Genomic DNA, 69,780 nt, shown 5'->3' on the forward strand with positions numbered 1-69,780 from the left:
ACCTCTGAGAATAAGAAGGAAGTTGAAATGAGGAAAATTAAAGAGAAATGGACTGGGGAAGGGGGGGGAAGAATGAATAGAATGATGATATATTAGATATGTGATTTTTTATTAGATATTAGATATTTGATTTTGCTGTAAGCCGCCCCGAGTCCCCTTCGGGGGAGATGGAGGCGGGATATAAATAAACTTATTATTATTATTATTATTATTATTATTATTATTATTATTATTATTATGTGAGTAGACAATATAGAAGGGAAGAGGATGGAGAAATGTGATAAAATATACATGATGTGTAGGTATGAATGTTTGTATTAAATGTGCAATATACTCACAACATGAAATATAAGAATATATATATATATATATATATATATATATATATATATATATTAAAAAGGAGAAACTAGGCAAGGAAGGTTAATACAGCAGAGTCTCACTTATCCAACATAAATGGGCTGGCAGAATGTTGGATAAGCGAATATGTTGGATAATAAGGAGGGATTAAGGAAAAGCCTATTAAACATCAAATTAGGTTATGATTTTACAAATTAAGCACCAAAACATCATGTTATACAATAAACTTGACAGAAAAAGTAGTTCAATAGGCAGTAATGCTATGTAGTAATTACTGTATTTACGAATTTAGCACCAAAATATCACGATGTATTGAAAACATTGACTCCAAAAATGTGTTGGATAATCCTGAACATTGGATAAGCGAGTGTTGGATAAGTGAGACTCTACTGTATATAAAAAAAGGAGAAACTAGGCAAGGAAGGTTTATATATATCTGTGGAGAGTCCAGGGTGTGAGAAGAGTTCTTTGTCAGTTGGAAGCCAGCGTGAATGTTGCAGTTAATCATCATCATCATCATCATCATCATCATCATCATCATCATCATCTATGGCATCTATGGCAGGCATCCTCATGGGCGGTGAGGTCTCAGACCTTCCACCTCTGAGGATGCCTGCCATGGATGTGGGTGAAACGTCAGGAGAGAATGCTTCTGGAACATGGCCATACTGTTGGGAATCATCCTGGACTACTCAAGTCTAGATGTAGTCAGATAGATGATAGAGTTAGATTGAGGGAATCCTTTCCCTGTTTCCAAAGCATGCCTAGACAGGCTTTACTGTGTTTCACCCTTACTTTGAAGTTAGTAGAAATGTGAATCTCCAGGGACACTAACTTCTCATTGGTCAGAATGTCTTTTATGGCCCCAATAAACTGGAATCATTTTGGTTCTCTCTTCTCCCTTTGTTCTTCTAGCTAACAACACGTCTCGCCATCCCTCCTGGAAAGATGTAACTATTTAGATGTTTGTTATTTTTCCTTTCTTATTTTTCCTTCGAAACCAGTCTAGAGTAGACTAGACAGCTCCCAAGCCTTTCTATCTACAATGGAGTTCTTTTTACGTTTTGAACTTTTATTAAGACTCTGCAGTCCATTGCAATGCTAAATACACAAAGGCTTCTCTTTGCTCGCCCCGTGTAAGTAACTGTTGCATTTGAAAGCTTTGCTTTTGCGACTCTGCTGATTTTGGTGGAATCTCCCCCAGAGAGGGTTAAATTGAGTCTAACCGGTCAGAGATTACACAACACATACAGCCCGGAAAACTCACAGCAACCATGAAAGCCTTGGACAACACAGTCACAAGGTTCTTCTATGGGGAAGGAGGATAATTTGTAGGCCTTTGCAGCCAAAGGTGGGAGGCCGAAGGGTTCCCGGGAGGTGTTCTGACGGCCTCTCTGCTCCTTTGCCTTGCAGACCTCTGCCCGGTGCCACCTGCGCCCGCTGCCGCCCTGGCCCTGCGCCCCGTCTCTGCTGGTTCTGCGCCCGGAGGAGGGTCCGGTGTGGGTGTCGCGGGGCAAGGGCTGCCCCCCGAGGGAGAGCACGGCGGCCCTGAAGGCCTGGCTGGGCCGGCACCCCCGCAACCCCTACCCCAGCAAAGGGGAGAAGGTGCTGCTGGCCCTGGTCAGCCGCATGAGCCTCACCCAGGTCTCCACCTGGTTCGCCAACGCCCGCCGGAGGCTCAAGAAGGAGAACCGGGCCTGCTGGGGGGGGAGGGGGCCCAGGGAGGGGGAGGGGGAGCAGGAGGAGGATGAAGAAGAAGGGGACGTGGACCCCCAAGGCGGCCCCCGATCCAGGCCCAGGACCCCCCAGGACCCTGCCCCAAGGCTGGACGCAGAACAGGGGACAGGGATGCCCTCCCCGACCCCCACGGAGCCCCCGCTCCCCAGGCCCAAGATCTGGCGCCTGGCAGAGTTCGCCACCGGACCCCCACCCCAGAAGCCTGTGGCCTGAGAGGACTGGCAGTGGCCCATGAATGGGGAGGGGGCTGGCCGGGGAGATGGAGAGGGGGTCAAGGCTCACATGGCGGGGTGACCCCAACACAGTGTCCATTCACATGGCAGGAGCATGGGCTAGATGCCTCCAGACCCCAGTGGAGGTGGATGCAAGTATGTTGCTGTTCAGAGACTTCGGTATCGAAATATGCTTATGGACTTCAGTCTACAACTTTACTTAAAGACTATGGACTATTGATTAACAATGATTCACTGTGTACGCAGAGTGTTTGACTCGTTGAGTTCCAAGATGAACAAAGGAACCAGAAAGTGAACCCAATGGAAAAGAGACACGGATCCTCCAGAGGAAGAAGCACAGATTCCTAGAATTCCAAGAGGTCCCCTGAGGTCATCCAGTCCAGCCTCCTTCCACCATAAAGGCAGACACCATCCAAGCCTTCCTGACAGATGAATAGACCCAGCCTCTGATTAAAAGCCTCCAGAGGAGGTCACTCCACCACACTCCCAGGCAGAAGATTCCACGGTTGGACAGCTCAGACTTCCTACTGTTTAGGTGGAAGCTCTTTTCCTGCCGTTCGAATCCATTGTGTCTCTGGAGCAACAGGAAACAATCTGGAGAGAGTTTTTGGGAAGGGGGTTTGCATGGTGGAGGCTGGACTAGATGGCCTCTGGAGTGCCCCTAAGGGATGGCATGGCTGGGGTTGGACTGGATGGATGGCTTCTGAGTGATTTTCAGGACTTGATCACATTATTCCTTTTGCTCTGACGCAGAGCTTCTTTGACTCATGGTGTGCATCATGTTCCAAGACAAAAGTGTGTGTGAAGCACATGCGGAAGCAGGACTGGAAAGGTCCAGTGAGACAGATGGAAAAGGGGATCTCTCTCTCTCTCTCTCTCTCTCTCTCATCTACCCATCCAATCCACCCATGTATTGATCTATTTATTGGATGTGCACCCCCAACCCCCCCCCCCCATACATCACCCGGCCTGTGTCAGCCAAGCATATTTGCACGGCCTTCTTTCCACCAAGAACCCACGCATGATCACGGTTTGCATGCTGGACGGGGACTCTTCTGGGAGACCCGGCTTCGAATCCCTGTTGAACTGGGTGGACGGATAACACTAGGTCACACCATTTTTGTTCCTGTGTTATAAATATCATTTCCTAATTGGTTCTATCATAAAAACATGGGGAAAGTTTATTAAGGTGCAAAAACTTTGTTTTTGTGGGAAGTACATTATCCTGCAGCACATTTTGCTCTTGTTTTTCAATGAATATCTCATATAGCCTCAACCTTTTCAGCCTAGGTTGCTGTGAGTTTTCCAGGCTGTATGGCCATGTTCCAGAAGCATTCTCTCCTGACGTTTCACCCACATCTATGGCAGGCATTCTCAGAGGTTGTGAAGTCTGTTGGAAAACTAGGCAAGTGGGTTGTGTGTGTGTGTGTGTGTGTGTGTGTGTGTATACAGTAGAGTCTCACTTATCCAACATAAACGGGCTGGCAGAACATTGGATAAGCGAATATGTTGGATAATGAGGAGAGATTAAGGAGAACATCAAATTAGGTTATGATTTTACAAATTAAGCACCAAAACATCATGTTATACAACAAATTTGACAGAAAAAGTAGTTCAATAAGCAGTAATGGTAGGTTGTAATGACTGTATTTACGAATTTAGCACCAAAATATCACGATATATTGAGAACATTGACTACCAAAATGCGTTGGATAATCCAGAATGTTGGATAAGCAAATGTTGGATAAGTGAGACTCTACTGTATATATATATATGGAATGATGTCCAGGGTGGGAGGAAGAAAGAACTCTTGTCTGTTGGAGGCAGGTGGGAATGTTGCCATGGGCCAGCTTGATTAGCATTGAATAGCCTTGCAGGAAGCAGGCAGGCTTTGAAGCTGCAAGGCCATTATATGCCAACCAAGGTGGCCAATGGCCACATTCACACTTGCCTCCAACAGACAAGGGTTCTTTCTTTCTCCCACTCTGGACATCATGCCACAGATATATATACAAACCCCACTGGCCTGGTTTCCAACAGACCTCGATGCACGTACCATCCCTGATTGCAGCTGCAAGGTCGCTCAATGCTGCAAGGCTGAGCTGTAGCACAGCTGGTTAATCGCCAGTAGCAATAGATCACTGCTGACCTGAAGGTGACAAATTCGAAGCCTGCATCAGATTGAGCACCCGACTGCTTAATAGCCTAACTTACTGTCCACCTAAGCAGTTCGAAAACATCTGCAGCTGTGAGTAGATAAATTAGGGACCGCTTAAGCGGGGAGGTTAATTTAATTGTGAAGCATAAAAACTGCCGGCGATCAAAGAGCAAGGAGGAAATACCACGATCAAAAGGGACTCGGTCTCATAGTGGATGAAGCAACAGCTCCCCTGGTGGCCGGAATTGAGCATCACCTCCTGAAACCGAAGTGGAAAGAATGTTAAATTACTACCTCTATGTGTTTTATGTGTTATAATGGCATCGAATGTTTGTCATGTATATGTCCATTGTGATCCACCCGGAGTCTCCTTCAGGGTGAGAAGAAAGGGTGGAATATAAATACTGCAAATAAACAAATAAATAAATATGCTAATCAAGGTGGCCAACGGCAACATTCACATGTGCCTCCAACAGACAAGAGTTCTTTCTCCCTCCCTGGACATCATTCCACAGGGATACACACACACACATATACATACATACACACACACCCCCACTGGCTTTGTTTCCAACAAACCTCACAATTTATTTATTTGCAGTATTTATATTCCGCCCTTCTCACCCCGAGGGGGACTCAGGTCGGATCACATTATATACATATAGGGCAAACATTCAATGCCCATATACACATAGAACCGAGACAGAGACAGACGCAGAGGCAATTTAACCTTCTCCTGAGGGGATGTTCAATTCTGGCCACAGGGGGGAGCAGCTGCTTCATCATCCACTCTGACGGCACTTCCTCATTCCAACGTCATAAATTAGTTAAATTTGCCTCCCCACTTTATAAGTGGTACCTTATTTCCTACTTGATAGATGCAACTATCTTTCGGGTTGCTAGGTCAGCAACGAGCAGGGGCTATTTATTTATTTATTTTTTAATTGACGGGAGCTCACCCCACCACGGGCTGGCCTCGAACTTATGACCTCATGGTCAAAATGATTTATTGCAGCAAGCTGCTCACCAGCCGGCGCCACAGCCCGGCCCACAACCTCGGAGGATGCCTGCCATAGATGCGGAAAAAATGTCAGGAGAGAATGATTCTGAAACACAGCCAGGCAGCCCAGAAAACTCACAGCAACCCAGTGATTCTCGTTTTTCTGCACTCCTATCTGGACACACACCCAAAATGCTAACTTGCCGAGTTAGGGCACACAGTAGCCGAGGGTGTGTTGGGGGTGGGGGTCCCAGGCCCCCGACTGCCATTCCCTGGTCCAGTTGCCACCTTGGCCATTGGGGCCACCTCTTGCCCTCCACCCCACCCCCCATTCCCTCCCTCTCCATCAAGAAAACACTTCTTTGCCAACCAAGAGAACTTTTTAATTAGGGATCCATTCCCCTCTTTCTCCCTGAGTTTGAGCCACGAGAAGCCCAGTGAGTCCGTGCCGCCTTCCTTCCTTCCTCTCTCTTTCCAGCACCGGACAGCCAAAAGCTTCCAAAACGGGGGGCTGGACCCATAAAATCAGAAAGGAAGCCTCGTCATGGACCCCTGTCCTTTCAAACAGACTGCCCAGCAGCCCTCGTTCTTCTTTGCTCCCGCCTCCAGTGCAAACTCAAATCCAGGGTCCGACGGTTGTGGAGCGAGACCAGTGCAACCTAAGATGTTAAGGTTGCTTACCTGTAACCATGTTTCTCCGAGTGGTCATCTGTGAACTAAGGCGGTAGCCCCTCCCACTGGCTATATACCTCCATGGGGAGTGGGTGGGGCTTCCGCCAAAATGTATCTTTGAGCTCTAGAAGATTCCGAACTGACTGCGCAGGCGCAGATAAATACCATATGTGCGATTTCACAAAGACCACGATGGAGAAACAATCTGGTGCAATGGTGCAGGACAGTTGGAAACATCTCCAGAAACATCCATGATGGAGGCTCCCTCTGATGAAGTCTTTGTCCAGAGGATCGAGCAGCCGTGCTCTTCCGTGCTGGGGTGACGGTGGCGAGGCCTCGGGTTCCAGAGCAAAAACATGCGCGGGGATTGTGGAGTCGCTGCAACTTCACCCAGGGGAGTGGGGCTCTCTTGTTGCCCTCTTACCAAATCCTCGTCCACATCATAAAAAGAATATCCACCATTGAATGCTGGGGGTTGGGGGATGCTGGGAAATACTGCTTCTTCAGGCCGGGCATCAAAGTGTAGCTCCGTTGTTGTCCTGATATGAAATCCTACAGTCATAGAACGAGTCAGAAGGGACCCCAAAGGCCACCCAGTCCAAGCCCCTTCTTTCTGGCAGGAAGGAAGGCACCATCTAATCCCTCCTGACAGATGTCCATCCAGCCTCTGCTTAAAAACCTCCAGAGGATGAGGCTTCAATGGGACCCTAAGCAAAAGCAGCAGGTCCCAGCTGAAGGAACTGGGAGAAAAAGCAGCCTGATTCTGAAGTGTTGGTGTCAGGCGTGATACGTGACCTCAAGGCCCCCATCCACAGTTACTGCCCTGTTGAGGGTCTGGGGGGAGGGCAAAATGGGCCTGGGGCAGGTGGGCTTTGTATATAGAATCATAGAATCATAGAATAGTTGAGTTGGAAGAGACCTCATGGGCCATCCAGTCCAACCCCCTGCCAAGAAGCTATATTTGCTAACCAGTGTTCCATGTGTATATTGATTTGCCTGTTTGCCTGATCTCTTTGGTGTGGGAAGGGTTGTAGACAAGTGATTTTGCTGAGCATGTTCAGACTCAGGACTCCATTTTGTATTCAGTATGTGTTTGGTTTTCAATGAAAGCAGGCGTATGTGTCCAGACCTCAGTGGAGGTGGATGCATGTTGCTGTTTAGATGCTTCAATATAAAAGTATGCTTGTGGACTTCAGTGAGTACAACTGTACTTAAAGACTATTGATAAGAATGGTACCCTGTATACTCAACACACTGAGAAGCTACATCCTATCTGTAACTGAACTTCAATAAGAAATGTGCCTGTATGGTGAATTAATACAATATATTTGTGAGTAAACAAGATATGAGTCTCTACGAGTGAGAAGGGCGGGGTAGAAATAATGTAAATAAATAAAATAAATGTTAATTTTTCAAATACTAGTTTGTTTTGTTTTATCTCTGTGTACATATTTTAAACTAAAAGTTTTTGTTTTGGGCAATTGCAACGGCAGAGAAGCAACCATGCTCTGCTAACCAAACATATTTCTGTAGTGGCATGTCTTTGTCCTTGGCAGTTCAAAGACGTGGTTCTTCAGTCTAACAGCTGAGTTGCCTGTGTGCCATTACACGAATGCTTGTGAATATCACTTTTTCAAAGAGTGGACACTTTTCTTGACTAGCGACTGGTCTCCGCACATTCATGGAGATTCACATTTGCCAAAAGGATATGTGCCCAGAGAGTGGGTGCAGTCGTTTCCCAGTGCCCTCAGGAGGAGGAGGCGGAGGAGGAGGGCCCCGCCGGGAAGGCCTCCTGGCAGAGGCACTGTCCGAGGCTGTAGCAGAGGCAGAGGATGAGCGTGGAGGGGACCAGGCTGACCAGGACGATGCCCAGGTTGAGGTGCCCCTCCAGGAGCAGGTAGATGCCGAAGGGCAGGGAGCTGAGGTAGGCCAGGCACAGGGCGCCCAGGAGGAAGCGGGGCAGGTCCCGGGGGGCGCAGGGGGCGCCGGGGGAGGAGGGGCCCCCCAGGCAGGGCCGGCACTTGCCCACCAGCGGCAGGGAGCAGGGCAGGGAGCCCAGGCTGGGCGGGCGGTGCAGCCGCATGACCTCCAGCAGCCCCAGGGCCCCCTCCGGCCCCTCCAGGCCCAGCTCCACGGGCAGCTCCAGCAGCGTGACCACCAGGCAGTCCGAGGAGGAGGAGGGGGAGGGGGAGGAGGAGGGGCTGCCCAGGGGCCCCCCGGGGAGGGTCTCCAGGGCGCCTCCTCCGGGGCACAGCAGCACCTCTGGGGCCGGGCGGGGGCTGCTCAAGAGGGGCAGCACTGTCGCGTCGTCCGGCAGCCGGCCCACCTCCCTCTGCGGGACGGGGGTCTCCTGGCGGCAGAAGGGGCAGCTCAGCCGGGCCGGGGACCCCAAGGCCTCCAGCGCCCCCCACTCCGCCGACTCGGCCATCCTCCGCAGGCACCGGGCGCAGGCGCAGTGGCCGCACAGCAGGTGCTTCGGGCGGCGGGAGCGGAGGTCAAAGCGGTCGTAGCAGATCTGGCACTCGGGCCCCTCCGGTGATCGAGACATGGCGTCGCTGTCGTCGGCGTCCCACCTGAGGACAGAGAGAGCACGGAGAGCGGGTCAAGGAGGGTGGGCTTGTGATGGAGGAGAGAACGGATGGGAGGAATGGCATGATCGGCCTGGCTGGGCCTATAAAGATAATAATAATAATAATAATAATAATAATAACAATAATAATAATACTTTATTTATACCCCGCCACCATCTCCCCGTGGGGACTCGGGGCGGCTCACAATGTTACAAAAGTAACAGCGCAAACACATTAACAATATACACAGCTTAAAGCACAAGAAGATGATAAAACAGAAGTTAAAGCAAAGGTTAATACAACAGTAAACATATCAAACAACCACCAAAGATCTAGCCAGACTGAAGGTGTCTGGAAAAAGGAGAACACAAGGAAGTGAAGAATTCATTAACGGTGGCATGAAAAGTGCTGATGAGAAATCCTGGGAACTGACCTGAGAACTTTTTGGTGTAAGCAACACCCGTTTACATAGTCAAAGACAATGTTACCTTAAGAAAGAAGTTAAACAACTTGTATGTTTTGGGATTGATGAGGCTGTCGGAAATGGAGGGATAAGCGCATGATTTACACCTTTGTCAGAAATATTATAAATTAACTAGGTATTTTTAATTACAAAAATGTGAGTCAAGCACTAGAAGGGTTAAATAAGCTAGCGTTGACCTGAGGAGAGTGAGTAGGCTGAAGCCTGTTAGAGTTAGTGGGCAAAAGCTAATGTCGTCCTGAGGAGTGTCAGAAGGCCTCAGTGTGAGGTCTCAGTGTGAGAAGGCCTCAGTGTGAAAAGGCCTCAGCGTGAGAAGGCCTCAGCGTGAGAAGGCCTCAGCGTGAGAAGGCCTCAGCGTGAGAAGGTCTCAGCGTGGGAAGGCCTCAGTGTGAGAAGGCCTCAGTGTGAGAAGGCCTCAGTGTGAGAAGGCCTCAGTGTGAGAAGGCCTCAGTGTGAGAACGCCTCAGTGTGAGAGGGCGTCCGCGTGAGAAGGCCTCAGCGTGAGAAGGCCTCAGCATGAGAGGGCCTCAGCGTGAGAAGGCCTCAGCGTGAGAAGGCCTCAGTGTGAGAAGGCCTCAGTGTGAGAAGACCTCAGTGTGAGAAAGCCTCAGTGTGAGAAGGCCTCAGTGTGAGAAGGCCTCAGTGTGAGAAGGCCTCAGTGTGGGAAGGTCTCAGTGTGAGAAGGCCTCAGTGTGAGAAGGCCTCAGTGTGAGAAGGCCTCAGTGTGAGAAGGCCTAGTGTGAGAAAGTCTCAGTGTGAGAAGGCCTCAGTGTGAGAAGCTTCGGTGAGAGAAGTCCCAGGTTGAATGCCTCATGTGTGAAGCCTCAGTGTGAAGGCTGCTGTGTGTAAAGCTACTGTGTGAAACTCCTGTGTAAGTTCATTGTGAGAGGAGGCTCTGTGAGAGCGAAGCTGTTCATCTGCATGAGGAAGAAGCCCAGCGTGGAAGCAGAGAAGGAAGTATAAAGAACTTCATTTGTGTTATGGAAACTTTGCTTTTGTAAACAGTACAACCTTATTATTTTACTACAAAGAAAAGCCTCCAAAGGAAGATATAACATTGGTCTGTGTGTTTTTGTTCTTTTGATCACTTTTGGCTACTGGTGCTGAGTAAGTTACCTGGGAAGGCCAAGAGCTTGAACATTGTTCCCACCCTAAATATCTTGATGTCACCTTAGATCGAACACTAACATATTATGAACACCAAGCACAAAGTAGATGCACACAACAACATCCTGCAGAAACTGACTGGCAGTGCATGGGAAGCAGACCCAACATTAATAAGAACAGGGTTGTTGTATGTCTTTCGGGCTGTGTGGCCATGTTCCAGAAGCATTCTCTCCTGACGTTTCGCCCACATCTATGGCAGGCATCCTCAGAGGTTGTGAGGTATGGAGAAAACTAAGCAAAGAGGTTAATATATATCTGTGGAAAGTCTAGGGTGAGAGAGGTCAGTGTGAATGTTGTGTAGTTAATCACTTTAATTAGCATTGAAAAGCTTATCTGCTGTCTTCTTCCTGCCTCTGGGGCATCCTTTGTTTAGAGTCGTTAACTGCCCTTGGTTGATTCATGTCTGGAAATCCTCTGTTTTCAGAGTATTGCTTTTTATTTACAGACATACAACAAGACATACAACATACAACATACAACATAAAGACATACAACAACCCTGTGATCCCGGCCATGAAAGCCTTCGACAACACATTAATAAGAACATCAGCCCTGGCCTTGCCTGACTCAACTGCTGAGTATGTCTGTCCTGTTTGGCACAAGTCTGTCCACATGAAGCAGGTGAACATAGCACTGAATGAAACATGCAGAATGATCACAGGATTGATTACACCTGTTGATAGACTCTACAAGTTAGCTGGCATTGTCTCCCCGATATATGACAGCAAGTTGCTAGTAACTGGGAGATAAATCAGGTCAAACATTGTGAAAGCCACCTACTGCATGGCTATCAGCCTCTTCCCAGTAGACTCAAATCAAGAAAAATCAAGCTTCATGAGAACCACCATTCCTCTTGATGTTCCTCCAGCAACAGCAAGGGTGTCCCTCTGGGCAGCTAAACCTGGCAATCCCAACTGGACGGCCCCCCACGAGGGTCTTCCTTCCTTCAGGGCAAACCAAGAATGGGCCACTTGGAAGTCCCTGAACAGACTCAGAAGTGGAGTGGGCAGATCCAAAGGGAACCTGGCCAAATGGCACGACCTAGAAGAATCCTCCACTTGTGTGACTGTGGAGCAGAGTAGGTACCTCCGCATCTGTCTCCTTGTCCGCAGTGTTCTGCCTCATGCACAGAGCAAGAATTGTTTGAGGCTACAGACAATGCAGTCACGGTTGCCCGTTTTTTGGTCAAAAGATATGTAGCTGCTTGTGCGCCTTCGATTTTTTTTATCAGTTTTATACTAATTTATGCAATGCATTTGATACAAAATAAATAAAACGCTGCTGCTAATAAGTTACTCTGCTATACATTGATGGGGAGGGTCTTTTGTGAATAGGCCCGCCCACCCAAGAACCTTCTCCACCTTCCTCTCACCCGTCCTTCCTTCCTTGCATCTGCCTTCCTTCCTGGGCCCTTGACCTTTGGGCTTGGCCTTTTTCTATGGAGCGGCAACCCCAAAAGCCTGCCATGCTCCATGCTCCTGCGGGAGATGCGGGACCCCCCGCCCCCCGCATTGGGCCCCTATACGATCTCTCTCAGGTGAGCTTACCTGTTCAAGGGGAGGGACTGGTCCGGTCCTGGGCCGGCCTTGTTGTCCTTCCTCCGGGGAATGTGCCGGCCGTGGGCCCTCCAGCCGCTCTGGCCTTCGCCTTCAATCACATGGAATGCAGGGCTTATCCGTTCCTATGGGTTGCCACGGTGCATTTCGTCATCCCACGGATATTTCATTCTGTTTTAATGTTTGGAGACTTGTAAATTGTATGGAAATGCTTTTCAAAATGCACGCCGCTTTGAGTCTCCTTTGGGGAGAGGGAAAGCGGGGCAGAAATAAACATGACAACAACAACAGCAGCAGCAGCAGCAACAACAACTCCCAGCCTGGCCAAAGGCAACCAGATCCTGAGTCCAAACCGCTTGGAGGGCAAAAGGTGGAGAATGTGGGGTGGGCTTCCTCCCTCCCTCGTTCCCACTTCCCAGTCTCCTTCCTTCTCTCTTTCATCCCTTCCTTCCTTCTCTTTTTGTCATTCCTCCCTCCCTCGTTCCTCCCTCTCTTTCTCCTTCCTTCTCTCTTTCATCCCTTCCTTCCTTCTCTTTTTGTCATTCCTTCCTCCCTCGTTCCTCCCTCTCTTTCTCCTTCCTTCTCTCTTTCATCCCTTCCTTCCTTCTCTTTTTGTCATTCCTCCCTCCCTCGTTCCTCCCTCTCTTTCTCCTTCCTTCTCTCTTTCATCCCTTCCTTTCTCCATTCCCTTATCTTTCTCACCCGAGTTTTAATCTCTGTATTCATGCAGCCGGCCCTGTTTTTACTGTTTTTTGTGATTTGCGTTGTAGTGTATAGTGTATATTATTATTTACTGTATCGTTTATTGCTCTATATTATGTTGTATTCATACTTGTTATATTGTATTGTCCTGGGCATGGCCCCATGTAAGCCGCCCCGAGTCCCTGTTGGGGAGATGGTGGCAGGGTATAAATAAAGTTTTATTATTATTATTATTATTATTATTATTATTATTATTATTATTTCTTCTTCTCCTTCCTTCTCTATTCTCGTCTTCCTTTTTTCCTCCCTCCCTCCCTTCCTCCCTTTCTCCTTCCTTATCCTTTCTTCCTTTTCTCTTCTCTTCTTCCTTGTTCATTCCTTTATCCTTCCTTCCTTCCTTCCTTCCTTCCTTCTTCTCCTTCCTTCCTTCCTTTTCTCCTTCCTTCCTTTTTCCCTCCCTTTCTCCTTCCTTATCTTTTCTTCCTTTTCTCTTCTCTTCTTCCTTGTTCATTCCTTTATCCTCCCTCCCTCCCTGAGCCAGGATGGAGCCAGCCAGACCCGCGCCTTCCTCCCTTTTCCTCCGGGGATCCCGGCCACAACCTACCTTCCTTCCTTCCTTCCTTCCTTCCTTCCTTCCTTCCTTCCTTCCTTCCTTCCTTCCTCCCTCCCTCCCTCCCTCCCTCCTTCCTTCCTTCCAGGTGGGCCACCTGCCTGCCAGGGACGGGCTCGCTCCTCCCTCCCTGGGGGCCCCAGGTCTCCTACCTGATGGAGGTTCCCAGTGGGCACCGGGCCAGCCTGTCTGCCTGCCTTCGTGCCTGCCTTCCTTGCCTGCAGCCGGGCGCCCGTCCTCTGCGCCTCCCGGGAAGGAAGGAAGGAAGGAAGGAAGGAAGGAAGGAAGGAAGGAAGGAAGGAAGGAAGGAAGGAGGGAGGGAGTGGGGGGCGGGGGGGGGGGGCGCTTCGTGCCGCATCAGACCCAGGCAGCTCGCTGCTCGCAGGCCCGCCGTTGCCCTGGCAACAGATGCGCGGCTCCGCGGAGGAGGAGACGGAGGGAGGTCGTATGGGCCAGGAGCACCCTCTCCCCCCCTCCCTCCCTCCCTCCCTCCCTCCCTCTTTGCCCATCTCCTGCTGCCCTGCCCTGCCCTGCCCCAGAGGCTGAGACTGGGGCCCCACGGAGCCCTGGGCTCCCACTCCAGGAAGGCCTTCCCCCCAAACATGGGGAGCCCCTCCCAGGAGCCCCCTTCCTTCTCTGCCCAGGCTGGATGGCCATGTGTCGGGAGGGCTGGGAACGGAGGCTGGGTTGGGGGGCCCGTGGGGTCCCTTCCAGCTTGGCCAAACCACGCTGGGCCGGGCGGGAGCCCCCCCCCCAGAAAGGGGTACAAGGGGTCTCCTTCTCCCTGGGGTCTCCATGGGTCCCTTGAAGGCTCACCTCCTTCCTGCCCCCTTTTTGCAAAGCCCTGAGACGCCAATGCAGAAGGAAGGGCGTGATCCCCGCCCACTCAGCCTGAGAGTCGCCTCCAAACGCCAGTCTCCCTTCAGAGAGAGTGGGCGACCCAGGGCTTGGAGGGGAGAGGGAAGGTCTCCACGTGGAGGCCCCTCAGCCCTGCCATGGGGGGCGAAGGCAAGAGCTTCTTCCCTACAACCTGGAGATTGGCGCTTTTCTAAGCGTGGCAGTGGGGCCTCAGCAGAGCCGGCCCTAGGTAATTTTCAAGTGTAGGCGAACAGAATAATGTCAAACCAATCACTGAAAAATAAAAGCGTCGGATAAGCGAAAATGTTTGATAATATGGAGGGGTTAAAGGAAAGCCTATTAAACATCAAATTACACTAAGATTTTACAAATTAAGCACTAAAACATCATGTTTTACAACAAATCAACAGTTGGCCTGGTAGTTGAACCGCCTCTGGGCCTCACTCACCCCTTGGCCTCCGGACGCTCAGGCCTTTCAGGACCAGAAGGCTTGGCTGTAAGCCTTTGCCCCACAAGGGGCTCTCCTGGCCTCTCCCCCCAAAAGGCAAACAGTCCTCCACTCTGCTTGGAGAGAATGGCCCAGAAAGGCTGCACCGAACAGGTGAAGGGGCAGCACGGGGCCACCTGGCTCATCCAAACACATCCAGGTCCCAGGGTCAGAAGAGGTCGTGGGCTTTGCGGGAGTCCCTCCTCAGCCATGGCAGCCCACCAGAAGAGTTGCCCATATTTATTTGCATCTAATGCGCCATCAATTCTAACGTGCACTTCAATTTTCAAAACCCTGAAATAAAAAAAATGTAATGCACAGCGGCCAAAAAGTGCCCTCTTTGTCACTTGGCCAAAACAGGTGTGCTCTGCAGTTGCGGCCTGCTTGGAATTCCTTCTTCAAAACCAAAAGTGTTGGGACACCAAAGCTTCCAGCAATGAAAAGGAAAACCTTGGTCTGCATCGATGTTGTAGACTTAATCCACTTTAATTGCCTTGGTTCCATGCTATGGAGTTGTGGGGGTGATATATTTGCAAGGCCTGATATATTTGCATCATGGCCATGAAATTAGACATGAGGTCCCTCAAAGAAGAGCTCCCGGCGCAGCTCCTGAATCAGATCCCCTTTTGCTTTGGCTCAGCACTAAGTCCCATATGATGCGAATCTAATGCAAACCCTGTTTGGAGAGGTTGTTCAGCCAAGAAAGGTGAGCATTAGATTTGAGCAAACGCGATATTCCTCAACTCCATGTCCCAGTGCAAGGAGCGGAGGATCCAATCCGTCCTGAGGCCAGGCTTAAGAGGTCTGCACTTAAGGCCTGAAAGCGCCTGACTTTCAGGAGGAAGGTGAGGGAAAGCAGGCTTCCTGTCCAAGGCGGAGACAGTTGGCTTCCTGTCCAGACAGCAGGGCGGCCTTGCAGAGGGCAGAAGGGTTAGGTAAATAATGCACTGTTAGATAGGACTGCATTGGCTGTAACCCCATTGGGTAAAACTGGTTGAAAATACAGTCCAGATGGACATGTGGTCTGGGGCGGCTCAAGCTATATGCGAACTAGGCAATTGTGGAAGGCGCAATCCTCTAGAGCAGGGGTCCCCAAACTAAGGCCCGGGGGCCGGATGCGGCCCTCCGAGGTCATTTACCTGGCCCCACCCTCAGTTTTATAATATAATATTTTATATCAGTTTTAATAATATAATACATTGTATATACATATAATATTGATAATAATATTATGTTATACCAGGGGTCCCCAAACTAAGGCCCGGGGGCCGGATGCGGCCCTCCGAGGTCATTTACCTGGCCCACGCCCTCAGTTTTATAATATAATATATATATAATATTGATAATAATATTATAATGTAATACAATATAACACTAATAATAATTCCATGTAATAATATTAATTATATATTCTACATTACATATAATATAACTAATAATATTACAGTATAGTGGTATAGTTCAATATAGTAATATATAATGCTAATATTTTGCTATGCTAATAATATAATATATTGTATGTACATATAACTTGTAAGCCACTCTGAGTCCCCTTTGCGGTCAGAAGGGTGTGATACAAATGTAGTAAATAAATGCAGTAAATAAATAATAAATAAATTTTAGACTCACCCAAGGTCTGGAATGACTTGAAGGCACACAACAACAACAACAACCCTAATTAACTTGACTATCTCATTGGCCAGAAGCAGGCCCACACTTCCCGTTGAAATCCTGATAAATGTATGTTGGTTAAAATTGTTTTTATTTTTAAATATTGTATTGTTCTTTCATTGTTCTTGTTCTTGTTTTCGTTGTCATTGTTGTTTTTGCACTACAAATATGCAGTGTGCATCAGAATTTGTTTGTACTTTTTTTCAAATGATAATCCGGCCCCTCAACAGTCTGAAGGATTGTGGACCGGCCCTCGGCTTCAAAAGTTTGAGGACCCCTGCTCTAGAGGGTGCAGTTGAGGCGCCTCCGAGAGCGCCATTAGCCTGCCTCCAAGCCGGCCTAACTGCCTCCACTTCCCTCTCTGCCGGGCTTCCTTGCCCTCCCACCACCCCTCCAAAGATGGGGGGGGGACAGAAAGAGCGAAGAAGCACCACGCCACGAGGCCACAGCACAGAAAAAAAACAGAAGCACCTGCAGGTCCCTCACCCTCCACCACCCCTCCAAAGCTGGGAGGGGAGGGGGAAGAGTGAAGGAACACCCATCCCCACGCTGCGAGGCCGTCTTCCCGTGCTGCGAGTTCCACTGTTCTGTCACCACGTGAAGCGGCCGAGAGAGAAGTAAGGCTGCGGAGAGGTTGAGCGGCTGTAGCAGCAGCAGGAGCAAGCTGAGGCTCAGTTGGTCGTAAAGGCGAGTCGGTGGTGGTAGGGATGGCGGTGGCCTGGCAGGTGGCACTCCAGTGAGGCAGTGAAGGGAGGCCGAGTAGGAGCCAGGAGAGGAGCACAGGCCACCATGCCATCGGTGAGCCTACCATAGAATCATAGAATAGTAGAGTTGGAAGAGACCCCATGGGCCATCCAGTCCAACCCCCCGCCAAGTAGCAGGAATACCGCCAGAGAACGTGCTCTTCAAGCGTATCCTTGTGAGTGGGCACTTTCTCGCCTCCAAAGCAGACCCTCAAGGGGTCGCTTGAAAGGGAGGGGGCTTCTGCAACTACCTGGTGAAGACCTCTCCTGCGCCCAACTCCTGGACGGGTGCTCCTTCACTCTTCCCCCTCCCGGCTTTGGAGGGCCGGTGGGAGGGCGAGAAAGCGGAGGCAAGCAGGTCGGGAGGTGGGGAAAGAGCAAAAGAGCACTTGGTTGGGAGGCGGGCGCCAAATATACTGCTTGCTTACACTTGAAAATTACCTACGGCCGGCCCTGCATGTGGTCACACTCCTACTGAAGGGTGAAGTAGGTGGTGACATGTAACTACGGGGACAGGCAAAAGGTGTGCCATGACGAGAAGCGATGGGCATAAAGGAGTCCTATAAAAGAGTCCAGCAGGCACGTGTTCACTCTCTTCCCATGATTCTCTTGCTTCTCGCTGTATAACCAATGCTGATATCTGTGTTGCGAGTATTTCTCTGCATACACCATTGACTGATAGGAGATCAGGGGATCCTGATGTGTGTAGAGTTGTACATAAAGCTATGCTTTGAATCCCACCCTCGGGAGAAAAGCAGGATAATAATAATAATAATAATAATAATAATAATAATAATAATAATAATAATTGACAAAGTTCTGGAACACAACACACCAGACATCACAGTTGTGGAAAAGAAAAAGGTTTGGATCATTGATGTCGCCATCCCAGGTGACAGTCGCATTGAGGAAAAACAATAGGAAAAACTCAGCCGCTATCAGGACCTCAAGACTGAACTTCAAAGACTCTGGCAGAAACCAGTGCAGGTGGTCCCGGTGGTGATGGGCACACTGGGTGCCGTGCCAAGAGATCTTAGCCGGCATTTGGAAACAATAGTCGTCGTCTCACTCGTTCAGTCATTTCCAACTCTTGGTGACCTCCTGGACCAGTCCAGGCCAGAGCTCCCTGTCGGCCGTCACCGCCCCCAGTTCAAGTTCATGCCAGTCACTTCAAGGATACCGTCCATCCATCTCACCCTTGGTCGGCCTCTCTTCCTTTTCCCTTCCATTTTCCCCAGCATCGTGATCTCCAAGCTTTCCTGTCTCCTGATGTGACCAAAATACTTCTTCTTTGCCTCTCATATCCTTCCCTCCTGTGAGCAGCCATTGGGCAATATTTCCTGGAGGATGGACTGGGTGGATCTTCTTGCCAAGGTCCAAGGATTTCCCTCCAGCACCACAGCTCTCTTCCTTCACTCAGCCTTCCTTATGGTCTAGCTCTCACATCCATAGGTTACTATGGGGAATACCATTGCTTTGACTATGCGGACCTTCATGGCCAGTGTGATGTCTCTGCTCTTCACTATTTTGTCAAGGTTGGCCATTGCTCTCCTCCCAAGAAGGAAACGTCTTCTGATTTCCTGGCTGCAGTCTGCATCTGCAGTGATCTTCGCACCTATAACGTCTGTCACTGCCTCCACATTTTCTCCTTCTATTTGCCAGTTGTCAATAGGTGTTGTTGCCATGATCTTGGTTTTCTTGATGTTTAGCTGCAACCCAGCTTTTGCACGTTCTTCTTCCACCTTGGTGAGAAGGCTCCTCAGCCCCTCCTCACTTTCAGCCATCAGAGTGGTATCATCTGCATACCTAAGGTTGTTAATGTTTCTTCCAGAAATTTGGAAAAAATTGGAAACAATAGGCATTGACAAAATTACGATCTGCCAAGTGCAAAAGGCCACCCGACTGGGATCTTCGCGCATCATCCAAAAATACATCACACAGTCCTAGACACTTGAGAAGTGGTCGACTTGTGATTTTGTGCTACGAAATCCAGCATATCTATCTTGTTTGCTGTGTCATACAATAATAATAATAATAATAATAATAATAATAATAATAATGTGTCAAGATTAAAAATATCCACTGTTTATGGATGAAAACTGAGTCAGAGTTTTCTCAAATAGTGAGCGGCACAAGGTCTGGCTGTACAGTAAAACTTGCTGATAAGGACTCTGCTATGTTTGGGTTGATTTTTAAAAGCTTGCCTCTGAGACAATCATTCTGGTGCGTAGCGTACTTAGGGAGAGTGAGATCATGAAGGAGAAAATGATAAATCACGTCATAATCCCGCAGTTTCCAACAAGAAGCCTGCATAAACCTGTTGCTGCTCCTGGCTCAAGGCTTTTCCAGTGGGAATCCTGCTGCAGCCTTGCTCTACCTGAAGCAGCCAACGCCTGGGCAGGGCTTTCCCTCCCTGTGCTCTCCTGACCTGGGAGGGGGTCCCACTTGGCCCCTGCTTCTGGGGCCAGCCATTTTGTGCCCCCCCCCCCCCGAAACACAAAAGGCCCTGCTGAAGCCACGACGCAGGAAACTCAGCGAAGCCCCCGGACATTGTAATGCTGGTCTTTAATGTCCCTAAGAACTAGGAAACAAAATCAAAAATAGACTTTTCCTTTGCTCTTTTTTTTTGATAAAAGTAATAAAATGGTTAGCACTGTTAAATTAAATCCCTTAAAAAAAAGCCGCCCCAGGAAAGCCTGGAGCTCCAGGTAAAAACCATGACGACTACAAAAATGGCAGCCAAGACCTCTGTACACACAGACACACAAAGGGGGGGGGGGCTCCTCTGCTCCGCGGTTCACGGGAAAGGGCTTCGGTGGAGACGGGCAGAACTGGGGGCTCCGGGGGGGCTGGCGACGGGGAAAGGAGGAGGAGGAGAGGGCGTATTTACAGGGCGGGCACGCGGCGGAGTCCTTGCTGCAGCCCTTCCGTCACTGCTCCTTCCTTCTTTCCTTCCTTCCTTCCTTAAGGAGACTCACTTCCCTGGCCGAGGTCCAGCTGCTCCCTCCCAAGGTCCAGCAGTCACCATGGTGCCCGTCCTTGCAAATCCAGGGCCTGCAGCCTGTCCATCTGCCCCGGCCGGAGCCCAGTCCCCCAGCACAGGCCTGCAGATCCGGGGAGGGAGGGAGGGAGGGAGGGAGGGCTGCCGGGCAAAGGGCCGGCTCCAGTCCGTGAGGGCCAGCTGCTTCCCGCTGGCCAAGCCGGGCCCCTCCTCGCTCCCTTTCCTTCGTTTCTTCTGCCTGTCCGGTCAGTTCAGGGCCCCTCAGTTGGGGGTGCTCTCTCCGCTGGCGCTCTGCTGCTCCTTGCCCGCCTCTCGGTCCTTGTCCGAGGAAGAGGAGGAGGAAGAGGAGGAGGAGGGGGCGGCGGTGGAGGCGGCGGAGGCGGCAGAGGCGGCGGCAGCGGCCAGGGTCCGCCCGGAGTGCTTGAAGGCGGCCACCAGCTCCTGCACCCGCTCCGGGGTGGGCTCCCACTTGGCAAAGCCGGCCTCGTTCTGCAGGAAGAGGATGGCCGTGTTGTGCACCGCCTTGTAGTACATCTCCTCCCTGGAAAGAAGGGAAGGACACGGCTCAGAAGGGCACGGAAAGGCCCCGTGGGGCCCAGAAAGAGGGAGAGGAATGTGAGCCGCCCCGAGTCCGGGGAGATGGAGGCGGGATAGAAAAATAATAATAATAATAATAATAATAATAATAATAATAATAATAATAATTTTATTTTTATACCCCGCCCCATCTCTCCGAGGGGACTCGGAGCGGCTTACATGGGGCCAAGCCCAGGCAACAAGCAATATAAAACTCAGCAATAAAAACAAATAATAAAGAAATAAAATCACATATACCAATAAACAATAAGCACACTTTGATAAAAACTTGGGTTGGCTCCTAAAAATAAAATATTCATTTATTTATTTATTTACAGCATTTATATTTTGCTCAGGGTGGATCACATTACACATATAGGCAAACATTCAATGCCTTCTGACATAGAACAAAGACAAGACAAACACGGGGCTCCGAGCTGGCCTCGAACTCATGACCTCCTGGTCAGAGTGATTCATTGCAGCTGGCTGCAGCTGGTTGCTCAACAAATAAAATAATTATTATTATTCTTAAGTGCAGCCCTCAGGCCTGACGACTTACTTCTTGCAGAGGTGCTGGGAGCCGCTGCGGTATTCGTGGTCGAAGGCCGGCAGGATGAGCTGGTGCCGCTTGAAGCTGCTCTGCTCCATCCGCGTCAGGGCCGGCGTGGGGGGGTCCCGCCACTCGGGGATGAAGACGATGAAGGAGAGCGGCTCGGAGGAGGCGCCCAGCAGTTTCTGAGGCCGGGGAGAAAGGGGCAGGCGCGCTCAGCCGCAAGGGGGGGCTGGGGAGCCCCAAGGAGGGAAACAAGGCTGGGGAGGGGGCACCACGTACCTCAAAGTGGGACACCATGGCATCCATCAGCTCCTCACAGAAGGGGGGGTTGGCCTCAAAGGAGCCGCTGATGGGGAAGAACTCCAGGCAGGGGCTGAAAAGGGGCAAGGCAAAGGAGGAGGCCATCAATGGCGGCGGGCAAAGGCCGTCCCCACCATTAAGACAGCGTCCAAGGGTCGGGCAAGAGTGACCCGTGAGGAACGGACCCCGCTCCCTCCCTCACAGCCCCAGCCACTCACCCCCTGGATCCAAAGTAGCCGTCCGTGTCCAGGAAGGCCGAGCAGTACTGCTTGAAGTAGCAGTTCAGCGGGGAGGCAAAGCACTCGAAGCTGACGCCAAAAAGCTTGTGGAGGGCTTCGAAGATGTGCACCGGGAGGGAGCCCTGCAGGCCGGTCCCCTCAAAGAGCCCGACCCCAAACATCATCTGCGGGAGGGAGGGAAGGAGGGAGGGAGGGAGGGAGGGCAAGGAAGGCCTCTGAGCAGACGGGTTCCCAGGACACAGGCCCAGGAAAGAGTCCGGCTCTGGTGAGATCTCCCTGACACCCACACCCCCCCTCAAGTCAACCTAAACAAAATCCAAAATAATGATCCCTGGCGCTGTGCACCAGGGCAGCTGACCTGCCAGGTTCACAATAATCTTTCTGAATCTGTAGCCTTCGCCTGCTCACCCAGAGTAAGGGGAAGCCTGTTTCATGAAGCCCATAAATAATAATAATAATAATAATAATAATAATAATAATAATAAAGTAGAGTCTCACTTATCCAAGCCTCATTTATCCAAGCCTCTAGATAATCCAAACCATTTTTGTCATCAATGTTTTCAATACGTGATATTTTGGTGCTAAATTCATAAATACAGTAATTACAACATAACATTACTGTGTATTGAACTACTTTTTCTGTCAAATTTGTTGTATAACATGATGTTTTGATGCTTCATTTGTAAAATCATAAACTAATTTGATGTTTAATAGGCTTTTCCTTAATCCCTCCTTATTATCCAAGATATTCGCTTATCCAAGCTTCTGCCGGCCCGTTTAGCTTGGATAAGTGAGACTCTACTGTAATAATAACAATACTTTATTTTTCTATCCTGCCACTATCTCCCCAAAGGGACTCGGGGCGGCTAACATGGGGCCAAGCCCAAAACAGAGACAAAACATAACAAGTTAAAACAAGTGTCAATAACTAAAAAAAGTGTCAACACAACAATACAAATAAGCAAATCAACATATACATAGAATACAGGTTGGCAAATATATACATTAAATAAAGAGTGAAAGGCTTGGGAGGTAGCTCTTTCCAATACATACAGGAAGGGAGGCATGAAGGCCCTACCTGGTATCGGCGGAGAAGGCACCAAACCCTTGGCAAGAAGCGCTCGAAGCTGGAGTCGTCGATGCAGCTGTACCGATAAAGCAGCCACTGCAAGAGAGACAAGACAGAGGGGCTGGAGGGGAGGCTGGAGGAGACCCAGCCCTGGTGGAGCTCCCAGTGTCCCCCACTGCCCATCCCTGACCCTTCCTCCCCTCTTCCCTTCAGCCCTGTGCAGGAAGGCTTACCAGCTTGCTGAAGTAGTTGCGGCTGATCTTCACCATCTCCCCCTTGTAGCGCACGCAGACCATGTTGTTCTCCACGTGCATCTCCACGCTGGGCAGCGGAGGGGAGCGGATTGCCAGCCGCACCGGGAAGCAGTACACCAGCCGGTCCTGTGCCTCGGGAGCCTCCACCTCAGCTGCGGACCAAGCAGCGTCCGTCAGTCCCACTCCTGCATCTCTTCCCCTCCCCACACAGACACTTCCCCAGTGACCACCCACCCAACACCCAAAGATGGACACCCACACAGCCAAGGGGTTGGCCTGAAACGCGGGCCCCGCTCCTCTCCCTTGCCCTATCCCATCTCTTCCAGGGTCTGAATCCCCTTTTCTCTGCCATGGAAGCCCACCGAGTGACCGTGGGCAGGCGACACTCTCGGCCTCAGAGGGAGGCAAAGGCAAATCCCCTCACTGGCAAAACTTTGTAACAGGGTCACCATAAATCCAAAACCACTGGAAGGCAAACAACTGTTCTTTTATTGTTTATTTCTGAATGCCTTGTTTCTGGCAGGGTGACCCTAAGGAGAGCCTGTCATAAGGCTTTCTCACCCAGATCTGCTCCGATGGGGGTTTTGCCCCCACTGCCTTCCTCCTCTCAGCTGTGACTGATCTAGATCCACCCATGAAGCTTCCACAGCTGAGTGGGGAGTTTAACCCTGGGCCCAAAGAGCTCCAGCCGCTGCCTGGTTCTGGAGTCCACCTTGCCCAGTGTGACCCTGTTGGTGTATTTTGGTGTAAGGGTGAAATGATGAATCAAGTGTTTTTACTGTTGGAGGTTTGCAACTGTGTATTCCGGACATGTTTTCCAGCAGCACAAGGGTTAACGGCAGGCCAGTTTGAGTGATAGCCTGCCGAGCCAATAGGTCGTGACTTCCAGTCTCAGAGGACGTTTGTCATTCTGCTGTGGGATGTGCAGTTACTGGCATAGAGAGGACATGCTTTGCTTTACTTAGAGAAAGCATGTGTCCTATGAGCGATGGGCTTTGTAGTTGTACATATTTGTAAATAATAAAGTCTCAGAACCGCTGCGTACAGCTGATTTATGACTGTGGTGTCATTTGTGAGTGTTGCTTATCCGGATGGTCAAGCAGTCTGACTGAGAAAGGATTGGTGAGAGGCCTGGCTCACCAATAAATCAGGGTGGTGCAGAGCTGATTTATCACCCTGACAGACCCTGCCCTTCCCCGCTTCCTTTTCCTTCCTACCAGAGATATTGTGCTCCTTGAGGATGGCCAAGTGCTTCTCGCGGATGCGCTTGACGTACTCCAGGGAGATGTGGTAGATCTTGCTGCAGATGCCCTCCACGGAGTCCTTGGCGGCAGCGGAGACGTGGGGCCCGCACTGCTTGCGCAGGTGCTCCAGGCGGTCCTGCGGGGGAGAGAGAGGCAGCAGGGCTCTCAGGCCGCCCAGTGGCTCCCGGCCCAGCTCCCAGGGAAGAGGCCGGGCAAGCGGGGGGAGCCCAGGGATTGACCGGCAAGCCCAACTGACCATGTAGTCCTCCTTGGAGGCCGAGTGGTCCCTCCGCAGCCAGCTGAAGGTGTCCTCCACGTTCCACTTCACCACCTTCCTGCTGTCCGGAGAGGCGCTCCTGCAGTGACCCAGAAGGCCCCCCAGGTCAAGATAGCCTCAAGCCCTGCCAGAACTCAGTGCTTTTCAGAGGCATGTTGACACATTTGTGGTTCCTTTGAGATGGCTGTTTATCTCTCCAGTTACTGGCTGTATGCCTCTCCTCCTGTTTAATCTAACTATTCATTTGTCACAAAAATATATGATGTTATGAAATATGATGTATGCTTTGAATGAACTGAATGAAAGATGAATGAATGAGAGCTAATAATTTTGGAGACACCATCCTAAATTACTGAAGCCTGGGAAACAACAACATTCATGGACTGCAATTAAAAGTTGCTGAACTACTGACGTTGATAAGAAGTGTAACAATGATTAACTGTTGAACTGTTCGGGAAAAACAACTTGTTCACATAATCAGAGACAATGGAGCTTTAAGTTAAGGAAATGTTTACAGTGTTAAGGAAGTCAACACAAGGCTGCTTGCATTTACCAATGCCAATCAAGAAGAGTCAACATCTGTCCAGGAAAATGAGATGGAGCCAGGATATTTCAGGCTGAAAAAGCATCTCTCTATCATTCATTTACAGCTTTTTGAAACAACATCAGCAAAATATCTATATATATAAAAGAGTGATGGCATCAGGGCAGCGGACAAAACAACAAAACTACAGGCCCCCCAACCTCGAAATTTGACAACACAACCCATCATCCATGGCTCTAGGTTGATACAACAAAAAGAAAAGAAAAATAAAGTCCTAATTAGAGGGAGAGGAATAATTGTTTTTATCCAATTGCTGCCAGTTTGAAGGCTAAGCTCTGCCCACTTGGTCTCCTAGCAACCCACTCAGCCCAGGGGACAGGCACAAGAGTTTGGAGAGACCCCTAAGGGCCATACAGCCCAGGAGAACACAATCCAAGCATTCACAACACATGGACAACATATAAATACTATACAATACTACACAGGGACATAGACCCCCCCCTCTACCCTCACCACTTTCACAGTACACAAACAACCAAATGCATACTCAACATAAGGACAACTATACAACAGACATTCAATACCACCACTACCTCAACAAGTTCTCACCAACACCACCAGACAATGCCACAGCAACGCGTGGCCGGGCACAGCTAGTTGCTATATAAGAGACCTTTCAACATCCCAAAAAGTGTGACAGACAGTGGTGTTGTTCACCCGCCATGCTGTTTGGAGAGATGGTGTGTGTGTATTGGGAGTGTCAGATCTGCAACGGAAAGCAAGATTCTGTACACTTGGCCTCCTTTTCTCAAGGGAAGAGAAAGGAGTGTATTTTATGTTGCAGGGAGTCAGTTTCTGCTGTAGAAAAGAAACAAGGATCTGATCCTTGTTATTGTTGTTAGGGAAAGGGGGTGCATTTTGGCATTTTAGCAGTTTTGAAAGTATTGGAAAAGCAGCAGATTTGCAAGGAAGAAGTCTGGCCTACGAAGTGTTCTTCACAATGGAAGAATTAAGAAATGGTAATATCTGAATGTAAGAATGAGGATGAATGAATGCATACATGAATGCTGAGTAAAAATGTAATTCCCCTTTGTGTGTTTGTTGGCCAATGTAGCTGTAGGTTGTTTGTGAATCCAATGTAGTTACCTAGAATCTGTATGTCTAAATGTTATTCTGTCAAAGTTCTGATATACCCTCTCACACCTCCACAGAGGTTAAGAAGCCCCACCTGGATTCAATCAGCCTCTTGGCCGCCTCTGCGTACTTGAAGAGGAGCCGCTTGGCTTCTTCCCGGAACTTGATTCGGGACAGCCTGCAGGACACGCCGGAAGGAACACAGGCTCAGACAGATTCACTCTCATGAACCCTCCTCCTCTCTGAGTGCGCCTGCAGCACACTCCCCCCTCCCCACATTACCTGATGGGAATGTCATTCATGATTTCTCTGAACATGGAAGGGGACACGACCGGCTCGCAACTGCTGGGCAGCAGAGGGTCCGACCCTTTGTCCACCACTTTCCGCTCCAGCATCCACCGGTTGAAGGACTCCCGGGGAGGATCGATCCCTGGAGGAAACGCAGGGTGGGTTATGGACGCAGGGCGAGGAAGGCCTTGGGGAGGTGGGAGGGGGTGGCAGCCCTAGGCTGTTCCAAGGCACAAAAAAGCATCCAAGTACAGAATCATGGAGATGGACGGGAAGCCCAAGGGTCATCCAGTCCAAACATGGAGGAGGAGACCATCAAAGCCCTTCCGACAGGTGGCCATCCAGCCTCTGCTTAAAAGCCTCCAAAGGAGCAGACTCCAAGGCATCCCATTCCACTGTCAAACAGCTCTTACTGTCAGCACTTCTTTCTAAGGCATTTCAGCTTCCATGGGATCCCGCTTCCCCTCATCATTACCATCACTATTACAGTAGAGTCTCACTTATCCAACACTCACTTATACAACGTTCTGGATTATCCAACGCATTTTTGTAGTCAATGTTTTCAATGCATCATGATATTTTGGTGCTAAATTAGTAAACACAGTAATTGCTACATAGCATTACTGTGTAATGAACTGCTTTTTCTGTCAAATTTGTTGTATAACATGATGTTTTGGTGCTTAATTTGTAAAATCATAACCTATTTTGATGTTTGGCTTTTTCTTAATCTCTCCTTATTATCCAACATATTCATTATCCAACGTTCTGCTGGCCCGTTTATGTTGGATAAGTGAGACTCTACTAAATTTAATTTTTATCTTGCTTTTCTCCCACAGTTGGGACACAAAGCAGCGTACAGTGGTTAAAACACAGAAATTACATAAAATACACATTCAACCCTCAACGGGCCCCCGGTGGCACAGTGCGTTAAAGCACAGTGCATTAAAGCACTGAGCTGCTGAACTTGCGAACCAAAAAGTCCCAGGTTCAAATCCCGGGAGAGGAATGAGCACCCGCTGTTAGCCCCAGCTCCTGCCAACCTAGCAGTTCAAAAACATGCAAATGCAAGTAGATCAATAGGTACCACTCTGGCAGGAAGGTAACGACGCTCCATGCAGTCCTGCCAGTGGCCACATGACCTTGGAAGTGTCTACGGACAACGTTGGTTCTTCGGCTCAGAAATGGGGATGAGCACCAACCCCCAGAGTCGGTCAGGACTGGACTTAACATCAGGGGAAACCTTTACCTTACCCTACTAACATTCAACAAGACATCATAAAACAACTAATATTGATACCCAATTACCTAAACCATATACAATAAATTAATAACTTACAAACATAAAATTTAAACAATTCCCTAACCTCAGGCCACTGAGGTTATTCATAAAACAGGTCATCCAAGATCCTAAAAAGACTCCATTTTCATTAGGTCGTGTCACATTGCCAGGTCCAAAACAGTATTTAAGAGGTTGCCTGTTATAATTAATCTGGAAAGGCCTGGCTAGGAGTAGAAACAGCAAACCTTCCATCCCTGGGACTAATAATCCCGATTCCCATGGCTGGACAGCAAGGTCCTGCAAAAGGGAGCATTGCCCACCCTAGGACAAGGCCTCGGGCAATGGAACCCTTGGGTTGTATCAGGCAGAACCAAACCAAGGAAGCAGAACTGCAGAGACAGGACCTATTGCTCACAATAGCAGCCAGCAACGATGGGTGAAGCAGGCTGGACCGGATGGCCCTTGTGGCCTCTTCCAACTCTAGGATTTTTTGAGAATAGGATGAACCAGTTGCAAACTGGCAGCTTAGAATCACAGAGCTGGAGGAGGCCATCCAGTCCACTCCCAATCCCTTCCCAGGTGCTACTGTGTCCTCTAACGGCTAAGCAAAAACATCTACTCTCTAGCCCAGGCACGGGCAAAGGGCTGTTAGGAATTGCGGGAGTTGGAAGTTCAAAACACCCAGAAGGAGGGCTGAGGTTTGCCCATGCCTGGTCTCGCAGGCCCTAAAGATAAAGGTAAAAGGTAATGGTTTTCTGCTGACGTCAAGCCTAGTCGTGTCCAACTTTGGAAGTTGGTGCTCATCTCCATTTCTAAGCCAAATAGCCGGCGTTGTCCGTAGACACCTCCAAGGTCATGACTGCATGGAGCGCTGTTACCTTCCCGCTGGAGCAGTACCTATTGATCTACTCACATTTGAATGTTTTTGAACTGCTAGGTTGGCAGTAGCTGGGGCTAACAGCTCACCCCGCTCCTTGGATTCGAAACACTGACCTTTTCGGTCAGCAAACTCAGCAGCTCAACAGTTTAACCCGCTGTGCCACTAAAGGCCACCCTAGCAGGCCCTACTGAGCGCTCAATGGCCCTTTAGGAAATAACTCACCCTCCCGCTGCTGGCAGAGCTCCCTGTAATGTGTGCGCAGCTTCAGCATCAGCTGGGAGCGGAGCAGCTCCACTTCCGGGTGGGGGCAGAGCACCTCCGAGGGGGGCCGCTGCTTGATCACGGCGTTCGTCTGGATGTCCAGGTCCCAGTAGACCCTGAGGACCGAGAGGGGGGGAGTGAGAAGAGAGGGTGGAACATCCACAGAGAGAGGAGGGAGGGAGGGAGGGAGGTCCATGGCAGCGCAGGCAGGGCCTCCCCACACCGCCCTGGACTCACTCTGTCGGCCGCAGAAGAGCCATCTGCTTGTCTTCGGGAGAGAGGCCCCACATCTTCAGCACCGGGGTGCCTGGGGTGTTTGAAGAGTTTGGGGCTGGCTGCGCCGGAGGGTTCCCCGGTATCTCCACCTGGAAAGGAGAAAGGGCCCGGTCACTTTGGGGGAAGGGCAGTGGCGGGGCCATTGTAGGCTACGGTCGTCAAGATATGGACAACTTTTGCTCCTCTCTGTCTGAAGCCAAGGATCTCCAGGGCAGAAAAGAAGTTGAATCTGGGAACTGGAGAGATTCTGGCTGGGAAACAGGAGTGAATGAGGAGGATTCGTCATTCACAAAGGCCTGCTGAGAATCTTAAAACCTGGCTATTTAAGCAAGCCTTTGGGGACTAATATGGCCGATAAATATGACGGAAGAATGGCGAAGCAATTGGTTCAATGTTTACAAAGCTCGGTTGGGGCTAGACTTTTTATATCTTGTTCTAATTGTTTGAAAGACTATTTCAATTGATACATATATGTTTTTTTTATAGTTTTCTAATATTGTGTTTGAATCTGGCATTGAATCATTGCCATTGCTGCCCTGAATCCCCCTTTCCTTCGGGGGTGAGAAGGGAAGGGTGGGGTAGAAGTACAGTAAATAAATAATAAATACATAAACCTATGATCTCTGCTTCCTCATGCAGGAGCCCCATGACCCAAGAGACACAGGACCCAGCTGGGCCTACCTTGAGCTTCTTCACGCTGTTGCCGCTGGGTTGAACCTCCTCAGAAAGCCTTCGTTTCTGCGCCTTGTTCTCGGCAGTGGGGGTGGCGGTGGTAGGGGTGGTGGGGGTGGCGACGGTGGTTGCGGCGGTGGCAGCAGCAGCGGCAGCATCCCCAACTCCCCCGTCTGCAGGCGCCGGAGCAGCATTCAGGCCAAGCGGGTCGGACTAGGAAGCCCAGGAGGAAAAGAGTGAGGGCGGGAGGCAACGTCAAGGGGCACAGGCGGCCTGAGCCACTGCGGACAAGGAAGATGGGCCCAGGACGCGCACACAAGGCCCTCGACTCCCCTGGCCCCCGCCCTTGGACCCCGCCCGGGCCCAGCCACTCACAATGACGTCGTGCTGCCCCAAGAGCGGCATCTCCCAGAGCGACTGGTTGGTGAAGCGGTTGAAATAGTAGGGGCGGTTCTCGCGCTTGCTCCAGCACTTCTCCCAGCCAGCATGCACCAGTTCATCTGGAGAAGGGGCACAAGCACCAAGAAAGGGCTGGAAAGGCCCGCTTGAGGGGAGGGGAGGGCAGGGCAGGGCAGGGCAGGGAGTCCCCCCACACACCCCAAAGCCACTGCCTGCAAGCCTCCAACACAGCAAACAGGGGGTAGGTACCTGGCAAGTCTTGCACCAGCCGGACGGGCTTCGGAGAGCTTGGCTGGTTCTGGTGGGAGGTGCTGGGAGAGTGGCTCATGAGAGCAGCCTCCTCCTTGGCGCCACCGTGGTTCTCATTGGCCATTTCGCCGCATTTGCACTAAAGGAGGAGGAGGAAGAGGGAGAGACACAAGGCACGTGCATCACGACAGGGAAGAATACGACACGGCTGCAGTGCTGCCTCCTGAGGGGGGAACAGATGCACATCCCACACGTGGCCCCAAGACAGGAGCACCCACAGGACATGCCTCAAGTTCAGAGCATCGACTCAGCAGCCCCCCAAAACACAGCAGGTATGAATGGAAATCATGCCTCTGTCCTCATCCACCCTGGGCTTTGGGACCTTGGCCTGATATCTCACATTTCTGTGAAACAATTCATTTACATGCAAACATGAGAAACAAGGCACAGGCAGCCCATGAAACGCAATGCATTGGAAAGGCTGGAAAGGTGCCAGTCCCTCGCTCAAGGCACACCCCCTGTCCTGTTCCATCTCACTCCACCTGCCAAGGTGCCTGGGGCCTCCCAATGGCATTCTTTGCTGCCTCTCAGCTGCCATCCCCTCCTTCCCTCCATAGATGCCTTTGCACTGAGGAGGGGGTCAACCAAGGCATTTAGATCAGACCCTTTCTCTTCAGACCACTTTGTAGGGTACCGGTCTTTGTCCTGCACTGAAGCAAAGGCTACAAATGGAACTCTCTGCCTTACACACAAACAAGGTCCCGAGTTACAGGTGAGAGCCATCTGCTGTCCCACATGACCCCCAAAAAGTAATGTCAGGGACTTCCAGCCTTTGGTCCTCCAGGGGCTCCCAGAATTCCTAATATTTGGCCAAGCTGGCTGCAGGGATTTCTGGGAGTCCCAAAGATGGGACCAGTTTGGGAACCACTGCTCTAGAAAATAGTAAGAGCTTCCCCCGCAGCTGATGCCTTCCAGTCACTAATAATAATAATAATAATAATAATTTTATTTTTATACCCCGCCACCATCTCCCCAGAGGGACTCGGGGCTTCCAACAACTCAGCTGTGCTCTGACAGAAAAATGGGGCCACATCTTAAGTTGCTCAAACACTGTGCTTATCAGGTGTTGCCAAGTCTTCCGCTGCGTCCCTGGGGCCTCACCCTTCCTTCTTTCCCAGCCCCGCCCTGTCCTTCGTGCTGTTGCCAGAAACATAATGGTTTCCACAGGGGTTCCTATTTCAATGGAAAGACACCTGGGACACTACCACGCTCTAGGACAGTGGTTCCCAACCTGTGGGTCCCTCCCCAGATATTTTGGCCTTCAACTCCCAGAAATCCTAACAGGTGGTAAACTGGCTGGGATTTCTGGGAGGCCAATACACCTGGGGACCCACAGGTTGAGAGCCACTGCACTATGAGAAAAACGTCCTGCCTGAGATACATCCTTTATGCCAGGAGACGGGAAGGAGGAAATAGGCCACTCTGAAGGAGAGCCGAAATATCACAGCGCCAATCAAAGTGAGCATCAGGACTGCCCAGCATCACATGGGTTCCACAGCATGATATTAAAAGGCCATGTGAATATGGCTTCCGCCTCAGGGAGCAGACGGACCAGAAGTGACTCTTCCTGCTTTCTCCTCCTCGGGAGATTTGGTAGGAAAAGGAATGGAGAGGGACACAGCAGCCAGAAGGCTGGAGCCACACTGGGACCGGGTTATCGTGGAGCTGGAAGGCGCCTTTCATGATACTCCAAGGGCTCCCCCCCCCTCCCCCCACCCAATGTTAGCCGCATCCAGTGCCATGGCCAGGAGCAGAGGCGGCGCTGGAGCTTCTGAAACACCCTTTTTAAAAAGCCACAGACCTCAGGGTTCCTGAGAAGCCAGGGTGGCTCCTCAACATCTTGGGAAAACTTTGACCTTCCTCCAGGTGTTTTGGATTTCAACTCCCACAATTAGGGCTTGTTGGTCCCCTGCTCTGAATTTGAGCTGCCTTTCCTGTCCCAGGATTTGCAGTCTAGCCCAGCTCCTCTCATAACCGCTTTGAATCTCCTTGTTGGAGAGAAAAGCGGGGTATAAAAAAACAATTATTATAATAATAACAACCCTCAAGCCTTTGGGAGAATTTTGACCCTTTTTGTGTTCCCATTCAGCTTCAGTTTTTACTTCTCTGTTTTGGTGCATCTACACCAGGCATGGGCCAACTTCAGCCCTCCCTCTAGGTGTTTTGGACTTCAACTCCCACAATTCCTAAAAGCCCCAGACCCCTTCCTTTGCCCCCCTTAGTTGCTTAAGCAGAAAAGGAAAGGGCCTGAGGCTGCTAGGAATTGTGGGAGTTGAAGTCCAAAACACCTGGAGGGCTGAAGTTGGCCCATGCCTGATCTTGAGGGACATGCTTTATGACTTGGACTGCCCATCAAGCTTGGAAGGTGGACAACCCACCCCCCACCCCTGCTCTCTCTGGCAGCAGGAAGGAAGGAAAACCAGAACACTAGTGAAGTTCATTGAGTGCAGCACAAACACTGCCCAGTTTAATCAAACATGGACTGAACCCAAAGTTTAGCACAGCGTAGAAAGCATCCAACGCTTTCCAGAGACTAAATGCAGTGAGAAAGGCAAGGCATTGCAAAGCGTGTGCATTTTTGTAGAAACGGTAGCAGATACCCACAGGGTGCGGCAGCTGAGGTGCTTCTGCAGATCCTGGAGATCAGTCTTCTCTATGGGGCGCGGAAGGGGGCAGAGGGGCTCGGCAGTGGCCCCAAGGAGGCCCCCAGTCCCTCAGTCCTACTCGCCCCAGTGGCCGGCAGATGAGTGGCAGGAGGAATCCAGGCAGTCCAGTTCCGTCTCTCGGAGGGAGGTTGGGCCTCATGCCAACTGGGGGCTCAGCCAGAGTGTGTGCAAGGCTGCAAAGAAGAAGGAAGGAAGAAGAAAGAAGGAAGGCATTGTCAGCACCATCAGTCAGGGGTACATGGGAGAAGGGGGTTGGACTAGATGGCACGTGTGGCCCTTCCAAATCTATGATTCTATGACTCTATGATTCTATCCAACTGAAATGGGAGCAACAGAAGAGGTTCCAGAAGCTTCATGTCCCCATTTGTGTGTGTGTCAGGAGTGACTTGAGAAATGGCAGTTAATTGTTTATTAAAGCTCTGTAATGCTCTTTTTAATCTTATCTAGTGTGGATTGTTAGCTGCCTTGAGTCCCTATGGGGAGAAAGAAGAAGTAGAATATATGGTGTCATATATTGCTTTTATAGTGTTTTAAAAAAAAATTTGTGTTTATATTGTTGAGCTATTTTCATAGAATCTTAGAGTTGGATGAGACCTGGTGGGCCATTCAGTCCAACCCTTCTGCCAAGAAGCAGGAAAATTGCATTCAAAGCACCCCTGGCAGACGGCCATCCAGCCTGTTTCAAAGCCTCCAAAGAAGGAGTCCTCCTCCACCACACTTTGCTTTTATGTGATCACTTTCTGTGTATAATCATTTATTGTATCCTTTTTTTGGTTGTAAGCTGCCCTGAGTCCCTCTGGGGAAGTGGAACAGGATATAAATAAAGTTGGGCTGCTGTGAGTTTTCCAGGCTGTCTGGCCATGTTCCAGAAGCATTCTCTCCTGACATTTTGCCCACATCTATGGCAGGCATCCTCAGAGGTTGTGAGGTTTGTTGGAAAGTAGGCAAGAGGGGTTTATATATCTGTGGAATAATGTCCAGGGTGGGAGAAAGAACTCTTGCCTGTTTGAGGCAAGTGTGAATGTGGCAATTGATCACCTTGATTAGCACGGAATGGCCTTGCAGCTTCGAAGTCTGGCTGCATCCTGTCTGGGGGATGCTTTGTTGGGAGGTGATTAGTAAATAAAGAACAACACCCAAAAACAGGGGAATTCCAGACAAGAAACAATCAGGGCCAGCTAATCACCTCCCAACAGTTTGTGTCTATAGTGTGCTATTTTGCTTTTTTGTGATCACTTTCTGCATATATCATTTATTGTATCCATTTGTTTGGTTGTAAGCTGCCCCGAGTACCTCCGGGGAGATGGGGAGGGGTATAAATAAAGTTTATTATCACTATTATAGAAACAAAGATAATAACAATAATAAATAACAATATGTCAGAATCATTTCAATACAATTCAAATTTCATTGGTATTAAAACAATTCAGTTAAGTCAGTCATGGGAAAACTTGGGCCCTAGAACACAATGGAACAATGGCTTTATACAAGAAAGAAAGGCAATTCCACCTGAACATGAGGAAGAACTTCCTCACTGTGAGTGAGAGCTGTTCAGCAGTGGAACTCTCTTTCCCTCTCTCTCTCTGCCCCAGAGAAAGTGTGCTGGAGGCTCTTTCTTTGGAGGTTTGAAGCATCTGTCGGGGTGCTGTGAATGCAATTTCCTGTTTCTTGGCAGAATGGGGTTGAGGTCTCTTCCAACTCTATGATTCTATGATTTTGGATTTCAACTCACAATATAATTGAGATAGCTTCACTGCATTGTTTAAATACCATTTAATACTCTTTCACTGATTTTGAATTGTATTGAAATGATTTTAATAATAATAATAATAATAATAATAATAATAATTTATTTGTAACCTGCCCTCTCTCCCCAAAGGGACTCAGGGTAGCCTCCAAAGACAAAAATGGCAAACATCCAATGCCATGTGCAATGACAAATTGAAATAAAACAGAAACAAATAGTTAAAAACAACTGTTAAGAAATAAGCAAATAAAACAAGCTAGCCTAGGTTTCCATATCGGGGTGGGTGGGTGGCTAACTGCACCCCCCAGAGGCCTGGCAGCCTGGTCTCAGCGCTTAAACAGCTGAGGGGGGAAAGGAAGGGGCCTGAGGCCAACCAGCTATTAGGAATTGTGGGAGTTGAAGTCCAAAACACTTAGAGCGCTTAAGCGGCTGAGGGGGGAAAGGAAAGGGCCTGAGGCCAAACGGGATGATAGGAATTGTGTGAGTTGAAGTCCAAAACAACTGGAGGGAGGGCTGAAAATTGTCCATGCCTAAGTTAAGCTATTTCAATGATGTTGTGAGTGGCCCTGAGATTCAGAAGGGGACTGTGTGACCTCAGGAGACCTCAAGGGGGGGGGGGCATTTTGGGCCCAAGGCCTTCCTCTGTGGGAGGGAAGGAGGAAGGCCTTGGGGTTTCCATATTGGGGAAAACACCTGCTTTGGCTTCAGCTCCAAGGGATAAGAGGGAGGCTTGGATCCTCAGAGAGACCTTTCAAAGGCAAGTGAGCGGTCAGGGGAGGGAGGGCATTCAAAGGAGGCTCACTTCAAGTCCCAGAAGCCCAGCTGCAGGAGCCAGGCCTGGACTCCACCCCCCAGCATCCCCGTGCTGGGACCACTTAGCCACTTCCCCCGACATGCAAACCGAGGCTGGCTTGTTTTATTGGCTGAGTCCCTTTGGGGGAAGAGGGCGGGTCAGGCATAAAGCATTATTATTAGTATTATTATTGAAATCATTTCAATACAATTCAAAAACATTGAAAGAGAATTAATTAAAATATTGCAATATAGGTATAGTAAGTAAAGGTAAAGGTTTTCCCCTGACGTTAAGTCCAGTCATGTCTGACTCTGGGGGTTGGTGCTCATCTCTATTTTTAAGCCGAAGAGCCGGCGTTGTCCGTAGACTCCTCCAAGGTCATGTGGCCACTGGCATGACTGCATGGAGCACCATCACCTTCCCGCCGGAGCAGAACCTATTGATCTACTCACATTTGCATGTTTTGGAACTGCTAGGTTGGCAGAAGCTGGGGCTAACAGTAGGTGCTCATTTCGCTCCCGGATGTGAACCTGCAACCTTTTCGTCCGCAAGCTCAGCAGCTCAGCACTTTAACACACTACACCACCGGAGGCCCCATGGGTATAGAACAATATAGTAATATATAATGCTTATATTGTGCTATGCTAATAATATAATACAGTAGAGTCTCACTTATCCAAGCTAAACAGGACAGCAGAAGCTTGGATAAGCGAATATCTTGGATAATAAGGAGGGATTAAGGAAAAGCCTATTAAACATCAAATTAGGTTATGATTTTACAAATTAAGCACCAAAACATCATGTTATACAACAAATTTGACAGAAAAAGTAGTTCAATACTCAGTAATGCCATGTAATAATTACTGTATTGACGAATTTAGCCCCAAATAACACGATATATTGAAAACATTGACTTCAAAAATGGCTTGGATAATCCAGAGGCTTGGATAAGTGAGACTCTACTGTAATAATAATAAAAATAAAACTTTATTTATACCCCGCCACCATCTCCCCAGCGGGGACTCGGGGCGGCTAACATGGGGCCATGCTCAAAGCAATACAATATAATAAAATATAAAACAGCATATCATAACATAATTAAAAGTAATATAATAGATAATAATAGACATCACATCAAGAAATCAAGAAACAGTAAAACAAGAGCAGGCCGCATGAACACAAAGATAAAACCCGGAGTGAGAGGGACAGAGGGGTACTCCAATGTGGACAGGGACACATGAGAGTGGGGCAGTTTAGAGGATAGATGTTTTGGGGGGGGGGGGGGGTAACACAGAAATATATAACAGAAATTACTGTATACTGTATATACATATAACTTGTAAGCCGCCCTGAGTCCCCTTTGGGGTGAGAACAGCGGGATATAAATGTTGCAAATAATAATAATAATAAAATGGTATTTAAACAATTCAGTGGAGCTATCTCAATGATGTTATAGCACCTTAACTTCCTTCATGTTTACAAGTTTCACTCAGTGCACTTTGCCCAGTCCATTGTATGATTTTATTGTTGTGTTTTATCATGTGTTTTATAATGACTGTGATTTTATTTTATGCCTTTTAATTTTATTTGTGTGTTTTTTGTATTTGATACCACTGTATGCTTGTTTTATATCTGTGAGCCACCGAGAGTCCCTCTGGGGAGATGGTGGCAGGGTATAAAAATAAAATTATTATTATTATGGTTGTTGTATGTCTTTCGGGCTGTGTGGCCATGTTCCAGAAGCATTCTCTCCTGACGTTTCGCCCACATCTATGGCAGGCATCCTCAGAGGTTGTGAGGTACCTGTGGAACATGGCCACACAGCCCGAAAGACATACAACAACCCTGTGATCCTGGCCATGAAAGCCTTCGACAACATATTATTATTATGTTGTGCGCGGTCTTGAGGTTGGGAAGGGGCCCGTGTGGCCTGAGGAGACCCCCAGTTGGGCCATTTTGGGCCCCAAGGCCTCCCTCTGAGGGCGGGCGGGCGGGCGGGTGCGGGGCAGGCCTGGGGGCTTCCATATCGGGGAGAGGGCGAACCGCCCCCCGAGGAGGCCCGGGCGCCTGGTCCGGCGCGGGGCTGCTGGGGGTGGAGCCGAGGCCCAGCTCCGGCGGCAGGCCTATGAGCGCAGGGAGGCGGGGAGGCGCGGCGCCATTGGCTGGGCCTGCCTGCGAGGGCTGGGCCTCCCTCCCTCCCTCCTCGTTCCGCCTCGGAATGCGGGCCATTGGCTCGGGCTCCGCGGCCGAGGGAGGAGGTCTGGAGGACGGGCAGAGACGGAGCGCGACGGGGAGCCAAGCAGGAGACGAAGGAAGGAAGGAAGGAAGGAAGAGGCAGGAAGGGGAGCGGAGAGAGAAGGAAACACCGCGCGGAACCAAAAGGAAAGCGGAACCCAAAGCCGCGGCCGGTGGGTCCGGGGGGGGGGCGCTTTAGGGGCACGCGCTCCTTCTGGGAGCCATGGCAACTGGGGAAGAGGGAGGGAGGGAGGAGGGGGCGCGCTCCCGCGGGCGACGCGGACGAGCGTGGCCGGGCCAAGATGGCGGCGGGAGCGGCGGCGGCGGGAGCGGCAGCAGCGGAGGCTCCTCCCCCCCCGCCAGGCGCCGCCCCCTCTCCCTCGCCTTCCCTCCCCCGTCCCGCGCCGTCCTCCGGGCGCCCGCGGAGCCCCCTCACCTGCGTCCCCCGCGCGGCCCTTCCCGCCGCCATCGCGCCGCCGCCTCACCCTGGCAGCCTCCGCCGCCATCTTGTATTCGGGACCCGCGGCGAGCAGCGCGCAGGCGCCGGGCAGGCCCCGCCCACGCCCTCTGCGCAGGCGCCCTGTGGCGCGTTGGCTGGGCTCGCGCAGGCGCACTCCGGCGCCCTTCCTGCGGGCTGGCCGAATAGGAGCCGCAGCGAGGGACTGCGCATGCGCTTGAAAGAAGGCTCTCGCGGTGGGGGCTGTGCAGGTCCTTGATGGAAAAGGGAGCCGGCCCGATTTCCCCCGCGGTGCGCATGCGCGTCTTGGGAGTGTCTGGGTTCCAGGTTCGAGGCTGGGTTGGCACCCATTGAAGTAAGCAATAACACATTAATATAAATTTTAATATAAATATAATACAAAAGTGTAATTAAGCTGACGAAGGCTTTCATGGCCGGGATCACCGGGTTTGCTGTGACTTGCGCTCTCCTGCGACCCGGCCGAACGGGAGCCTGCAGCGAGGGACTGCGCATGTCCCTACTGGAAAAGCCAGCCGGCCTGAGTTCCACTGCGGTGCGCATGCGCGTCCGGGGAGCGTCTGGGTCGTAGGTTCGAGGCTGGGTTGCCGCCCATTCAAGTAAACAATAACGCATTAAAATATAATTTAATGTAAATATAATACAATGTATAATTAAGCTGTGAGTGGATTCAAAGCGATGCCTGGGGGGTGAGGAGTGCATTTAGTGGCTTAATTTCCCCTCATTTTCCTCTTAGGATAATAATAATAATAATAATAACTCTAAAATCAGGACAGTAAATAAACAACAACACTCTGAAAACAGAAGAATTCCAGTCAGGAAAGAATCAGGGCCAGCCAACACCTCTCACCAAGGGATTATTCCGGGCTTTGAAGCTACAAGGCTATTCAATGCTAATCAAGCTGGCCATTTGCAACATTCATACATTCATTTGCTCCATTCACATATACACAAAATCGGGGAGAGAGGGCGGTCTTTAAATAAAGTATTTTATTATTATTATTATTTATTGTAACATAGATTAAGCAAATGATACATGTTTAAACTTCATTTTTAAAAATGGCTTCGGTTGGCCTGCCAGAAGAAACGGGTCTCTAGGTGGTTTTTATATTCCAAGAATGCAGTAATTCCTTACAATTGAGTGTTATACTAATTAATAATAATCACAATAATAATGATGTTAGTTCTCACCTGGTTTTCCCCAAAGTTTGGGATCAGTGACCATATAATAAAAATGCAAGAGATAAAAACACACATTAAAATGATTTAAACCAATGAAGTGTCCATTGATTTGTAAGTGGGGTTTTGAAGTGGAACTCTGAAGCATCTACGTAAATGTAGTTTTACAAGTATTTTAGTATTGCTCTGTTCCATGTCACTATATATATTAATGCATTTGCCCTTTTCAAATTGTATTGTGTCACGTTTGCAATTAGCCACTTTGAGTGTCTATATCAGGAGTAATGTGGATAAAAATAAATAAATAAATGGAGCCTTGTTTTAAACCTCTGATATTTTAATATGGCATGCCATATTGAAGCTTGTTATGCATTTATTGTTATTATTTATTATGAATGTATGATTCTTTGCTTGAGTTCGTATTGTGAGCTGCCTTGGGTTGCATGCGGGATAAATAAAAGCTGGATTTTAAAAAGTATATTGTCTTTTGTTTTGTTCTTTCTCCATTCTTGAGCGTCTTTCAATAGATTGGCTCTCTCTCACAGGGAGGGTCTTCCTCATGTTCAGGTGGAATCGCCTTCAGTGCAGGCCACAATCCCATTGGCTTGTTTGCTGCTGCATGACATTGTTGGCTCATGGTCCCTTCCACGACTTTTTACATGTCCTGTGGAGCCAGGCATCATCCCCCATTCTGTCTCTTTGCCTTTCCTTTTTGCACAGCACTTTTATCCCATGCCCTTGTTCCTTAGCTACAACTTGTACTATCCCTTTCTTTTCTTGTTTACATATGGCCATGTTTTTACAACAGATGGCAGTAGAGGTTATTGGGCACTGTTCTGAGTTCAAATTGTTTTATACACGAGGTTTTATTTTGTATTGTACTGTGCATTGTTTTAGACACCTTGTTCCATATATAAGCCACCCCGAGTCCCTTTGGGGAGATGGAGGCGGGGGACAAAAATAAAATTATTATTATTATTATTATTTTGTATGACAGCAAACAAGACAACCTCTCTATTTTAATCCATGTTTTTATTAGCTCCTGTCATTTGTTTTTACTGGCTAATGTTTAAATTTTTATAATTGTGCATGTTTTTTGTCTATTGTTGTGTTTTATATTGCTATTGTTTTTATTCGGGCTTGGCCCCATGTAAGCCGCCCTGAGTCCCCTGAGGCGGGGTATAAAAATAAAGTTGTTATTATTATTATTATATGCTGGATTTTGTTTCACAAAATCACAAGTCGAACATTTCCCAAGTGTCTATGACTGTGTGATGTATTTTTGGATGATGCGCACAGATCCCAGTAGGGTGGCCTTTTGCAGTTGACAGATCATAATTTTGTCAATGTCTATTGTTTCCAAATGCCGGCTGAGATCTTTTGGCATATTTTTTCTGCCTGAGTGGAGTCTCTTGCATTTGTCCCTGTTGAACTTCATTGTGTTAGTTTCGGCCCATCTCTCTAGTCTGTTAAGATCGTTTTGAATTCTGCTCCTGTCTCCTGGAGTCTTGGTTCTCCTTCCCAATTTGGTCCCACCTGCAAACGTAATGATCGTGATGATCGAGCCTTCTAACCCTTCACCTAAGTCATTAATCAGGATCCTGGACAGACCCGGGCCCAGGACGGAGCCCTCCTGATGGCCCGCCACTCCTCACTTCTTTCCAAAATGAAGAGGAAACTTTGGGGAGAATCACCCTCTGGGTTCGTTTGCTTAACCAGTTCCAGAGAACGAACCCCAAACTTCCCAATTTTGAGAAAACCTTTCCCAAATTGTACCAGCCTGTAAGTCCACCAAGCGTGGAAGAAGGAAGGCACCTTTATGTATTTGGCATCTCCAGCATTCATTCCCCCAATGGGATTTATCTATTTTGCTTCTCACCTTGGGAGTTAGTTGTCTTCTATGGAACATTTTATACCCTGTTTCCCCAAAAATAAGACATCCCCCAAAAATAAGACCTAGCAGAGGTTTTGCTGAATTGCTAAATATAAGGCCTCCCCCGAAAGTAAGACCTAGCAAAGTTTTTGTTTGGAAGCATGCCCGGGGCCCGCCAAACAAAACACCAGAGCTTGCAGGATCGGTAAATGTACATACCAGTTGTACATGGAAATAATGGTAGTAACAAGAAATTCAGGAGCCCCGATGGCGAAGTGTGTTAAAGCACTTAACCTGCTGAACTTGCAGACCAAAAGGTCCCAGGTTCAAATCCCGGGAGTGGAGTGAGCGCCCGCTGTTAGCTCCAGCTTCTGCCAACCTAGCAGTTCGAAAACATGCCAATGTAAGTAGATCAATAGGTGCCGCTCTGGCGGGAAGGTAAGGGCGCTCCATGCAGTCATGCCAGCCACATGACCTTGGAGGTGTCTATGGACAACGCCGGCTCTTTGGCTTAGAAATGGAGATGAGCACCAACCCCCAGAGTCGGTTACGACTGGACTTAACGTCAGGGAAAACCTTTACCTTTACCTTAAAAAGAAATTCTTGACAGAAGTCACAGTTTGTCTGGTTTGGTTATGTTGGTTTGTGATGACAACTACTGTACAGTATATAATAAATGTTCATTTTTTTTTGTTCAACAATAAATGTGAATTCTTCTTCATGGAAAAATAAGACATCCCCTGAAAATAAGACCTAGCACGTTTTTGGGAGCAAAAATTAATATAAGACACTGTCTTATTTTCGGGGAAACACGGTATGTGTTTTCTGTCCCTCACCAGCACCACTCGAAAGTATTGAGTGACCAGTGGCCCCTTGCGGCCATCGAGGGAATCCCTTTGTGGCCCGGACTTCCAACGTTGGAGGTTCTCGAGTCCAGATTTAGCAGCGCTGAGAGCAATGGAAAACAGCAAGGGTTTCACTGCAGAGGAATGCGCTTTGTGGTTTCTTCCGAGGGAGAATTATAGGCTGGGATCCTTAAAAATAAGGCTGGCATTTAGAGGCTTCGACTGGCCTTGAGATCAAAGGCAGGAGGAGGCCCGGAGGTCTTGTTTCTCTGAAAGGTCACGCGGCTGCGGTTTTGCAGAGCATTTTAATTACAGCCACACAGTTGGGAGTGCCCAGGATATCCTAGAGCAGGGCTTCTCAACCTGTGGGTCCCTCCCCAGATGTTTTGGCCTCCAACTCCTGGAAATCGTAACAGCTGCTAAACTGGGATTCCTGGGAGTTGTAGTACACCAATGAACCTGGAGACCCACAGGTTGAGAACCATTTTCCAAGAGGGACCCCCAAAGTCCATCTAGTCCTGCCAGGTTGAGAACCACCGGACTAAAGGGACCCCAAAGGCCATTTAGTCCTGCCAGGTTGAAAACTATTAGTGTAAAGGGACTCCAAAGGCCATCTAGTCCTGCCAGGTTGAGAAGCACTGGTCTAAAGGGACCCCAAAGGCCATCTAGTCCTGCCAGGTTGAGAACCACCAGTCTAAAGGGACCCCAAAAGCCATCTAGTCCTGCCAGGTTGAGAAGCACTAGTATAAAGGGACCCCAAAGGCCATCTAGTCCTGCCAGATTGAGAACCACTGGTCTAAAGGGACTCCCAAAGGTCATCTAGTCCTGCCAGGTTGAGAACTACTGGTCTAAAGGGACTCCCAAAGGTCATCTAGTCCTGCCAGGTTGAGAAGCACTGGTCTAAAGGGACTCCCAAAGTCCCATCTAGTCCTGCCAGGTTGAGAAGCACTGGTCTAAAGGGACTCCCAAAGGCCATCTAGTCCTGCCAGGTTGAGAACCACTGGTCTAAAGGGACTCCCAAAGGCCATCTAGTCCTGCCAGATTGAGAAGCACTGGTCTAAAGGGACTCCCAAAGGTCATCTAGTCCTGCCAGATTGAGAACCACTGGTCTAAAGGGACTCCCAAAGGCCATCTAGTCCTGCCAGGTTGAGAACCACTGGTCTAAAGGGACCCCAAAGGCCATCTAGTCCTGCCAGGTTGAGAACCACTGGTCTAAAGGGACCCCAAAGGTCATCTAGTCCTGCCAGGTTGAGAACCACTGGTCTAAAGGGACTCCCAAAGGCCATCTAGTCCTGCCAGGTTGAGAACCACTGGTCTAAAGGGACTCCCAAAGGTCATCTAGTCCTGCCAGATTGAGAAGCACTGGTCTAAAGGGACTCCCAAAGGTCATCTAGTCCTGCCAGATTGAGAAGCACTGGTCTAAAGGGACTCCCAAAGGTCATCTAGTCCTGCCAGGTTGAGAACCACTGGTCTAAAGGGACCCCAAAGGCCATCTAGTCCTGCCAGATTGAGAAGCACTGGTCTAAAGGGACTCCCAAAGGTCATCTAGTCCTGCCAGGTTGAGAAGCACTGGTCTAAAGGGACCCCAAAGGCCATCTAGTCCTGCCAGGTTGAAAACTATTAGTGTAAAGGAACTCCAAAGGCCATCTAGTCCTGACAGGTTGAGAACCACTGGTCTAAAGGGACTCCCAAAGGTCATCTAGTCCTGCCAGGTTGAGAAGCACTGGTCTAAAGGGACCCCAAAGGTCATCTAGTCCTGCCAGGTTGAGAACCACTGGTCTAAAGGGACCCCAAAGGCCATCTAATCCAGCTTCATTCTGCTAGGCTGAAGGACACAATGAAAGCACTCCTGACAGATGCCCATCTAGCATATTCTCCAAAGCTTCAAGGAAGGCTAGCAGATTTTGCAGCCAACAAGCCTTTGGAGTTAAGTTTTGGAATCTGCATTGGCTTGGCATAAATACATGTTCTCCACCCACCCACCCACCCACCTGCCGGTGCAGTGTTTGGAATCCGATCAGGGCAATGTTTTGGTATTTTGATTCCTGAGGCAAAAGCAAAACACCATCCTCCTGTTCCATTTATCTGAGTTTTGGAGCCTTAATACTCTGCGTGTATGCTGCTTTGAGCCTCCTTTGTGGAGAGAAAAAGCAGGATATAAATAAACAATAATGTCAATCAAAACCTTGGTTTAAAAAAGCACTAACAACTCTTCGATTGATGGGTTAATGAACTGATTGAGTGATTTATTATTCAGAGTGCATCTAAACCAGACATGGGACAACTTGGGCCCTCCCTCCAGGTGTTTTGGACTTCAACTCCCACAATTCCTAACAGCCTACCGGCTGTTAGGAATTGTGGGAGTTGAAGTCCAAAACACCTGGAGGGAGGGCCCAAGTTGCCCCATGCCTGATCTAAACTCTGGAATGAATGCAGTTTGGCATCACTTTAACTGCCCTGGTTCAATGCCATGAGATCTTTGGGGTTGTCGTTTGGTCAGGAATGCGCACTGTTTGGCTGGGAAGACTGGCGATAGACCACAGAAAACTACATCTCCCAAACTTCCACAGCACTGAGCCACCGTGCTTTTGTGATGTGATTTTATATGGTTTTAACCTGGATTGTTTTAATATTAATGTTGTTCAATACTGTTTTAAAATGTGTGTATATTTGGATATTTTAAGTTGTACTGAACTGCTTGTAGTGGTGAGCCTCTTTGAGTCTCCTCTGAACTGCTTACAGTGGTGAGCCTCTTTGAGTCTCCATTGAACTGCTTACAGTGGTGAGCCTCTTTGAGTCTCCACTGAACTGCTTATAGTAGTGAGCCTCTTTGAGTCTCCACTGAACTGCTTATAGTGGTGAGCCTCTTTGAGTCTCAATTGAACTGCTTACAGTGGTGAGCCTCTTTGAGTCTCCACTGAACTGCTTATAGTAGTGAGCCTCTTTGAGTCTCCATTGAACTGCTTACAGTGGTGAGCCTCTTTGAGTCTCAATTGAACTGCTTACAGTGGTGAGCCTCTTTGAGTCTCCACTGAACTGCTTACAGTGGTGAGCCTCTTTGAGTCTCCATTGAACTGCTTATAGTGGTGAGCCTCTTTGAGTCTCCACTGAACTGCTTATAGTAGTGAGCCTCTTTGAGTCTCCATTGAACTGCTTACAGTGGTGAGCCTCTTTGAGTCTCCATTGAACTGCTTATAGTAGTGAGCCTCTTTGAGTCTCTATTGAACTGCTTACAGTGGTGAGCCTCTTTGAGTCTCCATTGAACTGCTTATAGTAGTGAGCCTCTTTGAGTCTCCACTGAACTGCTTATAGTGGTGAGCCTCTTTGAGTCTCCATTGAACTGCTTACAGTGGTGAGCCTCTTTGAGTCTCCATTGAACTGCTTATAGTGGTGAGCCTCTTTGAGTCTCCATTGAACTGCTTACAGTGGTGAGCCTCTTTGAGTCTCCATTGAACTGCTTATAGTGGTGAGCCTCTTTGAGTCTCCTCTGAACTGCTTATAGTGGTGAGCCTCTTTGAGTCTCCATTGAACTGCTTATAGTAGTGAGCCTCTTTGAGTCTCCACTGAACTGCTTATAGTGGTGAGCCTCTTTGAGTCTCCATTGAACTGCTTATAGTGGTGAGCCTCTTTGAGTCTCCATTGAACTGCTTATAGTAGTGAGCCTCTTTGAGTCTCCACTGAACTGCTTATAGTGGTGAGCCTCTTTGAGTCTCCATTGAACTGCTTATAGTGGTGAGCCTCTTTGAGTCTCCATTGAACTGCTTATAGTAGTGAGCCTCTTTGAGTCTCCACTGAACTGCTTACAGTGGTGAGCCTCTTTGAGTCTCCATTGAACTGCTTATAGTGGTGAGCCTCTTTGAGTCTCCTCTGAACTGCTTATAGTGGTGAGCCTCTTTGAGTCTCCATTGAACTGCTTATAGTAGTGAGCCTCTTTGAGTCTCCACTGAACTGCTTATAGTGGTGAGCCTCTTTGAGTCTCCATTGAACTGCTTATAGTGGTGAGCCTCTTTGAGTCTCCATTGAACTGCTTACAGTGGTGAGCCTCTTTGAGTCTCCATTGAACTGCTTATAGTAGTGAGCCTCTTTGAGTCTCCACTGAACTGCTTATAGTAGTGAGCCTCTTTGAGTCTCCATTGAACTGCTTACAGTGGTGAGCCTCTTTGAGTCTCCATTGAACTGCTTATAGTAGTGAGCCTCTTTGAGTCTCCACTGAACTGCTTATAGTGGTGAGCCTCTTTGAGTCTCCATTGAACTGCTTATAGTGGTGAGCCTCTTTGAGTCTTTATTGAACTGCTTATAGTGGTGAGCCTCTTTGAGTCTCCATTGAACTGCTTATAGTGGTGAGCCTCTTTGAGTCTCCACTGAACTGCTTATAGTAGTGAGCCTCTTTGAGTCTCCATTGAACTGCTTATAGTGGTGAGCCTCTTTGAGTCTCCACTGAACTGCTTATAGTAGTGAGCCTCTTTGAGTCTCCATTGAACTGCTTACAGTGGTGAGCCTCTTTGAGTCTCCATTGAACTGCTTATAGTGGTGAGCCTCTTTGAGTCTTTATTGAACTGCTTACAGTGGTGAGCCTCTTTGAGTCTCCACTGAACTGCTTATAGTGGTGAGCCTCTTTGAGTCTTTATTGAACTGCTTACAGTGGTGAGCCTCTTTGAGTCTCCACTGAACTGCTTATAGTAGTGAGCCTCTTTGAGTCTACATTGAACTGCTTATAGTGGTGAGCCTCTTTGAGTCTCCATTGAACTGCTTATAGTGGTGAGCCTCTTTGAGTCTCCACTGAACTGCTTATAGTAGTGAGCCTCTTTGAGTCTCCATTGAACTGCTTATAGTGGTGAGCCTCTTTGAGTCTCCACTGAACTGCTTATAGTAGTGAGCCTCTTTGAGTCTCCATTGAACTGCTTACAGTGGTGAGCCTCTTTGAGTCTCCATTGAACTGCTTATAGTAGTGAGCCTCTTTGAGTCTCCACTGAACTGCTTATAGTAGTGAGCCTCTTTGAGTCTCCATTGAACTGCTTACAGTGGTGAGCCTCTTTGAGTCTCCATTGAACTGCTTATAGTAGTGAGCCTCTTTGAGTCTCCATTGAACTGCTTATAGTGGTGAGCCTCTTTGAGTCTCCATTGAACTGCTTATAGTAGTGAGCCTCTTTGAGTCTCCATTGAACTGCTTACAGTGGTGAGCCTCTTTGAGTCTCCATTGAACTGCTTATAGTAGTGAGCCTCTTTGAGTCTCCACTGAACTGCTTATAGTAGTGAGCCTCTTTGAGTCTCCATTGAACTGCTTACAGTGGTGAGCCTCTTTGAGTCTCCATTGAACTGCTTATAGTAGTGAGCCTCTTTGAGTCTCCATTGAACTGCTTATAGTGGTGAGCCTCTTTGAGTCTCCATTGAACTGCTTATAGTAGTGAGCCTCTTTGAGTCTCCATTGAACTGCTTACAGTGGTGAGCCTCTTTGAGTCTCCATTGAACTGCTTATAGTAGTGAGCCTCTTTGAGTCTCCACTGAACTGCTTATAGTAGTGAGCCTCTTTGAGTCTCCATTGAACTGCTTACAGTGGTGAGCCTCTTTGAGTCTCCATTGAACTGCTTATAGTGGTGAGCCTCTTTGAGTCTCCATTGAACTGCTTATAGTGGTGAGCCTCTTTGAGTCTCCATTGAACTGCTTACAGTGGTGAGCCTCTTTGAGTCTCCATTGAACTGCTTACAGTGGTGAGCCTCTTTGAGTCTCCATTGAACTGCTTATAGTAGTGAGCCTCTTTGAGTCTCCACTGAACTGCTTATAGTGGTGAGCCTCTTTGAGTCTCCATTGAACTGCTTACAGTGGTGAGCCTCTTTGAGTCTCCATTGAACTGCTTATAGTGGTGAGCCTCTTTGAGTCTCCATTGAACTGCTTATAGTGGTGAGCCTCTTTGAGTCTCCATTGAACTGCTTACAGTGGTGAGCCTCTTTGAGTCTCCATTGAACTGCTTACAGTGGTGAGCCTCTTTGAGTCTACACTGAACTGCTTATAGTGGTGAGCCTCTTTGAGTCTCAATTGAACTGCTTACAGTGGTGAGCCTCTTTGAGTCTCCATTGAACTGCTTATAGTGGTGAGCCTCTTTGAGTCTCCATTGAACTGCTTACAGTGGTGAGCCTCTTTGAGTCTCCATTGAACTGCTTACAGTGGTGAGCCTCTTTGAGTCTCCATTGAACTGCTTATAGTAGTGAGCCTCTTTGAGTCTCCACTGAACTGCTTATAGTGGTGAGCCTCTTTGAGTCTCCATTGAACTGCTTACAGTGGTGAGCCTCTTTGAGTCTCCATTGAACTGCTTATAGTGGTGAGCCTCTTTGAGTCTCCTCTGAACTGCTTATAGTGGTGAGCCTCTTTGAGTCTCCATTGAACTGCTTATAGTGGTGAGCCTCTTTGAGTCTCCACTGAACTGCTTATAGTGGTGAGCCTCTTTGAGTCTCCAATGAACTGCTTATAGTGGTGAGCCTCTTTGAGTCTTTATTGAACTGCTTACAGTGGTGAGCCTCTTTGAGTCTCCATTGAACTGCTTATAGTAGTGAGCCTCTTTGAGTCTCCATTGAACTGCTTACAGTGGTGAGCCTCTTTGAGTCTCCATTGAACTGCTTATAGTAGTGAGCCTCTTTGAGTCTCCACTGAACTGCTTATAGTAGTGAGCCTCTTTGAGTCTCCATTGAACTGCTTACAGTGGTGAGCCTCTTTGAGTCTCCATTGAACTGCTTATAGTAGTGAGCCTCTTTGAGTCTCCACTGAACTGCTTATAGTGGTGAGCCTCTTTGAGTCTCCATTGAACTGCTTACAGTGGTGAGCCTCTTTGAGTCTCCATTGAACTGCTTATAGTGGTGAGCCTCTTTGAGTCTCCTCTGAACTGCTTATAGTGGTGAGCCTCTTTGAGTCTCCATTGAACTGCTTATAGTGGTGAGCCTCTTTGAGTCTCCACTGAACTGCTTATAGTGGTGAGCCTCTTTGAGTCTCCAATGAACTGCTTATAGTGGTGAGCCTCTTTGAGTCTTTATTGAACTGCTTACAGTGGTGAGCCTCTTTGAGTCTCCATTGAACTGCTTATAGTAGTGAGCCTCTTTGAGTCTCCATTGAACTGCTTACAGTGGTGAGCCTCTTTGAGTCTCCATTGAACTGCTTATAGTAGTGAGCCTCTTTGAGTCTCCACTGAACTGCTTATAGTAGTGAGCCTCTTTGAGTCTCCATTGAACTGCTTACAGTGGTGAGCCTCTTTGAGTCTCCATTGAACTGCTTATAGTAGTGAGCCTCTTTGAGTCTCCATTGAACTGCTTATAGTGGTGAGCCTCTTTGAGTCTCCATTGAACTGCTTATAGTAGTGAGCCTCTTTGAGTCTCCATTGAACTGCTTACAGTGGTGAGCTCTTTGAGTCTCCATTGAACTGCTTATAGTAGTGAGCCTCTTTGAGTCTCCACTGAACTGCTTATAGTAGTGAGCCTCTTTGAGTCTCCATTGAACTGCTTACAGTGGTGAGCCTCTTTGAGTCTCCATTGAACTGCTTATAGTAGTGAGCCTCTTTGAGTCTCCATTGAACTGCTTATAGTGGTGAGCCTCTTTGAGTCTCCATTGAACTGCTTATAGTAGTGAGCCTCTTTGAGTCTCCATTGAACTGCTTACAGTGGTGAGCCTCTTTGAGTCTCCATTGAACTGCTTATAGTAGTGAGCCTCTTTGAGTCTCCATTGAACTGCTTATAGTAGTGAGCCTCTTTGAGTCTCCATTGAACTGCTTACAGTGGTGAGCCTCTTTGAGTCTCCATTGAACTGCTTACAGTGGTGAGCCTCTTTGAGTCTCCATTGAACTGCTTATAGTGGTGAGCCTCTTTGAGTCTCCACTGAACTGCTTATAGTGGTGAGCCTCTTTGAGTCTCCATTGAACTGCTTACAGTGGTGAGCCTCTTTGAGTCTCCATTGAACTGCTTATAGTGGTGAGCCTCTTTGAGTCTCCATTGAACTGCTTATAGTGGTGAGCCTCTTTGAGTCTCCATTGAACTGCTTACAGTGGTGAGCCTCTTTGAGTCTCCATTGAACTGCTTACAGTGGTGAGCCTCTTTGAGTCTCCATTGAACTGCTTATAGTAGTGAGCCTCTTTGAGTCTCCACTGAACTGCTTATAGTGGTGAGCCTCTTTGAGTCTCCATTGAACTGCTTACAGTGGTGAGCCTCTTTGAGTCTCCATTGAACTGCTTATAGTGGTGAGCCTCTTTGAGTCTCCTCTGAACTGCTTATAGTGGTGAGCCTCTTTGAGTCTCCATTGAACTGCTTATAGTGGTGAGCCTCTTTGAGTCTCCACTGAACTGCTTATAGTGGTGAGCCTCTTTGAGTCTCCAATGAACTGCTTATAGTGGTGAGCCTCTTTGAGTCTTTATTGAACTGCTTACAGTGGTGAGCCTCTTTGAGTCTCCATTGAACTGCTTATAGTGGTGAGCCTCTTTGAGTCTCCACTGAACTGCTTATAGTAGTGAGCCTCTTTGAGTCTCCATTGAACTGCTTACAGTGGTGAGCCTCTTTGAGTCTCCATTGAACTGCTTATAGTAGTGAGCCTCTTTGAGTCTCCACTGAACTGCTTATAGTGGTGAGCCTCTTTGAGTCTCCATTGAACTGCTTATAGTGGTGAGCCTCTTTGAGTCTCCATTGAACTGCTTACAGTGGTGAGCCTCTTTGAGTCTCCATTGAACTGCTTATAGTGGTGAGCCTCTTTGAGTCTCCTCTGAACTGCTTATAGTGGTGAGCCTCTTTGAGTCTCCATTGAACTGCTTATAGTGGTGAGCCTCTTTGAGTCTCCACTGAACTGCTTATAGTGGTGAGCCTCTTTGAGTCTCCACTGAACTGCTTATAGTGGTGAGCCTCTTTGAGTCTTTATTGAACTGCTTATAGTGGTGAGCCTCTTTGAGTCTCCATTGAACTGCTTATAGTGGTGAGCCTCTTTGAGTCTTTATTGAACTGCTTACAGTGGTGAGCCTCTTTGAGTCTCCACTGAACTGCTTATAGTAGTGAGCCTCTTTGAGTCTCCATTGAACTGCTTACAGTGGTGAGCCTCTTTGAGTCTCCATTGAACTGCTTATAGTGGTGAGCCTCTTTGAGTCTCCATTGAACTGCTTATAGTGGTGAGCCTCTTTGAGTCTCGATTGAACTGCTTATAGTGGTGAGCCTCTTTGAGTCTCCACTGAACTGCTTATAGTGGTGAGCCTCTTTGAGTCTCCACTGAACTGCTTACAGTGGTGAGCCTCTTTGAGTCTCCATTGAACTGCTTATAGTGGTGAGCCTCTTTGAGTCTCCATTGAACTGCTTATAGTGGTGAGCCTCTTTGAGTCTTTATTGAACTGCTTACAGTGGTGAGCCTCTTTGAGTCTCCACTGAACTGCTTACAGTGGTGAGCCTCTTTGAGTCTTTATTGAACTGCTTACAGTGGTGAGCCTCTTTGAGTCTCCATTGAACTGCTTACAGTGGTGAGCCTCTTTGAGTCTCCATTGAACTGCTTGTAGTGGTGAGCCTCTTTGAGTCTCCACTGAACTGCTTATAGTGGTGAGCCTCTTTGAGTCTCCATTGAACTGCTTATAGTGGTGAGCCTCTTTGAGTCTCCATTGAACTGCTTACAGTGGTGAGCCTCTTTGAGTCTCCATTGAACTGCTTGTAGTGGTGAGCCTCTTTGAGTCTCCACTGAACTGCTTATAGTGGTGAGCCTCTTTGAGTCTCCACTGAACTGCTTATAGTGGTGAGCCTCTTTGAGTCTCCATTGAACTGCTTATAGTAGTGAGCCTCTTTGAGTCTCCATTGAACTGCTTACAGTGGTGAGCCTCTTTGAGTCTCCATTGAACTGCTTATAGTAGTGAGCCTCTTTGAGTCTCCACTGAACTGCTTATAGTAGTGAGCCTCTTTGAGTCTCCATTGAACTGCTTACAGTGGTGAGCCTCTTTGAGTCTCCATTGAACTGCTTATAGTGGTGAGCCTCTTTGAGTCTCCATTGAACTGCTTATAGTGGTGAGCCTCTTTGAGTCTCCATTGAACTGCTTATAGTGGTGAGCCTCTTTGAGTCTTTATTGAACTGCTTACAGTGGTGAGCCTCTTTGAGTCTCCACTGAACTGCTTACAGTGGTGAGCCTCTTTGAGTCTTTATTGAACTGCTTACAGTGGTGAGCCTCTTTGAGTCTCCATTGAACTGCTTACAGTGGTGAGCCTCTTTGAGTCTCCATTGAACTGCTTGTAGTGGTGAGCCTCTTTGAGTCTCCACTGAACTGCTTGTAGTGGTGAGCCTCTTTGAGTCTCCACTGAACTGCTTACAGTGGTGAGCCTCTTTGAGTCTCCATTGAACTGCTTACAGTGGTGAGCCTCTTTGAGTCTCCATTGAACTGCTTGTAGTGGTGAGCCTCTTTGAGTCTCCACTGAACTGCTTATAGTGGTGAGCCTCTTTGAGTCTCCACTGAACTGCTTACAGTGGTGAGCCTCTTTGAGTCTCCATTGAACTGCTTACAGTGGTGAGCCTCTTTGAGTCTCCATTGAACTGCTTATAGTGGTGAGCCTCTTTGAGTCTCCATTGAACTGCTTATAGTGGTGAGCCTCTTTGAGTCTCCATTGAACTGCTTATAGTGGTGAGCCTCTTTGAGTCTCCACTGAACTGCTTATAGTAGTGAGCCTCTTTGAGTCTCTATTGAACTGCTTATAGTGGTGAGCCTCTTTGAGTCTCCATTGAACTGCTTATAGTGGTGAGCCTCTTTGAGTCTCCATTGAACTGCTTACAGTGGTGAGCCTCTTTGAGTCTCCATTGAACTGCTTACAGTGGTGAGCCTCTTTGAGTCTCCACTGAACTGCTTATAGTGGTGAGCCTCTTTGAGTCTCCACTGAACTGCTTACAGTAATGAGCCTCTTTGAGTCTCCACTGAACTGCTTATAGTGGTGAGCCTCTTTCAGTCTCCACCGAACTGCTTATAGTGGTGAGCCTCTTTGAGTCTCCATTGAACTGCTTATAGTGGTGAGCCTCTTTCAGTCTCCACCGAACTGCTTATAGTGGTGAGCCTCTTTGAGTCTCCATTGAACTGCTTATAGTGGTGAGCCTCTTTGAGTCTCCATTGAACTGCTTACAGTGGTGAGCCTCTTTGAGTCTCCATTGAACTGCTTACAGTGGTGAGCCTCTTTGAGTCTCCACTGAACTGCTTATAGTGGTGAGCCTCTTTGAGTCTCCACTGAACTGCTTACAGTAATGAGCCTCTTTGAGTCTCCACTGAACTGCTTATAGTGGTGAGCCTCTTTCAGTCTCCACCGAACTGCTTACAGTGGTGAGCCTCTTTGAGTCTCCACTGAACTGCTTATAGTGGTGAGCCTCTTTGAGTCTCCACTGAACTGCTTACAGTAATGAGCCTCTTTGAGTCTCCACCGAACTGCTTATAGTGGTGAGCCTCTTTCAGTCTCCACCGAACTGCTTATAGTGGTGAGCCTCTTTGAGTCTCCACTGAACTGCTTATAGTGGTGAGCCTCTTTGAGTCTCCACTGAACTGCTTATAGTGGTGAGCCTCTTTGAGTCTCCACTGAACTGCTTATAGTAGTGAGCCTCTTTGAGTCTCTATTGAACTGCTTACAGTGGTGAGCCTCTTTGAGTCTCCACTGAACTGCTTATAGTGGTGAGCCTCTTTGAGTCTCCACTGAACTGCTTATAGTGGTGAGCCTCTTTGAGTCTCCACTGAACTGCTTGTAGTGGTGAGCCTCTTTGAGTCTCCACTGAACTGCTTATAGTGGTGAGCCTCTTTGAGTCTCCACTGAACTGCTTATAGTAGTGAGCCTCTTTGAGTCTCTATTGAACTGCTTACAGTGGTGAGCCACTTTGAGTCTCCACTGAACTGCTTATAGTGGTGAGCCTCTTTGAGTCTCCACTGAACTGCTTATAGTGGTGAGCCTCTTTGAGTCTCCACTGAACTGCTTATAGTGGTGAGCCTCTTTGAGTCTCCACTGAACTGCTTACAGTAATGAGCCTCTTTGAGTCTCCACTGAACTGCTTATAGTGGTGAGCCTCTTTGAGTCTCCACTGAACTGCTTATAGTGGTGAGCCTCTTTGAGTCTCCACTGAACTGCTTATAGTAGTGAGCCTCTTTGAGTCTCTATTGAACTGCTTACAGTGGTGAGCCTCTTTGAGTCTCCACTGAACTGCTTATAGTGGTGAGCCTCTTTGAGTCTCCACTGAACTGCTTATAGTGGTGAGCCTCTTTGAGTCTCCACTGAACTGCTTATAGTGGTGAGCCTCTTTGAGTCTCCACTGAACTGCTTACAGTGGTGAGCCTCTTTGAGTCTCCACTGAACTGCTTACAGTGGTGAGCCTCTTTGAGTCTCCATTGAACTGCTTACAGTGGTGAGCCTCTTTGAGTCTTTATTGAACTGCTTACAGTGGTGAGCCTCTTTGAGTCTCCACTGAACTGCTTACAGTGGTGAGCCTCTTTGAGTCTCCATTGAACTGCTTACAGTGGTGAGCCTCTTTGAGTCTCCACTGAACTGCTTATAGTGGTGAGCCTCTTTGAGTCTCCACTGAACTGCTTATAGTGGTGAGCCTCTTTGAGTCTCCACTGAACTGCTTATAGTGGTGAGCCTCTTTGAGTCTCCATTGAACTGCTTACAGTGGTGAGCCTCTTTGAGTCTCCATTGAACTGCTTATAGTGGTGAGCCTCTTTGAGTCTCCACTGAACTGCTTATAGTGGTGAGCCTCTTTGAGTCTCCACTGAACTGCTTATAGTGGTGAGCCTCTTTGAGTCTCCATTGAACTGCTTACAGTGGTGAGCCTCTTTGAGTCTCCACTGAACTGCTTATAGTGGTGAGCCTCTTTGAGTCTCCACTGAACTGCTTATAGTGGTGAGCCTCTTTGAGTCTCCACTGAACTGCTTATAGTGGTGAGCCTCTTTGAGTCTCCATTGAACTGCTTACAGTGGTGAGCCTCTTTGAGTCTCAATTGAACTGCTTATAGTGGTGAGCCTCTTTGAGTCTCCACTGAACTGCTTATAGTGGTGAGCCTCTTTGAGTCTCCACTGAACTGCTTATAGTGGTGAGCCTCTTTGAGTCTCCATTGAACTGCTTACAGTGGTGAGCCTCTTTGAGTCTCCATTGAACTGCTTATAGTGGTGAGCCTCTTTGAGTCTCCACTGAACTGCTTATAGTGGTGAGCCTCTTTGAGTCTCCACTGAACTGCTTATAGTGGTGAGCCTCTTTGAGTCTCAATTGAACTGCTTATAGTGGTGAGCCTCTTTGAGTCTCAATTGAACTGCTTACAGTGGTGAGCCTCTTTGAGTCTCCACTGAACTGCTTATAGTGGTGAGCCTCTTTGAGTCTCCACTGAACTGCTTACAGTGGTGAGCCTCTTTGAGTCTCTATTGAACTGCTTACAGTGGTGAGCCTCTTTGAGTCTCCACTGAACTGCTTATAGTGGTGAGCCTCTTTGAGTCTCCACTGAACTGCTTATAGTGGTGAGCCTCTTTGAGTCTCCACTGAACTGCTTATAGTGGTGAGCCTCTTTGAGTCTCCACTGAACTGCTTATAGTGGTGAGCCTCTTTGAGTCTCCACTGAACTGCTTATAGTGGTGAGCCTCTTTGAGTCTCCACTGAACTGCTTACAGTGGTGAGCCTCTTTGAGTCTCCACTGAACTGCTTATAGTGGTGAGCCTCTTTGAGTCTCCACTGAACTGCTTATAGTGGTGAGCCTCTTTGAGTCTCCACTGAACTGCTTATAGTGGTGAGCCTCTTTGAGTCTCTATTGAACTGCTTACAGTGGTGAGCCTCTTTGAGTCTCCACTGAACTGCTTATAGTGGTGAGCCTCTTTGAGTCTCCACTGAACTGCTTATAGTGGTGAGCCTCTTTGAGTCTCCACTGAACTGCTTACAGTGGTGAGCCTCTTTGAGTCTCTATTGAACTGCTTACAGTGGTGAGCCTCTTTGAGTCTCCACTGAACTGCTTATAGTGGTGAGCCTCTTTGAGTCTCCACTGAACTGCTTATAGTGGTGAGCCTCTTTGAGTCTCCACTGAACTGCTTATAGTGGTGAGCCTCTTTGAGTCTCCACTGAACTGCTTATAGTGGTGAGCCTCTTTGAGTCTCCACTGAACTGCTTATAGTGGTGAGCCTCTTTGAGTCTCCACTGAACTGCTTATAGTGGTGAGCCTCTTTGAGTCTCCACTGAACTGCTTATAGTGGTGAGCCTCTTTGAGTCTCCACTGAACTGCTTATAGTGGTGAGCCTCTTTGAGTCTCCACCGAACTGCTTGTAGTGGTGAGCCTCTTTGAGTCTCCACTGAACTGCTTATAATGGTGAGCCTCTTTGAGTCTCCACTGAACTGCTTATAGTGGTGAGCCTCTTTGAGTCTCCACTGAACTGCTTATAGTGGTGAGCCTCTTTGAGTCTCCACTGAACTGCTTATAGTAGTGAGCCTCTTTGAGTCTCTATTGAACTGCTTACAGTGGTGAGCCTCTTTGAGTCTACACTGAACTGCTTATAGTGGTGAGCCTCTTTGAGTCTCCACTGAACTGCTTATAGTGGTGAGCCTCTTTGAGTCTCCACTGAACTGCTTATAGTAGTGAGCCTCTTTGAGTCTCCACTGAACTGCTTATAGTGGTGAGCCTCTTTGAGTCTCCACTGAACTGCTTATAGTGGTGAGCCTCTTTGAGTCTCCACTGAACTGCTTATAGTGGTGAGCCTCTTTGAGTCTCCACTGAACTGCTTATAGTAGTGAGCCTCTTTGAGTCTCAATTGAACTGCTTACAGTGGTGAGCCTCTTTGAGTCTCCACTGAACTGCTTATAGTGGTGAGCCTCTTTGAGTCTCTATTGAACTGCTTACAGTGGTGAGCCTCTTTGAGTCTCCACTGAACTGCTTACAGTGGTGAGCCTCTTTGAGTCTCTATTGAACTGCTTACAGTGGTGAGCCTCTTTGAGTCTCCACTGAACTGCTTATAGTGGTGAGCCTCTTTGAGTCTCCACTGAACTGCTTATAGTGGTGAGCCTCTTTGAGTCTCCACTGAACTGCTTATAGTGGTGAGCCTCTTTGAGTCTCCACTGAACTGCTTATAGTGGTGAGCCTCTTTGAGTCTCCACTGAACTGCTTATAATGGTGAGCCTCTTTGAGTCTCCACTGAACTGCTTATAGTGGTGAGCCTCTTTGAGTCTCCACTGAACTGCTTATAGTGGTGAGCCTCTTTGAGTCTCCACTGAACTGCTTATAGTAGTGAGCCTCTTTGAGTCTCTATTGAACTGCTTACAGTGGTGAGCCTCTTTGAGTCTACACTGAACTGCTTATAGTGGTGAGCCTCTTTGAGTCTCCACTGAACTGCTTATAGTGGTGAGCCTCTTTGAGTCTCCACTGAACTGCTTATAGTAGTGAGCCTCTTTGAGTCTCCACTGAACTGCTTATAGTGGTGAGCCTCTTTGAGTCTCCACTGAACTGCTTATAGTCGTGAGCCTCTTTGAGTCTCCACTGACCTGCTTATAGTGGTGAGCCTCTTTGAGTCTCCACTGAACTGCTTATAGTGGTGAGCCTCTTTGAGTCTCAATTGAACTGCTTATAGTGGTGAGCCTCTTTGAGTCTCAATTGAACTGCTTACAGTGGTGAGCCTCTTTGAGTCTCCACTGTACTGCTTATAGTGGTGAGCCTCTTTGAGTCTCCACTGAACTACTTACAGTGGTGAGCCTCTTTGAGTCTCCACTGAACTGCTTACAGTGGTGAGCCTCTTTGAGTCTCCACTGAACTGCTTATAGTGGTGAGCCTCCTTGAGTCTCGATTGAACTGCTTATAGTGGTGAGCCTCCTTGAGTCTCCACTGAACTACTTACAGTGGTGAGCCTCCTTGAGTCTCGATTGAACTGCTTATAGTGGTGAGCCTCCTTGAGTCTCAATTGAACTGCTTACAGTGGTGAGCCTCTTTGAGTCTCCACTGAACTGCTTACAGTGGTGAGCCTCTTTGAGTCTTTATTGAACTGCTTATAGTGGTGAGCCTCTTTGAGTCTCTATTGAACTGCTTACAGTGGTGAGCCTCTTTGAGTCTCTATTGAACTGCTTACAGTGGTGAGCCTCTTTGAGTCTCCACTGAACTGCTTACAGTGGTGAGCTTCTTTGAGTCTCCACTGAACTGCTTATAGTGGTGAGCCTCTTTGAGTCTTTATTGAACTGCTTACAGTGGTGAGCCTCTTTGAGTCTCCACTGAACTGCTTACAGTGGTGAGCCTCTTTGAGTCTCCACTGAACTGCTTACAGTGGTGAGCCTCTTTGAGTCTCCACTGAACTGCTTATAGTGGTGAGCCTCTTTGAGTCTCTATTGAACTGCTTACAGTGGTGAGCCTCTTTGAGTCTCCATTGAACTGCTTACAGTGGTGAGCCTCTTTGAGTCTCTATTGAACTGCTTACAGTGGTGAGCCTCTTTGAGTCTCCACTGAACTGCTTACAGTGGTGAGCCTCTTTGAGTCTCAATTGAACTGCTTACAGTGGTGAGCCTCTTTGAGTCTCTATTGAACTGCTTACAGTGGTGAGCCTCTTTGAGTCTCCACTGAACTGCTTATAGTGGTGAGCCTCTTTGAGTCTCAATTGAACTGCTTACAGTGGTGAGCCTCTTTGAGTCTCTATTGAACTGCTTACAGTGGTGAGCCTCTTTGAGTCTCAATTGAACTGCTTATAGTGGTGAGCCTCTTTGAGTCTCAATTGAACTGCTTATAGTGGTGAGCCTCTTTGAGTCTCAATTGAACTGCTTATAGTGGTGAGCCTCTTTGAGTCTCAATTGAACTGCTTACAGTAATGAGCCTCTTTGAGTCTCCACCGAACTGCTTATAGTGGTGAGCCTCTTTGAGTCTCAATTGAACTGCTTATAGTGGTGAGCCTCTTTGAGTCTCCACTGAACTGCTTATAGTGGTGAGCCTCTTTGAGTCTCCACTGAACTGCTTATAGTGGTGAGCCTCTTTGAGTCTCCACTGAACTGCTTATAGTGGTGAGCCTCTTTGAGTCTCCACTGAACTGCTTACAGTGGTGAGCCTCTTTGAGTCTCTATTGAACTGCTTACAGTGGTGAGCCTCTTTGAGTCTCCACTGAACTGCTTATAGTGGTGAGCCTCTTTGAGTCTCCACTGAACTGCTTATAGTGGTGAGCCTCTTTGAGTCTCCACTGAACTGCTTATAGTGGTGAGCCTCTTTGAGTCTCCACTGAACTGCTTATAGTGGTGAGCCTCTTTGAGTCTCCACTGAACTGCTTATAGTGGTGAGCCTCTTTGAGTCTCCACTGAACTGCTTATAGTGGTGAGCCTCTTTGAGTCTCCACTGAACTGCTTATAGTGGTGAGCCTCTTTGAGTCTCCACTGAACTGCTTATAGTGGTGAGCCTCTTTGAGTCTCCACCGAACTGCTTGTAGTGGTGAGCCTCTTTGAGTCTCCACTGAACTGCTTATAATGGTGAGCCTCTTTGAGTCTCCACTGAACTGCTTATAGTGGTGAGCCTCTTTGAGTCTCCACTGAACTGCTTATAGTGGTGAGCCTCTTTGAGTCTCCACTGAACTGCTTATAGTAGTGAGCCTCTTTGAGTCTCTATTGAACTGCTTACAGTGGTGAGCCTCTTTGAGTCTACACTGAACTGCTTATAGTGGTGAGCCTCTTTGAGTCTCCACTGAACTGCTTATAGTGGTGAGCCTCTTTGAGTCTCCACTGAACTGCTTATAGTAGTGAGCCTCTTTGAGTCTCCACTGAACTGCTTATAGTGGTGAGCCTCTTTGAGTCTCCACTGAACTGCTTATAGTGGTGAGCCTCTTTGAGTCTCCACTGAACTGCTTATAGTGGTGAGCCTCTTTGAGTCTCCACTGAACTGCTTATAGTAGTGAGCCTCTTTGAGTCTCAATTGAACTGCTTACAGTGGTGAGCCTCTTTGAGTCTCCACTGAACTGCTTATAGTGGTGAGCCTCTTTGAGTCTCTATTGAACTGCTTACAGTGGTGAGCCTCTTTGAGTCTCCACTGAACTGCTTACAGTGGTGAGCCTCTTTGAGTCTCTATTGAACTGCTTACAGTGGTGAGCCTCTTTGAGTCTCCACTGAACTGCTTATAGTGGTGAGCCTCTTTGAGTCTCCACTGAACTGCTTATAGTGGTGAGCCTCTTTGAGTCTCCACTGAACTGCTTATAGTGGTGAGCCTCTTTGAGTCTCCACTGAACTGCTTATAGTGGTGAGCCTCTTTGAGTCTCCACTGAACTGCTTATAGTAGTGAGCCTCTTTGAGTCTCCACTGAACTGCTTACAGTGGTGAGCCTCTTTGAGTCTCCACTGAACTGCTTATAGTGGTGAGCCTCTTTGAGTCTCCACTGAACTGCTTATAGTGGTGAGCCTCTTTGAGTCTCCATTGAACTGCTTACAGTGGTGAGCCTCTTTGAGTCTCCACTGAACTGCTTATAGTGGTGAGCCTCTTTGAGTCTCTATTGAACTGCTTACAGTGGTGAGCCTCTTTGAGTCTCCATTGAACTGCTTCCAGTGGTGAGCCTCTTTGAGTCTCCATTGAACTGCTTACAGTGGTGAGCCTCTTTGAGTCTCCATTGAACTGCTTATAGTGGTGAGCCTCTTTGAGTCTCCACTGAACTGCTTACAGTGGTGAGCCTCTTTGAGTCTCCATTGAACTGCTTACAGTGGTGAGCCTCTTTGAGTCTCCATTGAACTGCTTATAGTGGTGAGCCTCTTTGAGTCTCCACTGAACTGCTTATAGTGGTGAGCCTCTTTGAGTCTCCACTGAACTGCTTATAGTGGTGAGCCTCTTTGAGTCTCCACTGAACTGCTTATAGTGGTGAGCCTCTTTGAGTCTCCACTGAACTGCTTATAGTGGTGAGCCTCTTTGAGTCTCCACTGAACTGCTTATAGTGGTGAGCCTCTTTGAGTCTCCACTGAACTGCTTATAGTGGTGAGCCTCTTTGAGTCTCCACCGAACTGCTTGTAGTGGTGAGCCTCTTTGAGTCTCCACTGAACTGCTTATAGTGGTGAGCCTCTTTGAGTCTCCACTGAACTGCTTATAGTGGTGAGCCTCTTTGAGTCTCCACTGAACTGCTTATAGTGGTGAGCCTCTTTGAGTCTCCACTGAACTGCTTATAGTAGTGAGCCTCTTTGAGTCTCTATTGAACTGCTTACAGTGGTGAGCCTCTTTGAGTCTACACTGAACTGCTTATAGTGGTGAGCCTCTTTGAGTCTCCACTGAACTGCTTATAGTGGTGAGCCTCTTTGAGTCTGAATTGAACTGCTTATAGTGGTGAGCCTCTTTGAGTCTCAATTGAACTGCTTATAGTGGTGAGCCTCTTTGAGTCTCAATTGAACTGCTTACAGTGGTGAGCCTCTTTGAGTCTCCACTGAACTGCTTATAGTGGTGAGCCTCTTTGAGTCTCCACTGAACTGCTTATAGTCGTGAGCCTCTTTGAGTCTCCACTGACCTGCTTATAGTGGTGAGCCTCTTTGAGTCTCCACTGAACTGCTTATAGTGGTGAGCCTCTTTGAGTCTCAATTGAACTGCTTATAGTGGTGAGCCTCTTTGAGTCTCAATTGAACTGCTTATAGTGGTGAGCCTCTTTGAGTCTCCACTGAACTGCTTATAGTCGTGAGCCTCTTTGAGTCTCCACTGAACTGCTTATAGTGGTGAGCCTCTTTGAGTCTCCACTGAACTGCTTATAGTCGTGAGCCTCTTTGAGTCTCAATTGAACTGCTTACAGTGGTGAGCCTCTTTGAGTCTCCACTGAACTGCTTATAGTGGTGAGCCTCTTTGAGTCTCCACTGAACTGCTTATAGTCGTGAGCCTCTTTGAGTCTCCACTGACCTGCTTATAGTGGTGAGCCTCTTTGAGTCTCCACTGAACTGCTTATAGTGGTGAGCCTCTTTGAGTCTCAATTGAACTGCTTATAGTGGTGAGCCTCTTTGAGTCTCAATTGAACTGCTTACAGTGGTGAGCCTCTTTGAGTCTCCACTGTACTGCTTATAGTGGTGAGCCTCTTTGAGTCTCCACTGAACTACTTACAGTGGTGAGCCTCTTTGAGTCTCCACTGAACTGCTTACAGTGGTGAGCCTCTTTGAGTCTCCACTGAACTGCTTATAGTGGTGAGCCTCCTTGAGTCTCGATTGAACTGCTTATAGTGGTGAGCCTCCTTGAGTCTCCACTGAACTACTTACAGTGGTGAGCCTCCTTGAGTCTCGATTGAACTGCTTATAGTGGTGAGCCTCCTTGAGTCTCAATTGAACTGCTTACAGTGGTGAGCCTCTTTGAGTCTCCACTGAACTGCTTACAGTGGTGAGCCTCTTTGAGTCTTTATTGAACTGCTTATAGTGGTGAGCCTCTTTGAGTCTCTATTGAACTGCTTACAGTGGTGAGCCTCTTTGAGTCTCTATTGAACTGCTTACAGTGGTGAGCCTCTTTGAGTCTCCACTGAACTGCTTACAGTGGTGAGCTTCTTTGAGTCTCCACTGAACTGCTTATAGTGGTGAGCCTCTTTGAGTCTTTATTGAACTGCTTACAGTGGTGAGCCTCTTTGAGTCTCCACTGAACTGCTTACAGTGGTGAGCCTCTTTGAGTCTCCACTGAACTGCTTACAGTGGTGAGCCTCTTTGAGTCTCCACTGAACTGCTTATAGTGGTGAGCCTCTTTGAGTCTCTATTGAACTGCTTACAGTGGTGAGCCTCTTTGAGTCTCCATTGAACTGCTTACAGTGGTGAGCCTCTTTGAGTCTCTATTGAACTGCTTACAGTGGTGAGCCTCTTTGAGTCTCCACTGAACTGCTTACAGTGGTGAGCCTCTTTGAGTCTCAATTGAACTGCTTACAGTGGTGAGCCTCTTTGAGTCTCTATTGAACTGCTTACAGTGGTGAGCCTCTTTGAGTCTCCACTGAACTGCTTATAGTGGTGAGCCTCTTTGAGTCTCAATTGAACTGCTTACAGTGGTGAGCCTCTTTGAGTCTCTATTGAACTGCTTACAGTGGTGAGCCTCTTTGAGTCTCAATTGAACTGCTTATAGTGGTGAGCCTCTTTGAGTCTCAATTGAACTGCTTATAGTGGTGAGCCTCTTTGAGTCTCAATTGAACTGCTTATAGTGGTGAGCCTCTTTGAGTCTCAATTGAACTGCTTACAGTAATGAGCCTCTTTGAGTCTCCACCGAACTGCTTATAGTGGTGAGCCTCTTTGAGTCTCAATTGAACTGCTTATAGTGGTGAGCCTCTTTGAGTCTCAATTGAACTGCTTACAGTGGTGAGCCTCTTTGAGTCTCAATTGAACTGCTTACAGTGGTGAGCCTCTTTGAGTCTCTATTGAACTGCTTACAGTGGTGAGCCTCTTTGAGTCTCAATTGAACTGCTTATAGTGGTGAGCCTCTTTGAGTCTCAATTGAACTGCTTATAGTGGTGAGCCTCTTTGAGTCTCCACTGAACTGCTTATAGTGGTGAGCCTCTTTGAGTCTCAATTGAACTGCTTATAGTGGTGAGCCTCTTTCAGTCTCAATTGAACTGCTTATAGTGGTGAGCCTCTTTGAGTCTCAATTGAACTGCTTATAGTGGTGAGCCTCTTTGAGTCTCCACTGTACTGCTTATAGTGGTGAGCCTCTTTGAGTCTCAATTGAACTGCTTATAGTGGTGAGCCTCTTTGAGTCTCAATTGAACTGCTTATAGTGGTGAGCCTCTTTGAATCTCCACTGAACTGCTTATAGTGGTGAGCCTCTTTGAGTCTCCACTGAACTGCTTATAGTGGTGAGCCTCTTTGAGTCTCCACTGAACTGCTTATAGTGGTGAGCCTCTTTGAGTCTCAATTGAACTGCTTACAATGGTGAGCCTCTTTGAGTCTCCACTGAACTGCTTACAGTGGTGAGCCTCTTTGAGTCTCAATTGAACTGCTTATAGTGGTGAGCCTCTTTGAGTCTCAATTGAACTGCTTACAGTGGTGAGCCTCTTTGAGTCTCAAGTGAACTGCTTACAGTGGTGAGCCTCTTTGAGTCTCCACTGAACTGCTTACAGTGGTGAGCCTATTTTAGTCTCCACTGAACTGCTTACAGTGGTGAGCCTCTTTGAGTCTCCACTGAACTGCTTACAGTGGTGAGCCTCTTTGAGTCTCCACTGAACTGCTTACAGTGGTGAGCCTCTTTGAGTCTCCACTGAACTGCTTACAGTGGTGAGCCTCTTTGAGTCTCCACTGAACTGCTTATAGTGGTGAGCCTCTTTGAGTCTCCACTGAACTGCTTACAGTGGTGAGCCTCTTTGAGTCTCCACTGAACTGCTTACAGTGGTGAGCCTCCTTGAGTCTCGATTGAACTGCTTATAGTGGTGAGCCTCCTTGAGTCTCAATTGAACTGCTTACAGTGGTGAGCCTCTTTGAGTCTCCACTGAACTGCTTACAGTGGTGAGCCTCTTTGAGTCTCTATTGAACTGCTTACAGTGGTGAGCCTCTTTGAGTCTCTATTGAACTGCTTACAGTGGTGAGCCTCTTTGAGTCTCTATTGAACTACTTACAGTGGTGAGCCTCTTTGAGTCTCCACTGAACTGCTTACAGTGGTGAGCCTCTTTGAGTCTCCACTGAACTGCTTACAGTGGTGAGCCTCTTTGAGTCTCAATTGAACTGTTTACAGTGGTGAGCCTCTTTGAGTCTCTATTGAACTGCTTACAGTGGTGAGCCTCTTTGAGTCTCCACTGAACTGCTTACAGTGGTGAGCCTCTTTGAGTCTTTATTGAACTGCTTATAGTGGTGAGCCTCTTTGAGTCTCTATTGAACTGCTTACAGTGGTGAGCCTCTTTGAGTCTCCACTGAACTGCTTACAGTGGTGAGCCTCTTTGAGTCTTTATTGAACTGCTTATAGTGGTGAGCCTCTTTGAGTCTCCACTGAACTGCTTATAGTGGTGAGCCTCTTTGAGTCTTTATTGAACTGCTTACAGTGGTGAGCCTCTTTGAGTCTCTATTGAACTGCTTACAGTGGTGAGCCTCTTTGAGTCTCCACTGAACTGCTTACAGTGGTGAGCCTCTTTGAGTCTCCACTGAACTGCTTACAGTGGTGAGCCTCTTTGAGTCTCCACTGAACTGCTTATAGTGGTGAGCCTCTTTGAGTCTCCACTGAACTGCTTACAGTGGTGAGCCTCTTTGAGTCTCAATTGAACTGCTTACAGTGGTGAGCCTCTTTGAGTCTCAATTGAACTGCTTACAGTGGTGAGCCTCTTTGAGTCTCCACTGAACTGCTTACAGTGGTGAGCCTCCTTGAGTCTGAATTGAACTGCTTATAGTGGTGAGCCTCTTTGAGTCTCCACTGAACTGCTTACAGTGGTGAGCCTCTTTGAGTCTCCACTGAACTGCTTACAGTGGTGAGCCTCTTTGAGTCTCAATTGAACTGCTTATAGTGGTGAGCCTCTTTGAGTCTCCACTGAACTGCTTACAGTGGTGAGCCTCTTTGAGTCTCCACTGAACTGCTTACAGTGGTGAGCCTCTTTGAGTCTCCACTGACCTGCTTATAGTGGTGAGCCTCTTTGAGTCTCCACTGAACTGCTTATAGTGGTGAGCCTCTTTGAGTCTCAATTGAACTGCTTATAGTGGTGAGCCTCTTTGAGCCTCCACTGAACTGCTTACAGTGGTGAGCCTCTTTGAGTCTCCACCGAACTGCTTATAGTGGTGAGCCTCTTTGAGTCTCCACTGAACTGCTTATAGTGGTGAGCCTCTTTGAGTCTCCACCGAACTGCTTATAGTGGTGAGCCTCTTTGAGTCTCAATTGAACTGCTTATAGTGGTGAGCCTCTTTGAGTCTCCACTGAACTGCTTATAGTGGTGAGCCTCTTTGAGTCTCAATTGAACTGCTTACAGTGGTGAGCCTCTTTGAGTCTCCACTGAACTGCTTACAGTGGTGAGCCTCCTTGAGTCTCAATTGAACAGCTTATAGTGGTGAGCCTCTTTGAGTCTCTATTGAACTGCTTACAGTGGTGAGCCTCCTTGAGTCTCAATTGAACAGCTTATAGTGGTGAGCCTCTTTGAGTCTCTATTGAACTGCTTACAGTGGTGAGCCTCTTTGAGTCTCAATTGAACTGCTTATAGTGGTGAGCCTCTTTGAGTCTCCACCGAACTGCTTATAGTGGTGAGCCTCTTTGAGTCTCAATTGAACTGCTTATAGTGGTGAGCCTCTTTGAGTCTCCACTGAACTGCTTATAATCGTGAGCCTCTTTGAGTCTCCACTGAACTGCTTACAGTGGTGAGCCTCTTTGAGTCTTTATTGAACTGCTTACAGTGGTGAGCCTCTTTGAGTCTCCACTGAACTGCTTATAGTGGTGAGCCTCTTTGAGTCTCAATTGAACTGCTTATAGTGGTGAGCCTCTTTGAGTCTCAATTGAACTGCTTACAGTGGTGAGCCTCTTTGAGTCTCCACTGAACTGCTTATAGTGGTGAGCCTCTTTGAGTCTCCACTGAACTGCTTATAGTGGTGAGCCTCTTTGAGTCTCAATTGAACTGCTTATAGTGGTGAGCCTCTTTGAGTCTCCACTGAACTGCTTATAGTGGTGAGCCTCTTTGAGTCTCAATTGAACTGCTTATAGTGGTGAGCCTCTTTGAGTCTCCACTGAACTGCTTATAGTGGTGAGCCTCTTTGAGTCTCGATTGAACTGCTTATAGTGGTGAGCCTCTTTGAGTCTCAATTGAACTGCTTATAGTGGTGAGCCTCTTTGAGTCTCCACTGAACTGCTTATAGTGGTGAGCCTCTTTGAGTCTCGATTGAACTGCTTATAGTGGTGAGCCTCTTTGAGTCTCCACTGAACTGCTTATAGTGGTGAGCCTCTTTGAGTCTCAATTGAACTGCTTATAGTGGTGAGCCTCTTTGAGTCTCAATTGAACTGCTTACAGTGGTGAGCCTCTTTGAGTCTCCACTGAACTGCTTATAGTGGTGAGCCTCTTTGAGTCTCCACTGAACTGCTTATAGTGGTGAGCCTCTTTGAGTCTCAATTGAACTGCTTATAGTGGTGAGCCTCTTTGAGTCTCCAATGAACTGCTTATAGTGGTGAGCCTCTTTGAGTCTCAATTGAACTGCTTATAGTGGTGAGCCTCTTTGAGTCTCCACTGAACTGCTTATAGTGGTGAGCCTCTTTGAGTCTCGATTGAACTGCTTATAGTGGTGAGCCTCTTTGAGTCTCAATTGAACTGCTTATAGTGGTGAGCCTCTTTGAGTCTCCACTGAACTGCTTATAGTGGTGAGCCTCTTTGAGTCTCGATTGAACTGCTTATAGTGGTGAGCCTCTTTGAGTCTCCACTGAACTGCTTATAGTGGTGAGCCTCTTTGAGTCTCCATTGAACTGCTTATAGTGGTGAGCCTCTTTGAGTCTCCACTGAACTGCTTATAGTGGTGAGCCTCTTTGAGTCTCGATTGAACTGCTTATAGTGGTGAGCCTCTTTGAGTCTCAATTGAACTGCTTATAGTGGTGAGCCTCTTTGAGTCTCAATTGAACTGCTTATAGTGGTGAGCCTCTTTGAGTCTCGATTGAACTGCTTATAGTGGTGAGCCTCTTTGAGTCTCGATTGAACTGCTTATAGTGGTGAGCCTCTTTGAGACTCAATTGAACTGCTTATAGTGGTGAGCCTCTTTGAGTCTCCACTGAACTGCTTATAGTGGTGAGCCTCTTTGAGTCTCGATTGAACTGCTTATAGTGGTGAGCCTCTTTGAGTCTCCACTGAACTGCTTATAGTGGTGAGCCTCTTTGAGTCTCCATTGAACTGCTTATAGTGGTGAGCCTCTTTGAGTCTCCACTGAACTGCTTATAGTGGTGAGCCTCTTTGAGTCTCAATTGAACTGCTTATAGTGGTGAGCCTCTTTGAGTCTCAATTGAACTGCTTACAGTGGTGAGCCTCTTTGAGTCTCCACTGAACTGCTTATAGTGGTGAGCCTCTTTGAGTCTCCATTGAACTGCTTACAGTGGTGAGCCTCTTTGAGTCTCAATTGAACTGCTTATAGTGGTGAGCCTCTTTGAGTCTCCACTGAACTGCTTATAGTGGTGAGCCTCTTTGAGTCTCAATTGAACTGCTTACAGTGGTGAGCCTCTTTGAGTCTCAATTGAACTGCTTACAGTGGTGAGCCTCTTTGAGTCTCCACCGAACTGCTTATAGTGGTGAGCCTCTTTGAGTCTCAATTGAACTGCTTACAGTGGTGAGCCTCTTTGAGTCTCAATTGAACTGCTTAAAGTGGTGAGCCTCTTTCAGTCTCCACCGAACTGCTTATAGTGGTGAGCCTCTTTGAGTCTCCACTGAACTGCTTATAGTGGTGAGCCTCTTTGAGTCTCCACTGAACTGCTTATAGTGGTGAGCCTCTTTGAGTCTCCACTGAACTGCTTACAGTGGTGAGCCTCTTTGAGTCTTTATTGAACTGCTTACAGTGGTGAGCCTCTTTGAGTCTCCACTGAACTGCTTATAGTGGTGAGCCTCTTTGAGTCTCCACTGAACTGCTTATAGTGGTGAGCCTCTTTGAGTCTCCACTGAACTGCTTACAGTGGTGAGCCTCTTTGAGTCTTTATTGAACTGCTTACAGTGGTGAGCCTCTTTGAGTCTCCACTGAACTGCTTACAGTGGTGAGCCTCTTTCAGTCTCCACCGAACTGCTTATAGTGGTGAGCCTCTTTCAGTCTCCACCGAACTGCTTATAGTGGTGAGCCTCTTTGAGTCTCCACTGAACTGCTTATAGTGGTGAGCCTCTTTGAGTCTCCACTGAACTGCTTATAGTGGTGAGCCTCTTTGAGTCTCCACTGAACTGCTTATAGTGGTGAGCCTCTTTGAGTCTCCACTGAACTGCTTACAGTGGTGAGCCTCTTTCAGTCTCCACCGAACTGCTTATAGTGGTGAGCCTCTTTGAGTCTCCACTGAACTGCTTATAGTGGTGAGCCTCTTTGAGTCTCCACTGAACTGCTTATAGTGGTGAGCCTCTTTCAGTCTCCACCGAACTGCTTATAGTGGTGAGCCTCTTTCAGTCTCCACCGAACTGCTTATAGTGGTGAGCCTCTTTGAGTCTCCACTGAACTGCTTATAGTGGTGAGCCTCTTTGAGTCTCCACTGAACTGCTTATAGTGGTGAGCCTCTTTGAGTCTCCACTGAACTGCTTATAGTGGTGAGCCTCTTTGAGTCTTTATTGAACTGCTTACAGTGGTGAGCCTCTTTGAGTCTCCACTGAACTGCTTATAGTGGTGAGCCTCTTTGAGTCTCCACTGAACTGCTTACAGTGGTGAGCCTCTTTGAGTCTTTATTGAACTGCTTACAGTGGTGAGCCTCTTTGAGTCTCCACTGAACTGCTTATAGTGGTGAGCCTCTTTGAGTCTCCATTGAACTGCTTATAGTGGTGAGCCTCTTTGAGTCTCCATTGAACTGCTTATAGTGGTGAGCCTCTTTGAGTCTCCACTGAACTGCTTATAGTGGTGAGCCTCTTTGAGTCTCCATTGAACTGCTTACAGTGGT

At 48.2% G+C, this 69,780-nt stretch overlaps 2 protein-coding genes across 4 annotated transcripts; both read right to left on the minus strand.

Annotated features, from left to right (window-relative positions):
• Nucleotides 1-7,564: 7,564 nt before the first annotated feature.
• LOC103281339 (E3 ubiquitin-protein ligase RNF182) lies at nt 7,565-13,694 on the minus strand. Of its 2 annotated transcripts, none has more exons than XM_062979251.1 (3): nt 13,399-13,694; nt 11,926-12,105; nt 7,565-8,733 (listed from the first exon to the last, which is right to left on the minus strand). In XM_062979251.1, exon 3 carries the CDS (start codon nt 8,706-8,708, stop codon nt 7,908-7,910), a length of 801 nt encoding a protein of 266 aa, XP_062835321.1. In that variant the 5' UTR covers nt 8,709-8,733; nt 11,926-12,105; nt 13,399-13,694; the 3' UTR covers nt 7,565-7,907. The 2 variants fall into 2 exon arrangements, with proteins under 2 accessions (XP_062835321.1, XP_062835322.1); XM_062979252.1 differs by having other exon boundaries at nt 11,926-12,175.
• A 5,857-nt stretch (nt 13,695-19,551) lies between these two features.
• On the minus strand, nt 19,552-38,591 carry pcif1 (phosphorylated CTD interacting factor 1). Of its 2 annotated transcripts, none has more exons than XM_062979254.1 (17): nt 38,487-38,591; nt 33,165-33,399; nt 30,501-30,639; nt 30,228-30,352; nt 29,862-30,065; nt 29,142-29,269; nt 28,866-29,020; nt 26,479-26,626; nt 26,291-26,374; nt 24,498-24,597; nt 24,215-24,377; nt 22,977-23,149; nt 22,753-22,839; nt 21,654-21,838; nt 21,415-21,508; nt 21,142-21,317; nt 19,552-20,547 (listed from the first exon to the last, which is right to left on the minus strand). In XM_062979254.1, exons 3-17 carry the CDS (start codon nt 30,622-30,624, stop codon nt 20,268-20,270), a joined length of 2,226 nt encoding a protein of 741 aa, XP_062835324.1. In that variant the 5' UTR covers nt 30,625-30,639; nt 33,165-33,399; nt 38,487-38,591; the 3' UTR covers nt 19,552-20,267. The 2 variants fall into 2 exon arrangements, with proteins under 2 accessions (XP_062835324.1, XP_062835323.1); XM_062979253.1 differs by having other exon boundaries at nt 38,438-38,574.
• Nucleotides 38,592-69,780: the final 31,189 nt, after the last annotated feature.

Source organism: Anolis carolinensis, chromosome 4 (assembly GCF_035594765.1).
Source record: "Anolis carolinensis isolate JA03-04 chromosome 4, rAnoCar3.1.pri, whole genome shotgun sequence".
In the NCBI taxonomy this organism is placed as follows: Eukaryota; Metazoa; Chordata; class Lepidosauria; order Squamata; family Dactyloidae; genus Anolis; species Anolis carolinensis.

Coding starts and splice junctions, on each gene's coding strand:
- pcif1 (XM_062979254.1), bottom strand. CDS start 30,624: ATGGCCAATGAGAACCACGGTGGCGCCAAGGAGGAGGCTGCTCTCATG. Junction 30,066..30,227: donor TGGGGCAGCACGACGTCATT/GTGAGTGGCTGG, acceptor TGGGCTTCCTAG/TCCGACCCGCTTGGCCTGAA. Junction 29,270..29,861: donor ACAGCGTGAAGAAGCTCAAG/GTAGGCCCAGCT, acceptor TCTCCTTTCCAG/GTGGAGATACCGGGGAACCC.
- LOC103281339 (XM_062979251.1), bottom strand. CDS start 8,708: ATGTCTCGATCACCGGAGGGGCCCGAGTGCCAGATCTGCTACGACCGC.